At 42.7% G+C, this 72,089-nt stretch overlaps 1 pseudogene; it reads left to right on the top strand.

The window, feature by feature from the left end:
- The first annotated feature begins 16,483 nt into the window (after positions 1-16,483).
- LOC148036696 (uncharacterized) lies at positions 16,484-59,813 on the top strand (annotated as a pseudogene).
- Positions 59,814-72,089: the final 12,276 nt, after the last annotated feature.

Here is a 72,089-nt window from a genome sequence, read left to right as displayed (position 1 = left end):
TGACATGTTGACTAAGGTTGCACATCTTATTCCAGTAAAGACAAACTATAAAGCTTCAGACATTGCAAGGTTGTTTATCAAGGAGATATTCAAGCTACATGGGCTACCCAAAAGAATCATTAGTGATCGTGATTCTCTCTTCACATCACACTTCTGGAAATCTATCTTTGAAGCCATTGGGACTCAACTCTGTTTTAGCACAGCTTACCATCCCCAAACCGATAGTCAAACAGAGCGAGTCAATCAAGTTATCGAGGACATGCTTAGGGCACACTGCTATCGTGAGCCATTGGGACTCAACTCTATTTTAGCATAGCTTACCATCCCCAAACCGATGGTCAAACAGAGCGAGTCAATCAAGTTATCGAGGACATGCTTAGGGCACATTGCTATTGTGAGCCAAAAAGGTGGATTCAATACTTGCTTTTGGTTGAATTTGCCTACAATGCTTCTTACCAACAAAGCATTCAGATGACCCCTTTCCAAGCATTGTATGGTCATGACTGTCGAAGTCCCCTAAACTTCTCAGATCCAACCTTGAGGGTTGAAGCTTCAAGGCAGATGTTGGAAGAGATGGATGACCAAATAAAGTCAATAAGACAGGACATCCAAGCCGCCAAGGATAGACAGAAGGCATACGCGGATTTGAAACGTCAAGATAGAATCTTCGAGGAAGGAGACATGGTCTTCATTCGCGTACGTCCAAAGAAGAGTTCCCTATCCTTAGGAGATTGCAAGAAGCTAAGTCCAAGGTATTGTGGACCGTACAAGATCCTCAAGTGCCTAGGACCTAATGCTTATAGACTGCAACTCCCGGAGAACCTAAAGGTTCATAATGTATTCCATATTAGCCTATTGAAGAAGTATGTATCTAATCCTAACCATGTACTTGATGACCAACAAGTTGTAATGCCTAGTCAAGGAGTCCTTGAACTAAGGCCTGATAGGATCTTATATGTTAGGGAGAGACAACTGAGATCCAGAACCTTGAGAGAACGCCTCGTCTAGTGGAAAGATTCTCCCAAGGAGGATGCCACTTGGATAGATGAAAGCGCTCTCGACCATCAATATCCCCAATTTATCTCGAGATGAGGACATCTCGATTCCTCCAAGGGGGAGAGAATGTAATAACTCCGATTCCTAAATAAACGCATTCTTCGCATGAACCTCCTCTTAATAGGAGGTCATGAGGATAATTAATTGAATAATGGTAATTTTTTTAAAATTAATTATCCCTCTCTCCTCCAGCCGACTGTCATGCTGGAGGAGAAGGGAATAGCGAGGGCCATCAAGCTCCTTGCTGGAGCTTGCAAGCGGGTGGAGGCCATGCCAATGGCCGCATGGAGGGAGGTACCTCTCCCTCATGCCTATAAAACCAGGGCCTCTGGTAGTCAGGGAGCGGATTGAGGAGGCCATTAGACTATCGACGCTGCCATAGAGGAGGAGAAGGCTGTGAGAGAGGAAGTGCTAAAAGCCACGCTTGCTGTCGTGAAGGAGGGCTGTGTGGCTGCTGTGAGGAGGGAGAGGTCGTGAGGATTCAGCACGGCCGCTGCCGTTGAAGGGGAGGAGAGAGTCGCTGTTGCCAGAGCAGCGCCGCCATCACAGGGGAGCATGCCATCTGCTGCCTTTTCCATCCTCCACGTGGCGGCTCCACGGCAACTCCCAGAAGCTTTAGAAGCTTCTTAATAAGCTTCTAAAGCCTCCTAGGAAGCCCCCCTTCACGTGGTCTCCTTAAAGCCTTCCTTTAGAAGGTCTTTTTCACCCCTTGCTTTCCCCCTTTTTCCCGTGGGGTCCTAGCCGATCTTGTAAAAGGCCATTAAGCCCCCTTCCCGTGGCTTTATTAAACCTTACTCTAGAAAAGTTCCTATAACCACTTTTCCCCTCCCCGGGATTTAAAACCCTCCCCGTGGGTTCTCCCCACCCCCGGAATTCAAAGGCCCCTTAATCCTTTCTTGTGGCCTCCTTCAAAGCCCCTTTTCTGTGTTATCCCATCCAAGATTTTATAAGCCCATTAAGTTCCCCGCCCCCCCCCCCCCCCTCGCGTTCTTACACAAGGGTTCATCTTAACCTCGGGGTCCCTTAGAACCCCCTTGCTATTGGCCTTCACAAACATCCTTTTTCCCCTTAGGTTCCCCACAAGTTCCCCTTTAGCTAAATTTAAGAAGGAAAAACCTATAAGGCCTTCTAAAGCCGACTTTAAAAGATGGTGAAATCAGTCACAAAGGGAGTTTCGCGTGTAAAGGAGACTACCAACATCATAAATCTGCATCCAAGACGGAAAGGCCACATTCACAATGGCTCCTAAGAAAGCACAAGGCGCAACCGCAGGAGGATCATCTCTCCTAACATCCATGTGGACATTTCACCACAAGTCCAGGTTTTTCTTCCTAATTTTTATTTATGTCGTTATAATTCAATCGTGCGTGGATCATTTTTGGAGATAGGATGTATCTTTCGATTTAAATACTTTGACTAATTTAAAAGAAATAGCTCACGATGGAAGAATTCGATCATTAGTATCTTTCAATAAAATGAACAAAATAAAGTGAGCATAAGATTTCTATGCATTTCTAGCAAGTGGCTTTATGCATTAATTAGATTAATTAATGCCCATCTTTACAAAACGGAATTATGATAGTACACTTCGATTAAGCATGGAAGGAATAAACCGCATATTGCATTATTGAACATCTTTTTCGAAATGATTCTTAAAGAAAGTTGCTAGCAACCGTAGGAAATTGCTAGGGCTGCATGAAGAAGATTTAACTCTAGACAAGTGGCCTAAAAAACTCAAATCAACGAAAGGTTGTGTAAGATCAACTTACGACAAATTCAATCAATAAAGAAAGTAGAAAAAGGCTGCATGCTTAAACATAAAGTCCTAAAAGCTTAGTAGCATGAATCTTGTTTGCATGTTATAGGATGATCAATTAGAATTATGCTATAACTTAACCTATGCTTTGATCTTAACCCGAAAAGTTAGGGTTTGTAAATCAACTTATACGTAGACAATGAATCATGTGGTTACGGAAATGATAGCATAATTATCTTCAAGACCAAACAAGTTAAATTGGTTTAAACCTAAACACCTAAAACCGCGAGGTACTTGTTTAGGAAGGGTTAATTCAATGCAACGTATCCCAAAGAGCTAACTAGGATTTAACACGTTGCATTACCTAGTCGCTCGTATTACCAAAGCTGAAACTCCTATACCCTAAAGACTTGCCCACATTCACGGAATGTAGGGACATTAGAACATACTTGCAAGAAGTGATCTAGGGTTTTCCTAAGAATCTCACGCTAAAAAGATGAAACTCGGAACCCTAGGACCGACAATGTCGGCCTAATGCAATCAGGAACGGATTGTTATATCTAATCATGATACTGTGATTAGAAGACATCATTGATGGGTAGAATAGTCCCATAGTTGATGCGACACTTGTGCAACAAGTTGCAGAGTCGCATGATCTTGTGATTTGATAACAAGGGAATGGCCAATTCCTCGAAATGAGATTGGCAGATTCTTACGCAAGTTTATCTTGCAAGAGGATGAATAATTGTCTTGATATAGTACATTTCTTGGGTAAAGTGACCAAGATACGGGGATTAGATATTTGCTTGGAAGCAAAAGACCAATCAATAAATTGAAATAATATATGAACTTAAGGTATTGACTAAGTCAGGTTAATAGGGTATGGCCCTAACCCAGGATATAGGGTTAACAAATAAACCCTTGGGGATCTTGCCAAGTCGCAATTGATCCCGGATCGAGTGCTGGATGCATTCAGAAAGAAGGATTCACTCCTTAGTAGTTGGCCAAATAATGACCGATGGAAATGATTGTGCTTGTGACAGTTTTAAGAGCACTATTTTGCTTTGTTTGCTTAAATAATTAAAGGATGAAAAGATATCTAATGCTTCAGGTTGAAGGCCTGAAGGGAGAGGCATTTTTAGTTACCCCCAACTGCCTGCCTGACCCTAACCAAGGGGGTTGTTAACCACGCCGGGAAGGTGAACTGAATCCGCCGTGAGAGGTCGCTCCGTTGAGCGCTACTTGGAGCAGGAGGATGCTTGGGTGCCAAGGGGGCTCTGGTCGTAAATCCCTCGCCTCCCGAGCGTTGCACAAGAGGCCAATGTGACTCGGGATTCGATCTCGAGGCCCGCATACTAGTCTACAGGCGGAATGTTGGATTAGTAATCCCTGTGGATTGCTGGATAGCCTTCGGGTGGATTATGGATAAGCCTACGGGCTGGACTTTATGTATTTCAAAGATAAATATGATAACCTGTTGAAAAGGAACTTATTTGACATTGTTTTTCTATGTCAAGTTCTATGATTACGTGAACGAACCAGGGCCTAACGGGCTAATTAAGGAAGCTGATTGATACATGTCCAACTAAATGTTTTAGGTAATTAAATAACTAAACAACCTGAGGAAAGTGCAGAGGATGTGGCCATGGGTCCGTCCTACGGATGGGTGGTCCCAATTGGCCGGGAACTTTTCTCAATCATGATGGACAGCAAGAAGATCGTTCAAAGAACACGAACAACAAAAGCGTTGACCTAGAGTCTAAGTTATAAATGATCCCGATTTACACTGTTTTAGGGGAAGGGAATGGGACTATGCCTTATGGCAGAGAGGTTGAGCTTTGCATCCCTCTCGTTTCCCATTCTCCTTGAACCAAGTGCACCGTGAATCCACTTCGGACCTGGCGTTTCTGCGTAAAGTAGTTCGCTCGGGTTTGACGCTAGTTGCCGTTAGGAAATGACCAATAGGAAAAACCCTAATTCAGGTCGAGGTCCTAAGTGGGAACGGTCGGAATTCTTCCTCCACGTGATATGGACAACAATAAGGATAGATATTAAGTAATCTTCTAATTTTGAATTGTATCTACACATAAAACATGTAATCCATATTTGACATGGTCATAGATATGGACAACAACAAGGATCTCGCCTTACAAGGGGCTAGATCATTGTTTTTTTTATAAAAATCTCTATGCATCCCAATATATTCATAAGAAAGAATTCCCTACTTGTGTTGGTATAACCATTGGAACATGCGCCAACATATGCACTAGTAAGTTGTTTTCCATTACACATTTTGATGTTTATTTCAATGAAAATATCAATGTAATGAGACCAAAGCTTTTATCGATGAGTATTCGGATGATGGGGCCTAATATTTCAAAATAATGTCACAAATTTTTGCATGTTAAATTTTGTTAGTATACCCTTTATATTTGTGGTGATATATTGTAGAAAGTCCCCTAACGTATTTTTTGTTGCTTTTTCAACTATCTAAGACCATTTTGGGCCTTGTTTTAGCTCTATGAGAGTTTCAAGATAGACTACATTCTAAATTGTGTTAGTTGTCCTTAGGTCCACATCTTATAGACTTCAATTTTATAAGCTTTGAGGTGTTTATTAGAACTAAATACAAGTTGTATTTGTATATTGTAGGTTAAAGTGTGTACATACTTTTTAGCAATTGGTGAAAAAGGTGACCTAATTTGTGACTATAAACTTCCCACCACTACAATATATGAAGAATATGGTGATAAAATTTAAGATTAAAATACAAGTAAAATTGTATTAAAATGTCGAGTCCCACCATTGGAATAGGTATCGGTAAAAGCTTCAATCTCTTATTGGAATAAGTGATAGAAAAAGCATTGGAATAGTCAACGAAACATAGTGTTGTACCGATCCACATTGTGCTGATCAAACTAATGCACATTGTGATGTATGCAAAAAAAATTATACCAATGTGTGTGTGTGTGGGGGGGGGGGGGGGGGGATAGTCAATGAGACATAGTGCTGATCATACATATGCACATGTGATGTATGCAAAAACTTATACCAATACATGTAGAGGGGGTGGGGGCCAAAGGATGGTTCTAATCCCTTATAAGGCAAGATCCTTGTGAAAAGGCAAAATACCAATACATGTGAGGCAGAGGGGAAGGGCGGAGGGGGGGGGTGCAAAGTATGGTTCTAATCCCTCATAAGGCAAGATCCCCGTTGTCCATGGTTGATTCTATTTGTATAGACAATGCCCAATGAGCACTCATATAGGTCTAAACATTAGTCCATGTAGTCTCCCATTTCGATGGCTTTTATCCAAATGAGACATCTTATGATATAAAGAATATCACAACATTTATAATTAGAAACACATAAGATCATGAAAAGCATATAAGCTCAAATATTTTAATATTGCAATTAAGAACATCCAAATTACATTAGAACTAAGAGTATTCTTCTATACCTTAGATGTGAATATAAAATATGGCCAATGCTATAGCTCTTCTAAAACAATTTTATCTTAGGTAGTAGTGAACTCTTCATACAGTTCTTAAGATTGAGTCCAATTCCCATTTTTTATCCCCTTCCTTGAGTCCAATCCCCTTCCTTGAATATCAATGTAGGATTGAGTCCAATTCAAGGAAGGGGATAAGATACAAGAACATATTCTTATTAAGATTGATTCCAATTCTTATCTCCCAATTTCCATTTTTTGAATACTAAAAAGGTGGCACCCGGATAACACGCCCATAAGTTTCTCAAAACCATGTGATGTGACCTATCACTAGAAAGCGCTTGAAAATTGGAATCTATTGAGCTATAGAGTGCTCGACTTGGAGTTATAGTGTTCAAGTTATGACAAATCCAAATATTTGACCATGTGTCCCAAACTTATGGGAAATTCCCATATTCCCCAATACGGTGTTAATTGGCCAATGATCAATATGTTCTTGTATCTTGATATTCAAGGAAGGGGATAAGAATTTATCAATGTAGTTTATTGTTGAATGTGAGACTTGCCACACTGGTGGCTCAAACCACCCAAAAGTACACATTGATAAAATTAAGCATACTTGATCCACCATCACTATATGCAAGAATTTGAATATTAGCTAGATCATCTTTCTAATATGTTCATAGACAAATTGTACGAGCCCACATACACTACATGTGAACCAAAGACATGGAATCAATGCAGAAGGATTGGTTTCAAGCTTGCCTTTATTTAAAATTGTAGAATTTCATAAAATAGTGAATCATGTCAATTTGAAAAGCATGTACATCTTCTTCACATGATAGAAATGTAGGTAGCAACATACTTGATGTTGTTCATATAAATATTTGGGGGCTTGCATAAGATATATCTCTCTATGGTCCTAAGTACTTTATTACATTTATTGAAGATCATTCTAGAAATTTATGGATGTATTGTATGGGAAAAAATGGTAACTAAGCACTTGTGTGTGTGTGTGTGTGTGTGTTTATATATGGGAGGGAGAGAGTGAGGAACTAAGAGGGAGAATCCTCTACTCATCTCGTCTCTTCTCTTCTTCCTTTTCTTCTCTACTACAATACCCATATGTGGAGGTTGATGTGGACATAGCTTCCATTGCCACACATAGAATAAGGGACTGCGAAGGAGAAAACATATTCTCTTTTCTTACTTCTCTACTCATCTCGGTGGCATCAAATCTACAAAGAGATTAGATCAATTAGTGGGGCGTGAGATCTAGAGAAGGCATTAGGAGACCATCAAACTTCTGTTCACAAAAAGTAGACTACATTAAGAAAGATAAACTTGGTGAGTCCACTTGAAACTTTTGGCATTCGTTACTTTTTCACATTCATGTGGAGAGGCATGGTCAATTTAGAGCTAGAGTACAAGCTCACTATGTGAGAGGTAGCTTCTACCTTAAAAAAGAGAGAAAACTCTTGAAATAATAAGAGTTTATCAAAGTCCCACCATTGTGAGTCCCAAGCAAAGAAGGCTACAAAAAGGCCTAATAAAGAATCTGATAAGCCAATGATTTTTTTCCATCCAAGTCAAAGTCAAAGGGTGAAAAAGGCTTAATAAAGAATATCATAAGTCAATGATTTTTTTCTATCCTTCATAATTCAATCAATCAACATGTTTACTAATCAATGTTAATAAATTAGATTTGATGGTTCTCTTTATTGTAAAATCCAAAGTCAATGGGTTAGTCAAAGTGGTGAAAAATAAGGATAAAGGAGTCAATGGAGACCTATGAGAAAAAACAAAGTGAAATTGGAGTAAGAGAAAGCTTTTGAAATTCAAAGAGGTGCTGCAAATCATGGCATCAAATTTTTGAAAGTAATAAAGGAACTTTTAGGCATCCAAAATTAGTGTTTAAGGTTTAGGACATAAACATAGATGTTAGAATATCAAGCACCCATTACTCTTCAATTAGTCTATCTTTATATGTGTAATGGATATAGTTGTACACGTGTGTGATATTCAATAAGTCGGTGTAGTCAGTGACTTAACCATAGTTAGTCTTGGTTAGTCATACCTATGTGTGTAAGTCTCTTTCAGTTAGTATGATGGAAGAATAATGGAAGAAGAACAACAATGAGCTGAGGCTCATCTTATGCTCCACTCTATCTCTCTCCCTCTCTTCCAACATAGTATCAGAGCCTAAACGCCTGAAGCCTAAAGACTTGGTAGTGGCCATTTGACATCAAGACATCAGATCTGAAGAAAATGTCATCAAAGGAGACTGTGCCTGCATCCTATTTTTTTGCAGAAGCTATATCTTGCCACAGAAATGGTTTTTGGAGAAAGGGCATGTGGATCTTGATCGTTTCGACGTGGTCTACAACTTTGCATAAGAAAGTGTTTTCAAATTCCTCACAGATTTTGAGATATTCAGCACATACCTGTGTAGACTGGCTATTTATTGCAATAAACAACAGGTGATAGCATCATTGCTTTACTGAGAGCTTGACTGAGAGTTCATCTAGGAGCTTGAAGAACTGATTACAGATCTGAAATAACAGTGGTCTGTTGTGTATACAGACAACCTATAGCATGTATGCACCTCTGACATGAGCTTAGAACTTTCAAACTTGTTCAAAAGTACCATTGAAGCATAGGTATGTGCTTGGAAGTCATATGGACTTAATGTCATGCATTGGAGCTGGGATTTTATGCTAAAAAATATTCAGATATGGAATTTTTGAATGACTGGAAACTGTTACTGAATGTAGGCAAGAAGCATTGTCTCTTACTAAAGCATTACATGTCATTTTGGAGCTCCTATCATTTTTATGACCTGACATATGTATGTTGAATGTTTGGAAGACTAAAGAGAGCATTGAATGCAACTGACGATTGAAATCTAGAGATGAAACAAATGCCTTGACATCTACTTGGCTGGTCATTTACAGTAAATGCAGTATATGACATTGCCTCTCTACACTCCTAAAGAAAATAGCATCATTTATCACTCAGGATCTCAAAGGAGTTGATTTCCTGAATGTCAGGTTGCAGGTTTTAGATTGCATATATTTTCTTCATTGTAGTAAGAATACATGAGATAGAGATACATTGTTTGTAGAGTCTATGTATTGACTAAAATACCTATGGGTTATCCCACATGCTTGTGGATGTTTCTGAGATTGTAAAGGGCTAAAATAACCTATTTCTTTGGTGCAAAAAATTATCCTAAACTGCAAGAAAATTGTTCATGAATTGCATGAAACTGTCGTGAATTGCAGAAAATTGTCCTGAACTACAGGAAAACTATTCCTGAACTGAAGGAAACTATCTGAATTGCAAGAAACTATCCTAAATTGTAGGAAATTGGTCTTGAATTGCAGGAAACTGAGCAAAAATGGTCCTCAATCCAAGATCAAATTGATGTCTAACCAAGAAGCATATATCCCCATATGCATAGGCATCCACTGAGCACAAATGAGCATCATCTGACCACCTCTACTAATTCCAGACAAGAGAAGCAGGGGGCTGCCCTATATGACAGCATGTGTGCTATAAGTACTGTCAATAATTTGAAGTGGGGAGTGCTTAAGTTGGTGGTAAGTCCAAGAGCCAATGCTTAGGACACAATAGAGACATGCAAGTCCATTGCTAATGGAAGAAGAGGGCTGTTCAAGGAGTATAAAGGGGGCTGGAGAACTCGTGATGACTGCGCTATAAAAAACAGGTGTAGATTCAGCACAAACCTACCTGGGGGTATTTAGCACATGGCTGATCATCAAGGAGCCAAGGGGGGCACCAATAGGGGCCAAAGATGGCCTACACAAGCCTCAACCAGCCATGGTAGGCATCAAGTGAGATAAGAGGAGAGGAGCTGCTAATGGAGCCTGAGATCAAGCTGAAACACACCTGCAAGCCATCATGTGATGAGGCCTAATGTAGATCCTTGTCTTGGGGCTATTATAGGTGTTTGTCAAGGTTGGGGGGTGTTGCCAAGAAGCCAAATAAGGCTCCAGATCAAGCTAGGTAAGCAACCAAGCTCTCCAATGGCTGCCACAAGCTCGAACCCTATTGTGAACCTATGAGCTGAAAACTGAGTGAGAGAAGAACTCCCATACCTCGTGTCGATGCCGGGAAGCGCTCGCAAAAGAACCCTCTCTGATACCAGTTGAAAGGGATGCAAGAGACGTGTTAGAGAAGAGCACACACAATGTAGGTGTTGTCAACAATGTTATGACAGCCTTATTGCACTTTCATATATATATGAATAAAGAATATGGGTGGTCATTGTACACGGGCAGGCACAAGGGCCTTTTACCCCAACATCCTCATCATCCACACTATCATCCGAATCAGAATCATCAGTATCAGACTAAAGAATCTCGGTTACTCTTCTTCTTGGATCTGCTCATGCCAAGCCTTTTTTCCACTCTTTGTGTCACTTCAACCAATGCATCAATGGTATTATTGTTCCCCACCTCTGCATTAGCAATAACACCTGCAATACCCTTATCCAGCCCCTTAACAAAGTATGAATATTGTAAATCCAATGAAGGCCTATCCTATTGATTCAACCTATTCACTAGGTTTTTAAATTTTTGGGCATAATCTTGCACTAACATGTTCCTCTACTTAATTTGCTTCAACTTTTTAAGCACATCTTGAGCGGTCTTATATTTTCTAAACCTGCTTAGAAAAGCAATTTTAAGACTATCATATGTTGTAAAATGTCTAGTATCATAAGTATTGTACCAATCCATGGCTTTACACTTAAAGGTTGGTGCAAACTACTATAATTTAACTTGGTCCCCAAACATATTGTTGAAGCCACTTGCCACCCACCTTGTCTCAAATTGTGCAACATGACAATCTAGATCCTCCTTCTTTTGCTCCGAAAACTTTGATGCCCTAACTTTAGGGTTGAGTGGTGGGTTGGGATTCATGGCTTTAGGCTTTCTCTTCTTTAATGAAAGTAAGGGATTAAAAGTAAGAGACTTCTTTGCTGTAATAACCCTACTCCTCAATAGGACAATACTCCCCAACACCAAATGCTGCAATCTCTCTATTGCTCTATCAGGAGGAGTTGCAAAATACTCCAATTTAGGTATTCCATTATCATCTCCAATGGGACTTGGAGGAGATTCATTCATTGTAGTAGGAGAATGATATGATGTAATGGTACCAGCAGAGGTACCAATATCGTGGACCTTGTCTCTAAACAAGGAAAGCACCTCTTCATCCAGGATGGGATTTCCTCCTGCTTCACTATCTTCATTTTGCCCTGACCCCCGTTGTTGTCCTGCCAATACTTCTCTAAATTCCTTGGATTTGCTTCAAGTTAAAATAACATTTGATGGATACAGGTAATTCTCTGACATAATTCAAAGATACCAATGTAAATCTTTAATCTGCATCATACTGCTTCAAGCAATCTACCAATGCCCCAAGAAGCAACTAGATTGTCAAATACATATCATCAGAGATAAGTATCATGCATGTGCTTTAACATTAGAAAACAACATAACAAGACTTTAATAAGCTTGTCTCTGGGTTTTCGTTGCTACTCCCAACCAAATTCTGATTCATACAAAGAACTGCTTCATGCAGGCAACTACTGGTTCATGCAAACATTTCGAATTTCTGGCCTCAAATTGAGTCATTTTCAATTATACCTTCCACCCCATGATCAGAAAAATGAATGACACAATCTATATGCAGAAAACCCTTTGAAATGTATATAGAAAATTAGATTTTCTTGCCAAGAACAAGGTTGTCTTTGAAAAAACTTCAACTAGAGGTTTCGATCGACAATGGTAGGATCGCCAAAGTGTTGCTGCCCTTTCTATGCAAAATGCATAAAAGAACAGAGAATACTTCATGAAGCAAATACTCCATATCATGCCCAAAAATCATAGAAACTCAGAAATAATCATATGACAACATAGATCTACTCTACTTAGCACTACAAATCAGAGAATAAGAACCATAATGCATAAAGCATGTTGTAAATAGAACAGATACACTAGAAATGATGGGGCCAACTACCAAATCCTTCGTATTTCAAAGTAAATCCATCATACATCAAAAGTAGACATCAAAGATCATCAAATAGACAAGAATGATACACGAAAATGCCTCATCAAGTCACGTTTTTACAACTACCCAAAAACTGCACTTCATGAGGCAAAGAACTTCATGAGACATATAAAGGCTGCTTCACACAGGAAATAGCACAACTAAGGTCTAATCATGCTAAGGACATAATATATGATCAATATATTGTGAGACCATGACCATGGCTAACAAAAGGCCATAAGCAAAAAATGAAGTTTTGGGGGCTAGGACCTTTCCGAGTTCGCACCATCAACCAAATCGGTAATGTAGAACTCAAAACCCTAGAGGGTGAGGGCATAGGCTTCTTCAATAGCAATTACATAAAAAGTACTACCTTGCCACACACCCATTACACAAGCCTCCATTGCTAGAATCCCCTGTCAAGGTACAAGTGGCCACTATCACGGAAATTGAAGATGAAGATGAAGAAGTCATAGCTCTGACTTACCTGCGCATGATTGTCACTATCAAGCAAACACATACATTTGATGCATTGATAAATGAGGGCTATAATTTTAATATCTTGACTCATGATCATTGGGTTCAAATTGGTAGACCACAGTTGCAGCCCACTATCGCCAAAAATCAGCCCATAGGGGGACCGATCATATGCACTTCTGGGAAAAGCAAGGTTGATATCTTTATCAAGTTTGAAAGCCTACCCATGATCTTTTATGTGTTGCCAAATATGAAGGATGCGGGTACGGAATCATTGTTAGGACGTACATTTAAGAAGCAGGCACTGTGCAATGTCGGCTACCAGTCAACGCATTCACTTAGCCATCGGCAACGTACGTATAGTCGCAGTTTTTAGCAAGGGCTACATGACTCCATCAAAGTTTGCCAAGCCACCAGTAGAGAAACCCACCATAAAGCCTAAGGAGGGGGTCGTGACTTGTCACAATCTGCCAAACCTCAATGCTAGCAAATCACAGAAATCAGAGCTAAGGCCCAAGAACCACATCTCAAATGGATGCCTAAACATCAAGGGCCACCACCTAGAAGTGCACAATCACAACCTCACAAGGCTAGGAACTCATATTCAAAATGTAGGAGGCACAGAAGAACCTATAGGTATCGACGAACAGTCAAGCCCCGATGGGTCCCCAAGACCTTATTGCAAGCGCAAGGCTACTACGAGGGTAATACCTAGATTTGGGTACCTAAAGCCAAGGTGGCCAAGGGCACTAGTCAAACGCCACCCTCAAACTTGATCGCACCAAGCCATGTGACAGAAAAAGCACCAATGCCACAAAACAACTCAAGCTACGAAACCCATAGAGCCTCAAACCCATAGGCCAATAGAGCCTAAAAAAATCCATCGACCAAACCACAGCCTGGTACTAAACAAACTGCCTCAACCTAGTCCTACTAGTGCCCTTAAGACCTCACAAGCATCTAGTAGCACAACACCCACAACTCCAACCAAGCCCATCACACAAGAGGCCCAACCACACCCTCAAAATCAACCAAAGCCACAACAATCAGCTGTCAAACTATCTAGTTCAATCAAACCCCAACCATCTGCGGCCTTGGACCCTCTTACAAGTGAAGATCAATTCTCACTTTGGCCGACAGATTTAGTGGAGAATACGGAGGATGACTTGGTTGCCTGCCTTCGATGGTTGGATGCCACATTTACCACACTTGCTAAAAGTTATGATCAACTAGAACTAGGTCTTTTGGACAAGCCTATAGCAACGGAGGTATGTATGCTACCTTGCTCATGGGAAGAATCCAAATTTGTATTCTTTAAAGCTCCCCAAGCAGCTAAGGAATTAATTGCCACTGAGATTTCCCGAGACCAAGCATGCAAACAATGCCTCTTTACGTCCTACACAAGAACACAATCCTTGCTCTCAACCAATAAATTGAGGAGTTGAAGCAGCTTGCTGACAATGACTCCTGTTTCTTGAGGAAATGGTATACTCTCCAAATTAAATGGGAGCAAGAGGGCTACCAAATCATGACCAACACTAAGCAACGACGTGCAATCAAAACCTCAAAGTATGACCCCAGTTACGTAGCTACAACCTCCTATAGAGTAGTGGCCACCGTTCATAACCGACCCCTAGAAGAGCACATCATGACCCATCCGTATTTAGATCAAATTTTGACTGAGGAAGAGCTACACATTGCTAGCAGAATAGACTCTAGTGACTTCCTAATGGATGTTCTCACCTACATCACTCAAGTAGGCATCCACCCTTTCGACATGGACCACTATGCTAATTTGGAGTACAATCTAAACTTCTATGCTTGGCTCATGCGAAAGTAAAATACTGCTTGCATGAGCTGAATACCCTTGATCTCTCAACCCTTAATCTTAGGAAGGATTCTTTCCAATTCCAAGGGGGAGGGGGTAAGATGAATCAAACATGTAAGGTGAATGAAATATGTAAGGAAAAAAAAAAGCCTCAATCAACGTCCAAAAGAAAAGAATGATTAAAAATCAACTTGTGATTGGGGAAAAATGTCATGAAATTTTGGAAATGGATAGAATTGATTGAAGGAAAAGTCTCTTTCTATTCTTAAGCATTTCAATCGTCCATAAGCACATAATCTTTTTCTTTCTGCAAGAAATTGTTTTAAGATAACTAATCGTGAGCATGGCTTAATGACAAGCACCCACTATGGCACGACATGAAAAGACCAGCAAATTGCCATTCTCGGAGGAAGAGCAAGCAAAGTACGACCTCTTAGTTGAAACGAGAGCCTTTAATCAATTCAAGTTCAGACATGTCTTGAACTTGGATGATATAGCCATGGAGGAGCAAGCCATAAAACAGATTGTGGAGCAACGTAATCTACAAAAGTACGTGGAGGCAATTGGCCAGATAGTAGACTATAACTAGTGCGTAGATTTCCTTTGGACCTTCAACGAGAACCATGGCATTGTGACTGTGCAAAAAGGAGAGAAAACCCACCAAGTACAGATTGAGTTGACACCCGAGTTGGTGGAAAAGGAATTGGGCCTTGCCAACAAGGTGGAAAGACGGTCAAAGAGAGATGTGTGTGCCATGCTAGGAATGGACAAAGTGATGGTCCACACTAACAATGGTATCAGCTTGGTGATATTCCTGATCTAGAAATCCAGTTGCAAGCCAAAATGGTGCATGCACTATTCTCTAACCTAAGGTACAACTCAATAATGAGCCAGATCAATGTGCCTATGCTGGAGAGCATCGTCACTCGATCTCTAGATGAAGTAAATCTAAACAAATTTGTGCAGAAGACCATTGAGTCTTCAGCAAAGGCATTGGCAATAGGAGGAAGACCCGCAAGAGGAGAGTCCCCCTGCTTTTAAGGCAACAAGAAGGGCATCATTCTCAAAGGCCTCGACCATCAAGTTTGGTGGGGTCTTAACTTCTATAATCAATGATGCCATGGGGAAAGGACGGGGAGAAGGAGAAGGAGTTGATGAAACACCTGACAAGTCACCTCCCTACCAAGAATGAGAACAATCCAGTGAGAGAACAGTAAGTGACGAAGAGGAGGAAAAGGAAACACAATCTAGCCGTGGAGGGGCTAAGAAAGCAAAGAAAAAGACTACATAAGAGAAACAAGAAGAATAAAGGAGGAAAAAGGAGAAAGTGATCTAAAAAAGACTTGAAGAGAGTCTAAAAAAAAGAGGAAGAAAGGAAGAAAAAGGAAAAAGAAGAGTCTGAGGAAATCAGCTGAAAAAGAGGAAGAATTGAAGAGGAAGGAATAAGAGGACATTGCGCTAGCAACACGCATGTCAATAAAATAGCAATGCAGATAGGATGAGCTGGGTGCTATGAGCCCACCATGATGAAGGCCCAAGCTCAAGTGCCCAAGTTCTAGAGATCATGCCCCCTTCGGTGAAAGAAAGCTAGGGCAAGGGCCTAATTGAACCCATCCCTACTCTCCTAGTGCCCACTACCCCAACAGCCACAACCACCCAAGACTCCACGCCTAAAGTTGATGCTAGTAATATGTTGGCATGGGTGCAATTCTTGGTTAATAAAGAAATGGCCCAAGGGACAGGTGAAGGTACCCTTGTAGTAGGAACCAAGCGACTGACAGCAATAGTAGATGCTGAGTTGAGACAAGACCCTAAGAGGTAGAGGGTGGAAACCTCCATGACCTCCATTCCAACAATGATGATGCCACCTGCAAACTATGATGAGTACGTCAAAGAGCTTCTCTCGCAGTTAGAGAAAGTAAAGGAGGATAAGAAGGTGGCAATGATGGCTGAGTTAGAAGCCAAAAAGAAGTTCATGGTGGCATTCCAATTAGAGAAGTCCAGCCAAGTAGCTATGTGCCAGAAAGAAATACATGAGCTGAAGGTAAAGCTCAAAGCTAAGGCAAAGAAGGAAAGTGGGAGGCAAGGCTAGTTGAGGAGAAATAGGGCCTAGTGAGGATGTAGCAACACACCAAGGAGCTAGTAGGATTGTATGAAGAGCTATAAGAAGAAATGAAGAATGTCCAAGACACCACAAAAATCCTAGAAGCAGCATGAGAGGAAAGGGCACATAGGCATCAAGAGGAGATAGAAAATTTGAAAAAGGAGGCAACCTTGGGGTAGGAGGAGCAAAAGAGATTGGAGAGAGAGATTGAAGAGCAAGAGCAACGGTTCATAATCCTTGTGCAAAGGCAAGGGGAGAGCCCTAAAGAAATGAAAAAGAGAGTAGAAGATTGGGCTAACCATATTGAAAGAAGAGTCAGGGACTTGACGTGCTGTCTGGCTTGAGTAGAAGTAGACAAGGTGCTAGCAAAGGGAGGGCAGAGGCCGCTCAAGTGAGCCTAGAGACCCAACAACACGCCTTCCTTAACACAATCCTAGATATCACTCAAACAGAAGAAGGGGAGGCCGTTGAACCATTGAAGAGGAAGCTAGGTATTGCCCACAGGGCCCTGAGAGTAGGATTGCATAAGCCGGTGCAGGAAGTAGGTGTCAGCCTTAACCTCGAAGAACATAGGAGTTGTCTACTAAAAGCAGGCTTGACCCCACAAGAAGTGGATGCCCTAGGGTTCACCGAGGAAGCACAACAACAGGACATGCAACAGGGCGAGGTAGAAACAAGTTTTGAGATGGGACCTCAAGAGGAAGAACTCATCCCACTATCCCCTTTTCCTTAACCAGAAGAGCAACAACAAGTGGACACCTCTACAAAAAGGAAAGCTACATTTAGAAGGAAGAGAGAGTAGATGGTAGAGCAAGCATGCAGGAGGTTAAATGCTTAACTAGCAGTAGTGCTTGTAGAACCAGGTGAAGAAGACCTCCTAGTAAACTTCCATGCTGAACTCATAATCTGGGAGCTGCAAGAGAATGCCGATGAGCCCTTCAACTTTAATTTTTGATTCCCCGCCAATTTGAACAGAGTACTGTCAGAGTCAAGGTGGTGGAAGAGGTAATTAACATTGGAAGAAGGCTAGGAGATAGATGGACATCTAAGAGAGCATAGAACCCTACCCTCCTATGGGGGATAAAGGATGTAGATTATTGGCAGGACAAAGTTTTTGAAGTGCCCAAGTCAGTGAAGTGCTATGAATGCCAACCAAAGTGGAGAGGGAGCATTTTTTTGCAACATTCTACCCTTCAAAAGGAATAACTCGACTTTCATGCCATATCCAAGAAGGGTAGGAGTGGATTTTAATCCGAGCATCCACGACAGATATGACTTTCCATGGATCTACAATGCAAATGCTACTAAACTTGAAGAAGCCCTCATCTTCTGCTACAGGTTCTACGCGACTCTATAGCCAGCTTCATTAATGAGGTCTCTTTGTGCCCTAATCCTGCCTTCATCACCACATGTAACTATCTTAGATTGCTTAAGATACTACTAAGGTAGGATCTGACACCACAAGAGCACCACCTCCCAACACTCTTCTTTGATCCCAATGGCATAAACAACTACGCTATGGTTAGATTAATGATACGAGCTACTCTACTTCCCTCTTTTTGCTTAGCCCTCCTAGAAGATATAAATGATAGCCACTTCACCCACTGCAATCATCCATTTCTTTCCACCACCACTCTCCACATGCGAATGAACCTCAAGGGGTACATGTAAATATGGAAATTCCTTGAAAAATCCCTTAAGTCCCCAACTTCACCCTCTTATGACTCTGATGAGACGAAGAGTAGCTTCTCGTCATAGTTATGTAATTCAAAAAAAAAGAAAAAGCAAAGCAAAGGAAAAAGAAAAGAAATAAGAGAAAAAGAGAAAAAGAGAAGGAAATCACCAGAAAAGCAATCAAATCACCTCACTACACATAGGTCATAGTCACTGCACCTAGGGGTCCTCAAGTTAGGTGCATCTGGTAGCTTCGGTCAGCCGGCTCCATCCCTAAACCCCTAGCCTATTTTGATTCTCCACATCATGCTTAGGGCACATCAAGGGCATGACATACCTAGGGAGGTCACACTCGCCTATGGACCTACCTCCCTAAGCCGCACCCACCATACCTCCCTTGCGCACGAACTGGGTTGTCAAGTGTGGGACAATACCTAGGCTCAGACCCAGCTCCCAGTTCCACTAGCACGAGCATAATGCATCACACGGTAATGTAGACACTTCCCCTAGGTAGCACACTTTTCTTTTTAGGTACATACAAGGGCTGCAAACCACCCACTTCAGAGGCCCCATTATCCACTCCAACCACTCTTTTCTTTTTAGGTACATACAAGGGCTGCAAACCACCCACTTCAGAGGCCCCATCATCCACTCCAACCACTCTTGGCCTCCACCACCTCAACATTTTGATCAACTTCTCTCCAACAACTAATCCCCAAGAGGCCCCATTATCATCTACGCTCCTACCACCCTTCAAATCACCACAAACCATCGTCAACACAAACCTATAAGTGCCATGGGATCGGCACTCCTCTAGGAGGGGGGTAATGTTAACCCTAGTTCGAGATGAAGAACTCTAAATGCAGACACAATAGAAGAAGTAGGAAGGGAAATGGTCAAAAGTGGAAGGGCGGCCTCAAAAGCTAAGTCAAAGGCAAAGTCACATTTTTTAAATGCAAAGCGCCCCTAAAACTCTTGTAAAAGAGCGCCAAGCTCCCTCCGGTGCAAATTGTCAAAGGTAGAAGGGCATAGGTAAAGAGAAAGGGTAACTAAAAGGGAATGGAAAAAAAGGACCTTGCCACAATGACCAGTCATGTAAAAAAGGGGATGGGTGGAAGGGCTTTGCATATAAACTCAAAAAGTGAATGAGAAGCTCATTCTTGGGTGTGTGGCTAAAGTGGACTCTTCTTCTTCTCTTCTTCTCTCCTTCTTGCTTGTTGTGTATGCTTGAGAGAGGGAGTGTAAGAGTGTGAGGGACTTAGTGTGTGAGGGTGAGGGATCTTGGAGAGGAAGCTCTCCATCATCTCCTCTCTTCTTCCTCTTCTCTTCTCTTCTCTTGTCTCGCGCGTGGCTATGGAGGATGGAGTTTGGAGGTGGAGGCTTGAGGATGCTTGAACTCACATCACGAATCATGGAGCTACCGGCTTGCTTGAGGGAGGAGGCTACTCATTCAGTCATCAAGGTAAGCTCACTACACCTCGACAGGATCAAAGGCACGTTGTCTAGGTGAGAGATAGCCATTTGTGCTCGCTTGAAACACTTGAAACAATAAGTGGTTCGTGGGTCTTGACAATTGAGGTGAGCACACTCTACACTAGATAAGAGGTCAAATGTGTGAGAAAGGTTCCCTATTATGGTTTTACAATAACCATTAGGGTCTAGTTGTTTAGGTGATACTTGTGACCATAGGGAAGAAATCCTTGACAGGAATGGTGCATCCGTGACCTCTATAGATCTTACAATTTGCATAGAAGTGAGCCTAGCTCTCGATTTTTTACACACAAAAAAAACTATATCATTGTAAGATATTATAAAATCTAGCAAAAAAATTTAGGCATCCTGCTTGAATATTGTTGTGTCAAAAGTGGATATAGTGATGGAAGCATAATAGACTACTGCAATAGACTACATAGCACATGAAAGAAGAGAAAAGAGAGACACTACAAAATAAGAACATACACCAAGACATGAGATATTATAGAAACACTAATACAAAAATGAGATGCTTGAGAAATGGAATCCATACACCAATACATGAGCCAATATACAAACACCAGCAAGTCATCGGCTATATGGGCATTGGAATTGGCTCCTTATCTCCACCAAAACTTGTTATCAAAGTATTTAGAGTGATACAATACAGAGGTGAGAACAAGCCCAAGATCATGATTAGGTTGACCAGAATTGGGGCCACAAAAAATATAGCTCAACCAACAAATAACGTACCAGCAACCATGAAACATGCACCTAAAATCTAGCAACCACATCACATCTAAAAATAAAAGTGCATAACCTACTAGGACATGCACAAACTCACTCATGAATCGACACATCTACTAACACCCTCTCTTAGATCATCGATGACTTGGTACAATATAATTTCCAATGAGAATGAATCATCAAAGTACACACAAGGATGTCACTCAGATAGGACCATGGACTCTCAAGTAGTGAGTGTGCAAATATCCGAGAGGGGGTGTTAGATATGCTCAATGCCCCACTCTCATAAGGTGCCACCAATGATCCATGGTACTCAAAGTTATAAGGCTCCCATTATGAGGAGAAGCCATATGTGAGCCTAGATATTGGTTGAGTCCTGACTTGTATGTCAGATAAGGTCCATGTGATTGGATGGCAAAAAGGTGACCGTTGTGGGTCTAATCTTTGGGCTAGATGGAGTAGTTAAGCTAGTAGCAACTCGAGGCACATTGCATCGAGTTGCGGGGTAAGTGAGTTATCAGGGGCACCTATTTTGGGGTCTGAGGGCCGCAGAAGAGGCCCCTAGTTGGGGGGTCCCAGGGGGGCCAGTGGCCCCCCTAGCACGGGGGTTCGAGGGCAGTGCCCCCAGCCCTACGGTAAAGGGAATATTCCCTGGCTAACTAGTGGAGGCTCATATAGTAGGTCAGTCAAGCTAACCTAACTGCCTTCACGGGCTATAAAGGCTAAACCCCTTCATAACCATCTATAATCTATCTTTCACCCAGCCAGAGTTGTTCCAGCTAGCCTTAAGCTCTTCACCTATCTTCTGTCTAGATCACCATCTAAGCTTCACAGTGGAAGCACGTGGGTGGATGGAGTCATATTTGTATCAGTTTTTTGGAGATAAAGAATTTCTTAAATTCTCCTCTTATCTGTTGTGTACTCTCTATCTCTTTCTCAAATTTTGTTCAATGTGTTGTGTAATCTTTACATGGTATGAGAGCCCAAGGGGCTCTAGGGATCAAAGAGTGCGCAAGAGGCAAAGGCTACAACATCAAAGAGAAACGATGTTATCTTTTGGAAGCAGTTCTAGCACATCAAGAAGTGGTGTAGGAGGTGGTGTTCCTGTACCAGCTATTCAAACATTGAGGATTCGTCCACCAACCTTCAGCGAAGGCAAGTTAGATGGTACAAACTACACCTTGTGGAAGTTCAAAATTACAACTATTCTTGATTCTTATGAGCTTTTGGAGATTGTGTTAGGGACTGATGTAGAACCACAGCCTCCCTCGACCCATCAAACTCTAGTGTGATGATTCCTTTGAATGTAGATCTTCTATAATCTTGGAAACAAAAGAATGTAGATGCATTGTATGCCTTAGTTACAAGCTATTCTGATAGTGTTCTGACTTTGATTCAACATACAACCAAAGCATCAGAGGTTTGGAATGTACTAAGGAGTCAGTATGAAATGCAAAACCAAACAAGGATTCAAAACTTGGAGAATCAACTAGCAGCGGAGAAGTTTGGTGAAGGAGAGATGGCACTCAGATTAAGAATCCGTGTGACCAGATGGCTGGCCCTGGGATACAAAAGACTAGTGAGGAGCTAGCTTGGAGGTGTCTTCGGATTTGTCCACAAAAGTTTGATGGAATAGTAACTGCCCTCAATACTCAGGTGAGACCTCAAGCTTTGAATTTTGAGGAGTTTTGTGCATTATTGATGGAAGGAAGCAACAATGGAGATGTTGCATTCTCTGCCAATGCAAAAGGCAAAGGTGGTTCCTCCACAAAAAACAATGGTGACAAAAAGAAGAAGGGCAGCAAGAAGAAGTTTCAAGGAGAGCGCTTCTATTGCAAGAAGAAAGGACATGCAATCACAGATTGTCGTGTCAAGAAGGCAGATGAAAAGAATGGTGCCCTTTAAAGTAAAGGGAAAGAGACAGCCAATATGACTGAAACAAAGTTGGAGTTATTCATGGCAACCATTGAGGAAAGGGAAAGAGACAACCAATACGATTGAAGCAAAGTTGGAAGTAAAGTTGGAGTTATTCATGGCAACCATTGAGGAAGTGTGCTCCTCAGCGTAAGAAGAATCTACCATTGACTCATGGTTGTTAGATAGTGGGGCCTCCCATCACATGACCAACAAGAAAGGTCTATACAATGTCAAGATTGTGGGAGAGAAGGAAGGAGTCTCACTTGTAGCTTTCTTGCTTGCACAATGGGGGAATACACACAAAGATGGAGGCTGAAAACAGTTTTCCTCTTCTTAGTTGTGTAAGCGAAAAGAACTCTCATACAAAGAAATAGAGGAACCCTATATATGGGTCTCAAACCAAACTCAACTAACTAAGGTGGCATACTAACTGAGCCACAAACTAGAGTAGATAAGGATAGCTGTCATCTAGCTATTATTCATGGGCGGTGTACCAACCGCATCTGCAAACTGACACGTCGGTGACATAAATGCACAATGGTCACCCTGGCATATCACGAGTGGAGCTCGATATCTCAACACACCCCCTCGAGCTCAATCCCAATTCTTGCACACCAAGCAGGTCTCTGAACTTGTGCAGCTTCTCTACACCCAATGCCTTCATGAATATGTCAGCTACCTGATCCTGTGTGCTGACATAAACTAGATCAATAAGACCTAGTAAAACCCTCTCCTGCACATAGTGATAATGCACCTCAATGTGCTTTGTTCTAGCATGATAGACTGGGTTATTTGCCAAGTGTATACTACTCATGTTGTCACAATAAATGACAACTGGCCCCCATCTGTAGGCTGATGCATATCATAAAGTAGCTTATGCAACCAAGCTACCTCACATGCAGCCATTGCTGCGCCCCTGTACTCAGCCTCTGTGCTGGACAAGGCAACTGTAGGCTGTTTCTTGCTGCTCCAAGTGACTGCAGCACTCCCAAAAGAGAACACATATCCACTGGTAGATCGTCTATCAGAAATACTACCAACCCAATCAGCATCAGTGTATCCATGCAACTGTATCTGAACCCCAGTCTCATAAAATAGTCCATACTACAATGTGGACTTCACATACCTGAGTATGCATCTAGCCGCATCCAAATGCGGTTTCCTTGGAGCCTGCATAAACTGACTTACCAATCCAACAGCATAGCTCAAATCTGGCCTGGTAATAGTCATATAAATCAAGCTTCCTACTATGCGTCTGTACATAGTAGGGTCTTCCAGAAGCGCACCTGCATCTGCGCTCAGCTTCACATTCTGCTCCAAAGGAACTGAAATAGGCTTACAGCCTGTCATCCCATATTTGGACAGCATGTCAAATCCATATTGCCTCTGCAAGAGCTGTATCCCACTTGGTGATCTAATCACCTCAATGCCCAAGAAATAACGTAGCTCTGCCAAATCCTTTATCTCAAACTTCTGCTTCAATAGCATTTTCACATGAAGGATATCTTCATCACTGTCACCTGTCATAATCAAATCATCAACATAAATGACAAGTAGCATAATACCTTTCTCTGTTTTTCTCACATAAAGTGAGAAATCTGCCTTGGAAATCTGAAAGCCAATAGTGACAAGATACTGTCCTATCTTGTCAGACCATGCTCTAGGTGCTTGCTTCAAGCCATACAATGCTTTCTTCAACGTGCAAACAAACTCAGGATGAACAGCATGCACATAACCTGGTGGCTGCTCCATATAGACATCTTCTTGCAAATCACCATGCAAGAAGGCATTCTTTACATCCATCTGATGTAAAGACCATCCCTTTGATGCAGCCATAGCAATGGCTGCTCTTACGGTTGCCATCCTTGCAACTGGACTGAATGTTTCTTCATAGTCAATGCCATATGTTTGTGCATACCCCTTGACTACTAATCTTGCCTTGTATCTGTTCACAGAACCATCTGCATTGTGCTTCACCTTATAAACCCACTTACAGCCAATTGCATTCTTACCTTTAGGCAAAGGTACCAACTCCCATGTAGCATTTGCTTCCAATGCATCCATTTCTTCATCCATGGCTTTCTCCCATTTTTCTTTTCCCATGGCTTGCTCAAAAGAAGTGGGTTCTGGTTCCTGTATCACTTTGACCATATATGCATAGTGAATGGCTGTAAATCCATCATATTTCAGCCTATCCACAGGATACCTAGCTCTGGTAGACCTGCGCAAAGTAGATTCACTCCCAGGTGCTCTCAAAACATCCCTGGTCTTCCTTACTCCAGGTGTAACAATAGAAGGAATACCCAACTCATCATCAATGCTCTGTTCTGAGCCATTGGATTCACCATCCACATAAGAGTGACCTGCATTCACATCAAACATGGGCTGATCTACCTTCTCTTTTCCTTTTCGTGATACCTGCATACCACTATCTGCATTGCTTTGAGAAGAATCTCCTGATCTCAATCTACCTGTCCATGGCGAAGAATGTGAATCACTGCTAGAGGACGCTCCAGGTCCGCTAATATCTTGTGACTGCTGCTGTGAATTCTGTGAAGCATTACCATTTTGTGCATCTACATTATCAATCACATTTACTGGTTTATACCAGCTACTCATCTCATCAAAAACAACATCTCTGCTCATTGTAAACTTACGAGTAGAAGGGTTATAGCATCTATACCCTTTCTGCTCTGCAAATAGTAACCAATAAAGATGCACTTCTTAGCTTTTGGATCCAACTTGGATCTCAACTCATCTGGCACATGAACATAGGCAATGCAACCAAAAATTTTCAAATGAGAAATATCTGGTTTCCTACCAGTATACCTCTCCTTTGGAGTCATGCCATGTATTACTGCAGTGGGAGTCATGTTCATTATGTAGACTGCTATAGCAACTGCCTCAGCCCAATAAAAATCTGGCAGGTCTTTTTCATTGAGCATGGCACGAGATACCTCTCCAATATACCTATTTTTCCTTTCTGCAATTCCATTTTGTTGTGGGGTATGACTGCATGAATATTGCTGCTTTATGCCATGCTCCTGCAGGAACCTTGCAAACTCATTTGAGAGGTACTCTCCCCCTCCATCTGACCTTAGGCATTTTATTTGCAAACCTGTTTCTTTTTCAACCATAGCTTTAAAAGTTTTGAAATGCCCAAAAACTTCACTTTTCTTTTTCATAAAATACACCCAAACTTTTCTGCTATAGTCATCAATAAAAGTGACAAAATAATGATAGCCTCCAAGAGATGCAGCTTTAGTAGTCCACACATCAGAGTGGATTAATTCCAATGGCTTCTTACTCTCTTGAACATGTCTAGGAAATGGTTTCCTTGCCTGTTTTCCAAACTGACAGGCTTCACATACCTTATGCATTTCTGCAACCTTGAATTTTGGCAATCCTGCAACAATATTTTGGGCCTGCATTGATTTAAGTCGCTGTACATTAACATGACCAATGCATTTATGCTAGATATCAATATCTCCAACTACATCGGTCCCATGTGCAAACATTGCTGTACTCAATTCAGACATGTCTGCATCCAATGTAAACATTCTACCCTTTTTCTTTCCTTTTGCTATCAAGCGACCTTTATTTTTCATATCCTCAACAAAGCATCCATGAGGATTAAATCTGACCTGCAAGCCCTGCTCAACCATTTGACCAATAGAAACCAGATTCTTAGTGATATTTGGGACATGAAATACATCGGACAGGTATTTCTTTTTCCCATCCTGCATAGACAAATGAATTTTTTCAATCTGCACAATAGGATGTACAGTATCATCACCAGTCTCCACAAATCCTGGTTTTTCCATTTTCCTTGCATCCTCCATCCATTCTGCATGACCTGTCATGTGGTTTGATGCACCTGAGTCAACATACCATACATCGTTGCTTTCTTCTGCACTTGTCACAGAATTGTTCATGTGCTGCACCATAAACAGATGCTCATTTCTGTCATCACCCTGTCTACTAGAAGATGCATAATTCCCTTGTTGCAGTTTTCCATTCATTATGTCATTCTGCTTTTTATAGCAGTCTTTAGCCATATGACCCATTTTACCACAGTAGTAGCATTCAACATTACTGTTTGCATTTTGGCCTCTTTGCCATCCACGACGACCTCTTTAGCTCCCCATGCCTCTAGAGTTACCACGTCCTCCTCTATAGGACTGGTTTTCTTGAGTTTGCTGCATATTCTGATTTCTACCACGGCCTCCAGATCGGCCTCCTCTACCTCTGCCTCTACCTCTTCCAGCATTTGAGTAGAAGACAGCTTCTTTTGAAGTTCCTCCTGAAGAAGATGCACCACCATTTCTCTGCTCCTCAGAAATTAGAAGAGCAATCAACTCCTCAAAATCAGGAAATCTTTCACGGACGGAAATGGATGTTCGGAACTGTGCATAATCCTTTCCTAGACCATTCAAGGTCACAGAAACTAAATCATCATCTTCCACTGGAGACCCAATGGAAGCAAGTGCATCTGCAATCTTCTTCACCTTCATGTGGTAGCCATTGATGCTCATATTTTCTCTTTGCACATTGTGCAACTCTTGCTTGAGCTGCATTTTCCTGGCTTGTGTATTTGTGCTATATATTTTTGACAGAGTATCCCATGCCTCCTTTGGCGTACTTGCATCCTGAATATGCACAATCATAGAATCCGAAATGCTGATAGACAGCCAGTACATAACTTTCCTGGCTCTCTCATGCCATGCTTTGAATGCCTGCATTTGCTGTTGATTGGGAACATCAGGAAGAACTGGTTCTTCTTCATTTCCTGCAACAAATTCCCAATATCCTTTTTCCATAAGGAAATTCGTCATTCTAAACTTCCATGCTTGGAAGTTGTTCTTGTCAAGCTTTTCAGTTACAATCTGTGAAAGAGAATCAGACGCCATTACAGAATACTGCAAAAAATTCTGTCACTGCAGAGAACACAGCTTCAGCCTCACAAGGGAAAATCTGCAAAACTGACGAAGGTGGTATTTAACCACACAGTCACTTCATAGTGACGATTTTGCATCAACAGGCAACAAAGATGATTCTGTAACTCCCAATGTCTCTGCGCATAGGCATACGATGCAATTTCTACAGTAACTTTTCACCAACCTGTAGAACAGTGGCTGCACAGCATAAAACTGGGCCTTTTCTTGAGTGCGTGCAGAAAACTTTCACCTCCAAAACAGGCCCCGAAATGGCCTCGAAAAAAAAAAAACAAGGTCGCCAAGGGTTAAAGCCCTCTCCCGCAGCATATACTGCCCTCTTGCTTCACCGCGAAGGGCGTCTCAACCTGAGACAATGCACTCTTGCAATTTCTGGCTGTGCTACCTACAGAGATCTGCTCCCAAAACAGAAAATGAAAGCAACACTGCTCCTCTTACTAGAACACCACGAGCTTGGCTTGCTTTCTTGAGCTCCTTACTACGAATAAGGCTCTGATACCATGTCAAGATTGTGGGAGAGAAGGAAGGAGTCTCACTTGTAGCTTTCTTGCTTGCACAATGGGGAAATATACACAAAGATGGAGGCTGAAAACAGTTTTCCTCTTCTTAGTTGTGTAAGCCAAAAGAACTCTCATACAAAGAAATAGAGGAACCCTATATATGGGTCTCAAACCAAACTCAACTAACTAAGGTGGCATACTAACTGAGCCACGAACTAGAGTAGATAAGGATAGCTGTCATCTAGCTATTATTCATGGGCGGTGTACCAACCGCATCTGCAAACTGACACGTCGGTGACATAAATGCACAACGGTCACCCTGGCATATCACGAGTGGAGCTCGATATCTCAACATACAATTCTATGCAGCCTCTACAAGAATCCATCACTGTGACGGTTGTAAGTGATGCAAAATGCCCTGCTCTGGGCACATGTACTATTTCTTTTGTTGCTGCAAAAATTCTTAACAGTGCTGGCAAAGTTGTTGGCAAACGAGAAAGAAGGAACAACCTGTATGAGCTAAGTGCTCTTATAGCCATCGTTGGAGTGGGCACAAGTAAGCTTTGGCATGACATATTTGGACACGTTGGATTTGTAGTGTTGAAGGAGATGCACAAGCAAGGTATGGTTGCTCACCTACCTGCAGGACTGAATTGAAGGAACCATGTGAAGCTTGCATGATGGGAAAGCAACAGAGAAAGGCATTTCTACAGGAAAGGAAGATTAGAGCATAGGCTCCTCTAGAGTTGGTGCATGTTGACTTGTGCGGTAAGATATCTACACGGGCCTTGGGGGATCTTCTTATTTTATGTTGATTGTCGACGACTACAGTTGGAAGATGTGGGTGTACTTCCTTTGTGATAAGGCTCAAGCTTTTGACAAGTTTAAAGAATGGCTAAAGCTTGTTGAGAATGAGATAGGGAAAAGTGTGAAGAAATTTAGAACAGATGGTGGTGGTGAGTCCAACTCAAAGGAGTTTGAAGACTTTTGCAAGAGCAAAGGGATTAAGTGTCAATTGACGACGCCTCACACACCTTAGCAAAACAGTGTTGTGGAACATAGGAATCATACCATTCTGGAGATGGCAAGATGCATGCTAAAGGGCAAGACCATTTTTGGGCTGAAGCTGTTAATACTATAATCTACATTCTAAATTGGAGCTATACAAAGGTTCTCAAGGGAAAAACACCTCACGAGGCTTACACTAGCAAGAAACCATCTGTCTCACATTTTAGAAATTTTAGATGTGAATGCTATGCACGTGTTCCAGATGAGAAGAGAAACAAGTTAAAACCAAAAAGCAAAAAATGTATATTCTTGGGTTATAGTGATGAGAAGTGCAAATTATATGATTAAGAGGCAAAGAAAATCATCGTGAGCCGTGATGTGGTGTTCACGGAGAAGCCACATATAGTGGAGGAGGAGAAGGCAAGTTCTTCCACTTTATCATCAAGTGAAGAAGTAGTCCACTATGAACCTGTCCTGAGAGCTGTCCCTATCCTTAAGGAGGAGGAAGCATCATCTTCAAATGATGAGGAAAAATTTCACCAACCTGACATCACCCCACCAAAAAATCCATTGCAACATTGGGTGAAGCAGCTCTATGACCACAATAATCCTATGCCTACATCTATTGAGGAGAAGGTAGACGGGGACCAAGGAGGTCTCAGAGAATAGAGGAGCAAAGGAGGGCTTTTGCTCACATAGTCAATATAGCCTTGATGGTGGCTGAAATTATGAGAGAAGTAAAGGAGCCAACTAACTTAGAAGAAGCACTTGCCGATCCAGCATGGAAGGCACTATGCAAGCGGAGTATGATAGTATAATGAAGAATGACACTTTTGGGAGCTAGTGGATCGACTAGTAAAGCGAAAGGTGATTGGCACCAAGTGGATCTAGAAGGTAAAGTACAAGGCTAGTGGTACCTAGAAAAGTACAAATCTAGACTCACTGCCCATGGATTTTCACATGTTGAAGGGTTTGATTTTCAAGAGTCATTTTCCCCAATTGCTAGAATGACCACTATTCACATAGTACTTGCAGTGGCCGCCCACCACAAGTAGTGGCCAGTTTACCAAATGGATGTTAAGTCAACATTCTTAGATGGTGACCTCAAGGAGGAGGTGTACATGGCTCAGCCACCAGGGTTTGAGTCCCCCCATTCTGAGAACAAAGTATGTAAGCTGAAGAAGGCATTGTATGGGCTGAAACAAGCCCCCAAAGCATGGTACCAATGGATAAATAAGTCCTTTTTAAGCTTAAAATTAAAAAGATGTGCCTCAAATGCTAACTTGTATGTTTACAGGGATGGTGAAAAGTTTGTAGTGATAGTCCTATATGTGGACGGCCTTCTTATTACATGTGACCTCGCTACCGAGCAACTCAGCAGCAGAGCGAGAAACCTGTGCAAAGGCGAATTCAAAAGTCTCCCAAGAGCAAGGCATATTGCGCACTTCTGTTGCAAAGGGTTCCGCTAATAGACCCAAGTCCAAGCGGTCATAGCTAAGGGCTAGCGACACAAAGGTGGCATCGAGCCGTTGGATGCAGTCCACCACATCATCTCCGGTGTCCTTGGCAAGGTCAGCGACTAGCGCTAGAAATGACTTCCGTTCATAGGAGGGTGTAAGGCCGACGGGTGGTTGAGATTCGCTAGAACTAGAGGCTTTGACAGTACATAGTTGCAGTTGGGAGTCTCTTTGAGCCTGCAACCGGGCTGTTTGTAAGATGGGTGGGTTAGGGTAGTCGCAGCAGCTGGGCTGCTGCAGTCAGCTTTGCTGCAAAGACTCGGGTTGACTTAGTCAAATGATGCCACCTGTGACGGTGGCTGTTGCTTGGGCCGATAGGTTTGTGCGACTCTCTTGGGCCGAAGCGTAGATGAGTTGGATGGCTAGGGTTCTGGAGAGCATTGCAGCCTATGGTCTTGAGGTGTTGGGGGGAATGGGCTGATCAAGCTTAAGGGTGGCGTATGACTAGTGCCTTTGGCCACGGGGACTTTAGGGATCCACAAGGAGGCATTTCCCTCATAGTAGCCTAGCGCACGCAAGAGGTTTTTAGGGACCCATATTTGCTTAATCACGTGGTGCTTCCGGTGATTGCGTCGTGGCCTTCTAGGTTTAGAGTTGTGGGTCTTATGCAGACAGGCGCATCTAGTCCTAGGTGTGCATTAAGACATTGAAGTCTGCTCCCTCATCGATCAAGGCGTTGAAAGCGCATGTTTGCTTGGCAGTGACCGTGATATGGAGGTAAGTGGGTTCTACAGCATCCTCATCACCATTGTTGATTTCAGTGATTGTGACTGCTCGTATTTTGACCGACGGTTCTAGCATTGGGGGCTCATGCAAAGGATGAGTGGGAGGGAAGTACTTCTTGACACGACTGCCATTGAAGAAGCCTATTCCTTCACCGTCTAGGGTCTCGAGCTCGACATTACTGGTTCGGCTGATTGCCCGAACCTTGAAGGGTCCGAGACCTCTGAATTTCATCTTTTGCTTATGTCCTTTAACTGAGTAGAGGAGCACTAGGTCACCCTGCTCAAACTCGCGCTACTTGACATGCTTGCCAAACCAGCTCTTTCGTTGGGCTTTCTCGCAAATAAGTGCGTGGGTGGCTAGAAGACGAGTCTCTGATAGGCATTCCAACTCGACTAGGTGTTGCGTCCATGCTTCCTTCCCTTCCCATCGTTCTTGAAGTGCTATTCTCAGGCTAGGGACAAAGAATTCTAATGGTAGAATTGCCTCAGTTCCATAGGTTAGCCTAAAGGGGGTCTGGCGCGACGGCCGTTTTATAAGCTGTGCGGTAGGCCCATAAGGCTACCATCAACTTGTTGTCCCAGTCGCTTCGTGAGGCTCAGACTACTTTAGTCAGGACGTTGATAAGAATTTTGTTAGTTGATTCTACTGGCCATTAGCCTGAGGGTAGTATGGTGAGGATTTGCAATGGATGATAAGAAAGGTGGATAGGAGATGTGCTATCACTTCTTTGATGAAGTGTGTGCCTTGGTCGCTAACCAGTTCGATGGGGCAACCGAAGCGCGAGATCATTTGCTCCCATAAGAACTTACAATCGTCCTAGCGTCGTTTTTTCGTGTGGCTCTTGCCTCTGCCCATTTCGTGAGGTAATCCATGGCCACCATGATGTACTTGGCTTATGAGTACTGCACCGCAGGGCTGATGGGTCCTATGAAGTCAATTCCCCATTTCTCGAAGGGTTGGCGAGCAATAATTGGGGTTAACTCCATTTGATCCTTACGAATCGGGACTTGTGTCCGTCGGGACTCGTCACAATGTTTGACGAATCGCTTGGCATCACGAAAAAGTGTGGGCCACCATAGTTGGGACTGCAGCACCTTCCGTGCTATCATGTCTCCGCTAAAGTGTCCTCCTGTAATGCCGCTGTGCGCCTCTGAGAGCGCATCGTGCATCTCATGCTTACACACGCACCTACACAGCAATCCGTCTTGCCCCAGCCTATAGAGTTGGCCTGCAATCAGCTGTAGGGTTAGATTTTCAGGATCAAGCGCCTAAGTCGTGCCTTTTCTATTGGTCACTCAGGTAGTCCGTGCTCGAGCACTTGGACTATGTCGTCTACCCAGTATGGCGTCAGATCAGCCTTAAATAGATCTCTCACATTGGACATGTGGAATAAGTGGTATACGGGACATGTGATCAGCCATGTAATGCTGTTTTTCCTTTCGTACCACCACGAAGAAATCGAACTCTAGGAGCAGGAAGAGCCATCGAGCTATGCGTCCTGTAGCATAAGGTTTGTTCACTAAATAGAGCAGGGCTTGATGGTCCACGAAGAAGATGAAAGGTGTGGCTAATAGATAATGCCAGAATTTCTTCACGGCGAACACCATGGCTAATCCCTCCCTTTCTGTTGTCGAACAATTCATCTCCATCTTGGTGAGTTGTCTGCTAGCAAAGCTCATTGGATAATCTAAGTTATGCTCACCAGGTTGGCACAACACTACCCCCACGGCAAACTTAGAAGCATCGATGTGTACGTGGAAGGTAATGGTCCAATCTGGGGCTCATAGAATTGGTGTTGTTGTCAGAGCCTTTTTCAATTCTTCGTATGCCCGTTGGCATGCCTCGGTCCACTCGAAGACAATCTGCAGCTTGTACAATGGCATGGCGATCAGCGCGTAGTTCAGCACAAACCGCCGATAGTATCCTGTGTGACCTAAGAAGCATTGAACTCCCTTGTAATTAGTTGGGGGTGGAAGGTCGATAATTTAACCCTAACCTTCGAGAAGTCAATGGCAATGCTGTTCTTCGACACCACGTGTCCTAAGATGCATTCGTGCTTCACCCAAAACTGACACTTCAAGGGGTTCAAGGAGAGACGATATAAGCGGCACCGTTCAAAGACTGCGCAGAGTTTGTCTAAGTGTTCGATCCAGGTCGAATGGACACACAGATCGTCGACAAAGACCTCTAACTCCTTGCAAAGCATGTCCTTAAAGATGGTGCACTGAGACCTTGAAAGGTGGCAGGGGCATTGGTCAAACCGAAGGGCATGACTATGTATGCAAAGATGCCCCACTCCATGGCAAAGGCGGTCTTATGCTTGTCTATAGGATGCACTTGCACCTGGTTGTACCCTAAGAAACCATCCAAGAAACTGTAGGCTTCCTTGTCTGCCACCCTCTCAAGCATGTGCTCGGTGTAGGGCAAGGGATAGTTGTCTCTCTTCGTAGCAGCGTTCACCTTCTTGTAATTGACGCACACTCGAATTTTGCCGTTCTTCTTCATCACAATGACTATGGGTGAGACCCAGTCTGTGTGCTCAATTTTGTAAATGAATCCAGCTCTCATCAGCTTGTCAATTTCCTCTTTGATAGCATGAGCGTGTTTTGGATTCATGGGATACAGTCGCTGCTTGACTGGCATTGCATCCGACATCATGGGTATGTTGTGAGTCACAACACCCGGATCTACCCCCTATAGCTCTTCTAAGGACCAGGCAAATACGTCTATGTACTCCCGCAAGAGAGCGACAAGACTCAACTCTTCTTTACTAGTCAAGTCATCAGCAATGGACACTGGTCGGGTGTCTTCCCTTCCAGGGCTAGGTCTACCCCCTTGACCTTGGTTGGTCCTTCGATTGGTTCGCTCGTCTGCCCTTGACGCTTGGCACCTAACAGAACCACTACCCTATCCCATTTTTTGAATTCAATGAAGCGTTTAGGGAGGTCTTGCGGCTTCCGCTGTTCTTCTAATCCTATATCCCTGGGATGCTTTGCCTTATCCTGCCTCAACCGTCTTCGCCTCAGGTGGACCGGTAAGTCCCTCTTGGTGCGTCTGGAGCATCCGATTATGAAAATCGGACACTGAATCGGGTGTCCAATTCCGTCGGCCTGACGCACTTTCGAGCACAAATTTGTCCAAAATCTCAAGACATCGATGATTATAGACTACAAAATTCACCAGTAATGATGTTGGAGTGGTGGGGGAGAGATCTATATACCTGGGGATCGCCCAGGTATATAGATCTATATACCCGAATGCAACATCAGTCTGTGCCCTGATCGATCGAACAGTCATCCAAGCTCTCTCTCTCTCTCTCTCTCTCTCTCTCTCTCTCTCTCTCTCTCTCTCTCTCTCTCTCTCTCTCTCTCTCTCTCAGCTGGTTGCAAATGAGGATTCCCTTGCCCTTCCAGAACTTATAACCCTACTGCTCATTCCCCGGATGCTACAGATCACTCTCCTAGTGATTCCTACACATTTAAATGCACATTTCCTCCATTTTTCCCCTATTTTCCCCGATTTTCTCCCTGTTTTACAGCAACAAACCCTATGCCTCTCAGGTGTGATTTCCTACTGTTAACCTACTCTAAACGCAATACAAATCGAAAGCAAAATACTGAACTAATTTCTCCATGTTTTCCAAACATCAAACAACCAGAATATCCCAAAATACTTACCTGTTTTGAAGATCAAAAACACCCAACTTCCTACCTATCTCAAGCTCCATTTCGGGAATGAATACCCTATTTCGATGCTCGATATGAGGCGCGCAAGTGCTCAAGCTTGAATCCGTTGGTCCCGGCAACGGAACCAAAATGTGGGAGCTTTCGCTCAACTGCCAAGACCCACGGACCACTTATTGTTCAAGCGTTCCAAGCGAGCTCTAATGGCTATCTCTCACCTAGCTGACGTGCCGTCGATCCTACGAGTGTAGTGAGCTTACCCTGATGCTTGATCGAGTTTTTGATTTGAAGAAGTAGAAAGAGTGTCTCTCATGACTTGCTCTTGCTTGATTCTATTAATCAGTAGTTGAAGTTTGAGTTTATCAGTGGAGGTTTGAGTAGTAATAAAGGCTCTCCAAGATAGAGGCAAGGAAGAGAGTAGAAACATGGCTTGTAATACTGCTGAGATGACTAAACTAAATATTATGGTTTCATCTAGGAAAGATTGCCATTGTTCTAAGAACTTAATCGTAGACTAATCTTCATGCATAGTGGCAGTAGATGGTTTTCTAAACATGGTCATTTGATAGAAAATATCTGTGTGTTCATATGTATTGTTGAAGAATTCCCATACCCTCCTCTCCCTTGCACTCCGGTAGCTCCACGATTCTTGATGCTAGCTCAAGCATCCTCAAGCCTCCTCCATCTCCAAGCTCCATCCTCCATAGCCGCGCACGCAAGAGAAGAGAAGAGAAGAGAAGAGAAGAAGAGAAGAGGAGATGGTGAAGAACTTCACCCTCTTGATCCCTCACTCTCACACACACTCACTCCCTCACACTCTCACACTCCCTCTCTCAAGAGCACACACAAGCAAGAAGGAGAGAAGAAGACTCTTTTTGCCACACACTAAAGAATGAGCTTCTCATTCACTTTTCAACTTTATATACAAAGCCTTAAATCCTTTTTGGGCGGTCATCCCCTTTTCCTTCTTTTACATGGCCGGCCATAGCCTAGGCCCTTTTTCCCATTTCCCACCATTCTAATCTATCCTATTCCCAACCAATACGTACACTTTGCACAGGAGCGAGCCTGGCACTCTTTTACAAAGATCCAGGGGCGCTCCCACATTTTAATGGTGCGCCCTTTTTCTCTTTTGTTGTCTCGGGCCGACACCGAGGCTTTCTGAGGGTCGTGCAAACATTTGAATTTTTCAGGGACTGGTTACCGATCAAGGCGCCTTTTTCTGCTTTTATCCTGCGCCTTTTTTGCTATTTCCCCTTTTTTTTTCCATTTTCCGCTCCTCTGTGCTGCGGGACACACGTAACACACACTGAGAGGGAGACCCATAGTCAGATTAGGACCCTAATTCACTAAGCAACGAGCATATGAGAATGCACAATATTCGGATCTATACCATTTATTCATGAGCAAAGATGTAGCCATAGTGTGGCACATGCTACATGAACCATACTGCATTGCACCCATTAGTGACCTAGAGACACATCACTCCTATGCAGAGGGACTATATGATGTACCACACCAACCATCAATTTCTCACCCACCGGAGCCTTGTCCCACCACATCCACATTCTTCACACATTATATGATGATGAGAGTAATAGTGCATCTACAGCATGGATGATCGATAGACCACACACATACACAAGGTGAGCACTTCAAACATGTAATGTACATTTTGCCTCCTCTCCTTGCTTTTATGTTCAACAGGGTTCTAGGGGAAGGCTTCCCAAATGAGTGAACCATGCATATCATCGTGCCTATCCATAAATCAAGAGATTCCCTAGATCTTGGTAATTGCAAGACCATCCTAGCAGACCACACATTGGTTAAGATATATGGAGTAGTAATGGAGGAAGAGCTCAGTGCATATGTAGAGAGAGAGGGAGATCAAGTTAGCAAGATAGGCTGGATTCAAATGGGGATTCTCTACACTTAACCATATCTTCACCTTGAGGGACATGGTTGAGCAGGCTAAAGTGAGGAAGAAGAGACTCTACTCTACTACTTTGTGGATTTCCATAAAGCCTTTGATATAGTTCTACAAGATAGACTACTACAGAGGTTACAAAGACTAGGGATCCCATCGGACATGATCTAGGGTATCTATTCACTATATGAGAGGATGGTCGTGCTGAGAGAAGAGAGGAGAAATAATTGAAGAGAGAGAAAGAGAGCAAGAAGAAGAGAAGGGAAGACTAGAAGACTAGAAGAGAAGAGAGAAAGACAAAAAACAAGGGAGAAAGAAGGAGGAAGCCATGGAAGCTGAAGATGAAGATGAAGAGTATGTTCTTGATAATAACTGGTTGCCCCAAACTGGGACTCTTATACCTTATATACCCCAGTCAATGTGACTAGGTGTCTAACCCCTAGTTTCTATGTATACCGCTTGTTACAATCCATCACCACCTTGAAGGTCTAAAAAAAGGAGAACTGGAGGGAAGTGGTGGTGGTTGGGCTTAGGGAGTGGGATGCAGAGTACTATTCTGAGCCACATTACAATGAAAATGGATGGGTAAAGACTAGGGACAGTGTGCTGTCCATGACTGGCCTGTTGAGGTAAAATTGTCATAACTTTTGATAGGCTACTATAAACGGGGCATGCCACATGTCAAAATGAAGCTTATGACAAGTACTTTCAGCCTAGGTAGGATGCACATTCCTAAGATTTGGGCAAGTACAAAACTGTTCCAAAACAATGTGCAGTCTAGATGAGGCAGGGTGGTGGTCAAATGGGGGATGATAAACATAAAGTAGAGGAAGACTGGGATGGAGCAAGTAGTGATGGCCAAGAGCTACCTGCTATCTTCTCCTTCATTATTCTCCTTTTTTTCATTCTCAAAGTTAACTACAAGTGGTATCCTCCAGTGATAGATACCCCCAACTTAAGGACACTTTACATATGCTTCTACTTTAGATACATACATCCATAGGATATGACTTAGAATATGTCATATTTATCAACGCTCCCCCTCAAGCTCAGAATGAGCTTGCACACATAAGACTCCAAGTGCACTCCTGAAGTACTCAAACTTATCTTTACCTAATGCTTTGGTAAAGATATCAGCAACTTGGTCATTTGTTTTCACATGGACTAGGTCAATCTCTCCATCAATGACTTTTTCTCTAATGAAGTGATAGTGCACTTCTATGTGTTTTGACCTTGCATGGTAGACTAGGTTCTTTGCCAACATAATGCTGCTAACATTGTCACAATACATAATGACTCCACCATCAATCTCTATCCCCGTGTCATATAAGATCAATCTCAGTCATGTCTACTCACATGCTACCAATGCAATACCTCTATACTCTGCTTCAGTGCTTGATAGAGCAACTATAGGTTGCTTCTTACTGCTCCAACTTACCATGGCTAAACCAAATGAGAATGCATAGCCACTAGTAGATCTTCTATCCATAGAGCTATCTGCCCAGTCTACATCTGAGTACCCAAACAATGTAGGCTTGATTCCTTTTTCATAAAACAAGGCAAATCCAACTGTCTCCTTCACATACCTAAGAACTCTTCTCTCTACATCCAAATGTGATTTGCATGCTTTCTGCATAAACTGACTTATCAATCCAACAGCATAACTCAAGTCTGGTCTTATAATGGTCAAGTAGATAAGACTACCAACCATCTTTCTGAACATAGTGCCATTCTCAACATAAGATCCATCATCCATCAACTTAACATTTTGATCCAATGGTGTATCAACCGGTTTGCATCCTATCATGCCATATTTTTCCATCATCTCCAGTGCATATTGCCTTTGTGTTAGCCATATACCATGAGGGGTATCAATAACCTCAATACCCAAAAAGTATCTCAACAAACCAAGGTCCTTTATATCAAACTCTTTATGTAACCCATGCTTAACTTCGGTAATCTCCTTCTCAAGTGTTCTTGAAATAATTAGATCATCAACATAGATGACAACAACAACCATACCATCTTCTGTATGCCTCACATAAAGTGAGCAATCATCTTTGCTTTGCTGAAATCCCATATTGCATAAGAATTTGCCGATTCTATCACACCATGCTCTTGGTGCTTACTTCAGTCCATATAAAGTCTTCTTCAACCTGCATACATAATGTGGGTATTTTGGATCTACATAGCCCTCTGGTTGATCCATGTACACTTCCTCTTCTAAGTTGCCATTCAAAAATACATTTTTCGTGTCCATTTGATAAAGCTTCCAACCATAGATAGAAGCCAAGGCAATCATCACTGATCTCACTGTCATCATTTTAGCTACTTGACTGAATGTTTCTTCATAGTCCGAACCATAAGTTCTTGCTTAAGAAAAGGCATGTAGCTGAGAAAGCCCACCTTCCCCCACTCTTTTTTGATATCAACTTAGGCATCGATAGTCGTGCCATGACTAGGCTCATGATGAGGGTGACCTTACTCCCCTCCTTCTGCATAGAAATCCTAGAGGACATGAGCGATACCCACTTCACGAGGTGTAACCATCCCTTTTTGTCATCAACACCTCTGAAGGTAAGAGCTAGCATCAAAGAATATTAGCAAAGCTGTACATTTTTTCCTAAGTGCCTGAGGCCACCTTGTGGACCATCCGAGGATGATAGGAATACATCATAAGAACTTTTTTTGTATTCCAATCGTAGCCATGATCAATAAATCATAAAAAAAAAAGAGAGAAAACGAAAAAGAGAGAGAGAGAGAAAGAAAGAGAAAAAAGAAAAAGAAAAGAGGCCAGTACCAGGAATGAAAAGAAAGAGGGCACTAGAGGACAAAAAGGTGCAAGAAAGAGAAAAGTAAAGGTTTGAGCTCCCCATGAAACATCTTGAGTGCCACATTCACTGCACCTAGGGTTTCCACCTAGCCCCTTCCCCACCTCACGTTTAGGGCACATCAAGGGCAGGACTACCAGACCTGTCACCCTAACCTCTGCACCGCACCCATGACAATGCACGAACTAGGTCCTCAAATGTGGGACAACACCGCGGGCTTGCCCAAGGTTCGACCCAACTCCCAGTTCCACCGCCACATGCACTGCACGCACCATGGAGAGGCAGACACACCCCTTAGGAAGTGCACAACTTTGCCTTGCATGTTAAGATCGGGCCGTATCAAGGAGAAAGCACATCAACCAATGAATCCGCCCCAACACCATTTTCAATTTTAAGGGCAGATCTTTGTCAAGACATCCTTCCGAAGGGACCCAATTCAACACCATTTTCAATTTCAAAGATGAATCCCTCCAACACCATCCTCGATAAGGGCATGTATACAAACTCAAAAGGCCACCCGGCCACCAAAACTACCACCTTCCAAGCTACCACCCATTAGTGCCATGGGACTGGCACTTGGCTAGGAGGGGATAATGTTTACTACAACACCAACAACAGGAAAAAAGCAAGAAAATAGAAAAACTGAGAAGTAGGAAAAGGCGCATGGCAGGCATGGAGAAGGCGCCCAAAATAATAATAAGTCCGGAAAAAATCCAAAAGCATGGGAACAACCACCAAAAGTCCAAGGCGTAGCCGCCGAAGTTTGGAGGAGTTAAGAGCAAGAAAGCGCACCTTTAAATGCAAAAGCGCCCTCAAATCTTTGTAAAAGAGTGCCAGGCTCCCTTCTGTGCAAATTGTAAACTTAGAAGGGTGGTAGGACTAGCTAGGAAGTGAAAGAATGGAGAAAAAGGGCCTAGGCCATGGCCAGCCATGTAAAAATTGAGGATGACCGCCCGTGGGAAGCAGGGCATGTATATAAACTTGAAAAAGGAATGAGAAGCTCATTCTTGTGTGTGGCAAAAAGCTTCTTCTTCTTCTTCTCTTCTTCTTGCCTTCTTACTTGTGCTTGAGAGAGGAAGTGAGTGAGTGTGAGGGAGTGAGGGAGTGAGTGTGTGAGAGTGAGGGACCGAGGAGAAGAAGCCCCCCATCTCCTATCTTCATCTTCTTCTCTTCTTTACTCTTCTCTTGTCTCGCGCAGCTATGGAGGATGGAGCTTGTTGGAGAGGGATTGAGGTTGCTTGAGCTTGCCTCAAGGATCGTGGAGCTATCGGCATGCACGGGAGAGGAGGGTACTCAATCGAGCATCAAGGTAAGCTCACTACAGCCCATAGGTAGAGAGGACGCGTCGATTATGTGAGAGGTAGCCATGGCCGCTCGGGTTGAAACACTTGACCAATGAGCGGTCCGTAGGTCTCGGGGGTAGAGCTTGTAGTTGAAACGCTTGACCAATGAGTGGCCCGTAGGTCTCGGGGGTAGAGCTTGTAGTTCCCTTCAATCGCTATCACTAGCAACCACCAAGACCCTACTACAGACCACTTATCAAGTTAAGTGTTTCAAGTGAGTGGATATGGCTACCTCTCACATAGATGTGCATGCTCTCACACAAGGGTATAGTGAGCTTACCGTTGAATCTAATCACTGTAGTCCACTTCCATGAATCCTTCAATGGCTCCAGGATTCAAGGTGCTCGCTCAAACAAGCTTCATCTCCAAGCTCCAACTTCCATAGCCACACATGCAAGAAAAGGGAAGAGAAGAAGGAGAAGAAGAAGAGAGGAGAATAAGAGATTCTCCACGGTCCCTCGCTCTCACACACTCGCACTCTCCCTCTCTCACACTCCCTCTCTCATACACAAGAAGGAAGCAAAAGTAAGAACAAGAAGAGAGCTAAATTGCACACACACCAAGAATGAGCTTATCCATTCACTCTTTGACTTTTATACATGTCCTTCTCCCTTTGGATACCCAACCTTTTTTCCATGACTAGCCATTCGGTCTTGGTCCTTTTTCCTAATTTCTTTCCTATTGTTTTCATATTCTCATAGCTCTTTTACTTGTCTTTTCATTTATAACTTTGCACAAGAGGGAGCCTAGCGCTCTTTTACAAAGGGCAAAAATGCGCTTTATTTTTTGCATGTCTTGATTTTTTAAAACATTTTTCCATGCTTCTTGGTCTTCTTTTTCCAACAAGCTATCTTTTCATGCTCCTTCATAAGTCTCTTTGCGCCTTGTGTTGTTTGTTTTGTGCCTTAGCACCTTGTATCATTCCAAGGGTTAATATTACCCCCCTCCTAGCTAGGTGCTAGTCCATGGCGCCGGATGGTGAGGGTTGGAGAGTTGATGATGGTCTGGTAAATGGAACTTGAGGATTTTTTGGGGAATTGGTCATGTAGGATAAGCTTGCAACATATGATTAGAGATTATTGCTACTGAGGACATGGTCACTAATCGAAGAGGGCCTCCAAAGTTGTTGGGTAGCTACATGGCTACAAAATGTAAGTGTAAAGGAAAAGTAGGTGAACTACCTAGGGGTGTGTGTGCCTTATCGTCGTGTAGTGCATTGTGCCAAAGGTGGTAAAATTGGAAGTTGGGCCGAATGAACCTTAGGCAACCATAGTCAAGCTTGAGGTGTTGTCCCACACATAAGGACCCAATTCGTGGAAGGAAAAAGTGTTGTCCATGACTTAGTCTACCATGATGTCCTGCCCTTGATGTACCCTAAGTGTGTGAAGTGGGGAGGGGCTAGGGATTTAATGGTCCCTAGATGCAGTGTTCATGGCACTCATACATCACAAATGAGATTTTTTTTTGTGAATAAATAAATTAATTGATTAAAAGGAATGATACTGAGTTGCATCCTATTCTCTTGTAGGGGTAAAGCTAGGTGGAGGTTTTAGTGGCCTACTTAGGAAGGACCTGCTCAACATATGGCTTTTTAAGTTAACCTTCATGTTCAGAGGTGTAGTGGACAAAAGTGGGTGATTACACTTCATGAATTGAATATCTCTCATGTCCTCTAGGAGATTCATACAGAGAACTAGCAATAAGGTAGCTCTCAGCATAAACCTAGTCATAGTGCAACTATCTATACCCACATTCATATCAAAAAAGAGGGGCGATAGTCGCTCTTCCTCTGCTACTATTGGCTTTTGCTTAAGAAGTATCCTAAGGAGGCAGAGATAGTTACAAGTGGTGGACATGAAGAAAATTCTTGGAGGAAGTGCACGATAGATGGTCAAAGATCTTTTTCCATGAAGATCATGCACTCCTTAGGGGTCGCGGCATTAACATTGGAGATTCAAAGGAAACTGTACCTCCCATGCACCTCTAGATCAAAATCTACCTCGTGTCTTCTCAGGTAGGGCATGTAGATAGGATTATCCCTTTCATATGGTAAGGTATTGCAGAAGGCCATCCATGTATCCATACTACCATCCCATATAGTCCTTCTCCATTGGATGGGATTCATAGCCCTTTACTGTTCGAGGCTCCTCCATCACCTTGTCCTCCCAATATCAAGCGGGTTTCCTCCTCTGCCATAGCATTGGATGTCTTGCTCTTTCCCCCAGCCACCTTTTGCCTAACCGCATCAAGAGCTTGATCACCTCCTCCACCACCCTTGGGGATAGCACTCGATCAAGTGATCAGGGGTAGGAGAAGGTGAACGTGAAGGGATTATAGCGGCTTTCATACTGCTCCCATAGGGACAATTCTCATGCCCAATTGACAGGTAAGCAATCTTCGCGTTGAGGGATAGGGGCTTCAGGCATTAGCTGAGACTTGGCACTAAGTTTCTTCTGTGATAGTTCTACTCACTCTCTTCTCCTACACCTCACTTCCACAATCCTTTCTAGTGTAGCAAGATCTTCATCATGCACTTCTGTTTGGGATTTCAATTGTGGAGGTGGGCTTGGCACATTAGGTTGCTCTTTCTCATCATCTTGCTACTCAAAATCAAGATTTTCCTCTAGGTTTGGCTCTACAAGTTCTTGAACAGAGTGTTATGCTTGTGGCTCTTGTTCTTCATAGCCCAACAAATTGATCTCTTGCCTAGATAACCCTACCTTGACCAGATGTTCCCTTTGCTCTGCTATGCTTAGGCTGGTGCTAGCTCTGCGTGTCTTTTCATGTAGGTCATATATCTCGATGCTCTTCTTGTGAGTTCTAATTTTCTTCTAATCTCTTCCATTGTCTCTTCTCCTTCAGCCTCAGTGACATATAGCACTGTGTTCAAGAAGGCCTCTTGCTGTGCTAGCATCCTTGTCTCTAGCGCCTGCACTTTTCCTTTAGCAATTATGTGCTCACTTTCTGACAATGCTAGGAATTCTACTAGGTCTTTGATCCAAGCCTCATTCCTTTCTGCCCATCCTTTCACTCTTTCTTTCATCTATTCCAGGTTCTGGTTCTATTCTTGTGAGAGGGTCATTACCATCTGCTCTTGCTCCTTCCATATGGTCAACATCCTCTCTTTGTTTTAGCACTGGCATTCCACATGTTTCCTTAGGATGGCCTACTCATGGAGTGATGCGTGAAGTTGATTATGTAACTCAACCATCTTCTTCATGGTCTCCTCATATTTTTGCATCTTTGTAGCATGAAAACCTTGTCTCAACTCCTCTCTCTACCCCTTCAGCTCCTTGTTTTCTAACTCTAGATATTTATTTTCCTTGGAGTTCAACGTACAGAGTTGCTCTAAGCCATACAACTTTCCTTTTCTTCTTTGCATAGGTCTTTTAGATATTTTCCACCATGTTTTACCTTAAGGGCCTCTTTCAAAGCTATCATCTCCCTGGTATATATAATCATTTGCCTCATTTTTTCCTATCAAAAGGCTACAAAGGCCTCCTTTTCTTGCTTCTATCTCAGCTTGAGTGCAGCTTTCCTTTCCTCATTCATCCTCTCACAGCACTGGATCTAGAGCTCTTTTATTAGCTCATCATATTCCTCTGTGTTGCGTGTTGATGATACCGAAGTAGTCTTGGCACCTTCTGGACCTTGGCGGGATTCAACGTCTACTCCTACCCTTCTCTTGGCTCCAACCATTGGGGCTACTTCTGATGTTGTTGGTGCCAGCTCATGCACTTTTCCCAATATATATTGCACCCACGCCATCATGTTCCTTTCATTAACCACCACTTATGTGGCTTCTTGTGCTAGGGTGATTTTGGGGGCCATAACTGGTGGAATTGCATGCATGGGGGCCTTTCCCTTGCCTTCCACCACTGGTCTTTGTCCGTCCTTCTCTACAATAGCACTTGTGCTAGGCACGTCCTCACATGTAGAGCTCATCATGGCTAGCTCTTGAGATTGAGAGGGTTACTCCACTGATCTTTTGATAGCAATGGCCACCTACTCCTCCTCCTCTCATCTCAATCTTTGTTCCTCCTCCTCTTGTCTCTTTTTGCATTCCTCTTTGAGTTTCCTAGATTCTTCTTCAACCCTTTACAATTCTTTGCTTCCTTCAATGGTGGATCTAGTTCTCCTCATGGGAATCTTCAGCATGATTCTTCGCCTGTCCCCTTGGCTAGATGGTGCTAAGCCTTGCTGCCCTACTCACTCACTGTTCTTTTGCTTGAGGTTCTTGGTTGTTGAGGTTGATGGTTGACTTCCCTTTTCTTGGCTGCTTTCTCCTCTTCTTCTCGTTGAACCCTATTAGCATCTTCTTCTTCGAGGTTTCCTATGGAAAGAGAGACTAGAGGGCTCACTGGAATGGGTGAGTGGAGCTCATTGATCGATTATTGTTATGGTGTTTGTGAAGAAAACTACTAGGGTTTGCACTGAGGACACACAGAGTGTACAACCATGACGGAAACACAGAGATAGACACAGAAATAGAGGGCAAAACTCAAACCCTAAATGCAAAACTCAAAACTCAAACTCAAGGGCAGAGAAATGTCGGAGTGTGATGTCCATCGGAGATGGATCCCAAGTCTGTGACCACCACTCGGAGTGTGAAGAGAGAGAAAACTGCAAAACGATGGTACCAGAGGCTACTGGAGAAACAAACGCAAGGTGTAGAAGGTGCAGAGGGCAGAGGGCAGCCCTAGAAGGCTACAAGCACAGCAGACATGTCAAGATTGTGGGAGAGAAGGAAGGAGTCTCGCTTGAAGCTTTCTTGCTTTCACAATGGGGGAAGACACACAAGGGTGGAGGCTGAAAACAGTTTTCCTCTTCTTAGTTGTGTAAGCCAAAAAGAACTCTAGTACAAAGAAATAGAAGAACCCTATATATGGGTCTCAAACCAAACTCAACTAACTAAGGTGGCATACTAACTGAGCCACGAACTAGAGTAGATAAGGATAGCTATCATGTAGCTATTATTCATGGGCGGTGTACCAACCGCGTCTGCAACTGACAAGTCGGTGACATAAATATACAACGGTCACCCTGGTGTATCACGAGTGGAGCTCGATATCTCAACACTCCCCCTCGAGCTCAATCCCAATTCCTGCACACCAAGCAGGTCTCTGAACTTGCGCAGCTTCTCTGCGCCCAATGCCTTCGTGAATATGTCAGCTACCTGATCCTCTGTGCTGACATAAACTAGATCAATAAGACCTAGTAAAACCCTCTCTCGCACATAGTGATAATGCACCTCAATGTGCTTTGTTCTAGCATGATAGACTGGGTTATTTGCCAAGTGTATACTACTCATGTTGTCACAATAAATGACAACTGGCCCATCTGTAGACTGATGCATATCATAAAGTAGCTTATGCAACCAAGCTACCTCACATGCAGCCATTGCTGCACCCCTGTACTCAGCCTCTGTGCTCGACAAGGCAACTGTAGGCTGTTTCTTGCTGCTCCAAGTGACTGCAGCACTCCCAAAAGAGAATACATATCCATTGGTAGATCGTCTATCAGAAATACTACCAGCCCAATCAGCATCAGTGTATCCATGCAACTGTATCTGAACCCCAGTCTCATAAAATAGTCCATACTGCAATGTGGACTTCACATACCTAAGTATGCGTCTAGCCGCATCCAAATGTGGTTTCCTTGGAGCCTGCATAAATTGACTTACCAATCCAACAGCATAGCTCAAATCTGGCCTGGTAATAGTCATATAAATCAAACTTCCTACTATGCGTCTGTACATAGTAGGGTCTTCTAGAAGCTCACCTGCATCTGTGCTCAGCTTCACATTTTGCTCCAAAGGAACTGAAATAGGCTTACAGCCTGTCATCCCATATTTGGACAGCATGTCCAATCCATACTGCCTCTGCAAGAGCTGTATCCCACTTGGTGATCTAATCGCCTCAATGCCCAAGAAATAACGCAGCTCTCCCAAATCCTTCATCTCAAACTTCTGCTTCAATAGCATTTTCACATGAAGGATATCTTCATCACTGTCACCTGTCATAATCAAATCATCAACATAAATGACAAGCAGCATAATACCTTTCTCTGTTTTTCTCACATAAAGTGAGAAATCTGCCTTGGAAATCTGAAAGCCAATAGTGACAAGATACTGTCCTATCTTGTCAGACCATGCTCTAGGTGCTTGCTTCAAGCCATACAAGGCTTTCTTCAACCTGCAAACAAACTCAGGATGAACAGCATGCACATAACCTGGTGGCTGCTCCATATAGACCTCTTCTTGCAAATCACCATGCAAGAAGGCATTCTTTACATCCATTTGATGTAAAGACCATCCCTTTGATGCAGCCATAGCAATGACTGCTCTTACGGTTGCCATCCTTGCAACCGGACTAAATGTTTCTTCATAGTCAATGCCATATGTTTGTGCATACCCCTTGACTACTAATCTTGCCTTGTATCTGTTCACAGAACCATCAGCATTGTGCTTCACCTTATAAACCCACTTACAGCCAATTGCATTCTTACCTTCAGGCAAAGGTACTAACTCCCATGTAGCATTTGCTTCCAAGGCATCCATTTCTTCATCCATGGCTTTCTCCCATTTTTCTTTTCCCATGGCTTGCTCAAAAGATGTGGGTTCTGGTTCCTGTATCACTTTGACCATATATGCATAGTGAATGGCTGTAAATCCATCATATTTCAGCCTATCCACAGGATACCTAGCTCTTGTAGACCTGCGCAAAGTAGGTTCACTCCCAGGTGCTCTCAAAACATCCCTGGTCTTCCTTACTCCAGGTGTAACAATAGAAGGAATACCCAACTCATCATCAATGCTCTGTTCTGAGCCACTGGATTCACCATCCACATAAGAGTGACCTGCATTCACATCAAACATGGGCTGATCAACCTTCTCTTTTCCTTTTCGTGATACCTGCATACCACTATCTGCATTGCTTTGAGAAGATTCTCCTGATCTCAATCTGCCTGTCCATGGCGAAGAATGTGAACCACTGCTAGAGGACGCTCCAGGTCCACTAATATTTTGTGACTGCTGCTGTGAATTCTGTGTAGCATTACCATTTTGTGCATCTTCATCATCAATCACATTTACTGGTTTATACCAGCTACTCATCTCATCAAAAACAACATCTCTGCTCACTGTAAACTTACGAGTAGAAGGGTTATAGCATCTATACCCTTTTTGCTGCAGAGAGTAACCAATAAAGATGCACTTCTCAGCTTTTGGATCCAACTTGGATCTCAGCTCATCTGGCACATGTACATAGGCAATGCAACCAAAAATTTTCAAATGAGAAATATCTGGTTTCCTACCAGTATACCTCTCCTCTGGAGTCATTCCATGTATTGCTGCAGTGGGAGTCCTGTTCATTATGTAGACTGCTGTAGCAACTGCTTCAGCCCAATAAAAATCTGGCAAGTCTTTTTCATTGAGCATGGCACGAGATACCTCTCCAATATGCCTGTTTTTCCTTTCTGCAATTCCATTTTGTTGTGGGGTATAACTGCATGAATATTGCTGCTTTATGCCATGCTCCTGCAAGAACTTTGCAAACTCATTTGAGAGGTACTCTCCCCCTCCATCTGACCTTAGGCATTTTATCTGCAAGCCTGTTTCTTTTTCAACCATAGCTTTAAGAGTTTTGAAATGCCCAAAAACTTCACTTTTCTTTTTCATAAAATACACCCAAACTTTTCTGCTATAGTCATCAATAAAACTGACAAAATAATGACAGCCTCCAAGAGATGCAGCTTTAGTTGTCCACACATCAGAGTGAATTAATTCCAATGGCTTCTCACTCTCTTGAACATGTCTAGGAAATGGTTTCCTTGCCTGTTTTCCAAACTGACAGGCTTCACATACCTTATGCATTTCTGCAACCTTGAATTTGGGCAATCCTGCAACAATATTTTGGGCCTGCATTGATTTAAGTCGTTGTACATTAACATGACCAATGCGTTTATGCCAGATATCAATATCTGCAACTACACCGGTCCCATGTGCAAACATTGCTGCACTCAATTCAGACATGTCTGCATCCAATGTAAACATTCTGCCCTTCTTCTTTCCTTTTGCTATCAAGCGACCTTTATTTTTCATATCCTCAACAAAGCATCCATGAGGATTAAATCTGACCTGCAAGCCCTGTTCAACCATTTGACCAACTGAAACCAGATTCTTGGTGATATTCGGGACATGAAATACATCGGACAGGTATTTCTTTTTCCCACCCTGCATAGACAAGGGAATTTTTCCAATCTGCACAATAGGATGTGCAGTATCATCACCAGTCTCCACAAATCCTGGTTTTTCCATTTTCCTTGCATCCTCCATCCATTCTGCATGACCTGTCATGTGGTTTGATGCACCTGAGTCAACATACCATACATCATTGCTTTCTTCTGCACTTGTCATAGAATTGTTCATGTGCTGCACCATGAACAAATGCTCATTTCTGTCATCACCCTGTCTACTAGAAGATGCATAATTCCCTTGTTGCAGTTTTCCATTCATGATGTCATTCTGCTTTTTATAGCAGTCTTTAGCCATATGACCCATTTTACCACAGTAGTAGCATTCAACATTACTGTTTGCATTTTGGCCTCTTTGCCATCCACCACGACCTCTTTGGCTCCCCCTGCCTCTAGAGTTACCACGTCCTCCTCCATAGGACTGGTTTTCTTGAGTTTGCTGCATACTCTGATTTCTGCCACGGCCTCCAAATCGGCCTCCTCTACCTCTGCCTCTACCTCTTCCAGCATTTGAGTAGAAGACAGCTTCTTTTGAAGTTCCTCCTGAAGAAGATGCACCACCATTTCTCTGTTCCTCAGAAATTAGAAGAGCAATCAACTCCTCAAAATCAGGAAATCTTTCACGAACTGAAATGGATGTCCGAAACTGTGCATAATCCTTTCCTAGACCATTCAAGGTCACGGAAACTAAATCATCATCTTCCACTGGCGACCCAATGGAAGCAAGTGCATCTGCAATCTTCTTCACCTTCATGTGGTAGTCGTTGATGCTCATACTTTCTCTTTGCACATTATGCAACTCTTGCTTGAGCTGCATTTTCCTGGCTTGCGTATTTGTGCTATACATTTTTGACAAAGTATCCCATGCCTCCTTTGGCGTACTTGCATCCTGAATATGCACAATCATAGAGTCTGAAATACTGATAGACAGCCAATACATAACTTTCCTGGCTCTCTCATGCCATGTTTTAAATGCCTGCATTTGTTGTTGATTGGGAACATCAGGAAGAACTGGTTCTTCTTCATTTCCTGCAACAAATTCCCAATATCCTTTTCCCATAAGGAAATTCGTCATTCTAAACTTCCATGCCTGGAAGTTGTTCTTGTCAAGCTTTTCAGTGACAATCTGTGAAAGAGAATCAGACGCCATTACAAAATACTGCAAGAAATTCTGTCACTGCAAAAAACAGAGCTTCACCCTCACAAGGGCAAATCTGCAAAACTGGCGAAAGTGGTATTTGACCACACAGTCACTTCCTAGTGACGATTTTGCATAAACAGGAACCAAGGATGATTCTGAAACTCCCAATGTCTCTGCGCACAAGCATATGATACAATTTCTACAGTAACTTTTCACCGACCTGTAGAACAGTGGTCGCACAGCATAAAACTGAGCCTTTTCTTGAGTGCGTGCAGAAAACTTCCGTCTGCAAAACAGGCCCCGAAATGGCCTCAAATCAAAAAAACAAGGTCGCCAAGGGCTAAAGCCCTCTCCCGCAGCATATACTGCCCTCTTGCTTCACCGCGAAGGGCGTCTCAACCTGAGACAATGCACTCCTGCAATTTCCGGCTGTGCTACCTGCAGAGATCTGCTCCCAAAACAGGAAATGAAAGCAACACTGCTCCTCTTACCAGACCACCGCGAGCTTGGCTTGCTTTCTTGAGCTCCTTACCACGAACAAGGCTCTGATACCATGTCAAGATTGTGGGAGAGAAGGAAGGAGTCTCGCTTGAAGCTTTCTTGCTTTCACAATGGGGGAAGACACACAAGGGTGGAGGCTGAAAACAGTTTTCCTCTTCTTAGTTGTGTAAGCCAAAAAGAACTCTAGTACAAAGAAATAGAAGAACCCTATATATGGGTCTCAAACCAAACTCAACTAACTAAGGTGGCATACTAACTGAGCCACGAACTAGAGTAGATAAGGATAGCTATCATGTAGCTATTATTCATGGGCGGTGTACCAACCGCGTCTGCAACTGACAAGTCGGTGACATAAATATACAACGGTCACCCTGGTGTATCACGAGTGGAGCTCGATATCTCAACAAGACAAAGTGTCACCTGATGGAGGAGGAGGGCTGCCTACTGTCTCCAATAGCCAGAAGGTGCAAAAGTAGAGAACGTATGAGGGTGAGGTGCTGGCGATGAGGAATAGGGCCAAACGTAGCAAGAGGGATGGTGCCAGACAGTGGGCAACAATTGGAAGAAGGCACCAGGGCACTGCAAGGCTAGATGGAGTGGTGGTAGCAATCGCAAAGGCTGCCATGTGTGTTAAAATGTGCGGGATCTAGAGCATGGCAGATGCGGAAGCTATGGAGGTTGAAAGAACAAAAAGGAACTCATGAAGACATTGAACTTGACAAGGACAAATTGTTACACAAGTGAATCAGGTTCCAAGATTGAGACTTGGACTCATAAACACAATCTTGTGTATTGATAGTGACATGACACTTTATTGGAAAGAAAAGAGTATTATCATTGCTTTAGAAAAAGAGTGCAAGTACAATGCTTTATAGAAATTGAGTGGTGGTACTTTCTCCTACTGTGCATATGGGATTCTGGTCCTGAGCCCTCATTGCTTCTCACAAAGAGACTAAAGTAGGCATGATTGCAAATATCTCAGCACCCCTCCTCAATCACAACCAGAAGTACAAAGCATATAGAGGCTTTAGTAAAAGTAACACCTGCAAAGTGTGGGCACACCATAAACATGGCAATTTGCCAAAGGCTATCGCAGAAAAGGCTAAGTGTGGATACCACAAACATGATGGACATCCAGAGGCTATAGCAGGGACCTCACAAAGTGTACAAAGGCTGTAGTACAAGGATAACTGAGGAGTTTACAAGTTTATGTTTGAGGCATTAGGGCTAGGAAATACAAAACTAAACAATTCTATCTGAATAGAAGGACTGATGAGGTTTGTCCTTCTCCTAGTGGTCTTCTTCTTCTTCTTCTTCTTCTTCCTTTGCTCCATTTTCTTCTTCTTTTTTTATTACAACTAGATAGGCCTTTTTGGAGTCCACTCCTTTTGCAAAAGTCACAGAAGAGCTGATCCTTCTTGCCTTTGTACCTATTGCCAACATATAATGCATGCTCATCTCTAGAGGTACTTGGTTCTTCCTTAGTTTTCAGCTTCTTTTCCTCCTCTAACAGTGATGCCTGGATGTCAACAAGTTCAAGATTTGGCATGTTGATTAAAGTTATTGATACATTATTATATTCAAGAGGCAAACTCTTAAGTAGAACACCGATGCAAACATCTTCTTCCATTTTAATGTTGATTCCTGCAAGTTGGGTTAGAAGTCCTTCCATGTAATTTAGATGTGTGGCAAGTGATGTGCTAAACTTCATTTCAAGCCTGAAAAACTCAATCAGCAGACCATACTTTGATGATTTAGACTATGCACTGAACAAGGTATCAAGTCTCTTCCATGTATCATGTGAGGTCTCGCAATTATCCACATGGTGGATATAGCTGTCATCTAGCTCCAGTTTGATAATGGCCTGAGCCTTATCATCGTTCTTTGTTCTTTTGCCAAGTGACAACAAGATCCGCATCACGATGCTTCTTTTCTTTTCCAATGGTAATGGCCCAGAGGCCCTTCTTCATCAGGATGAGTTTGATGCGGGTCTGCCAGGTGTGAAACCCGACGCCTTTGAAGCAAGCAATTGAAGAGTCTTTTCCCATGTTGGACTTATGGGAACAGTAGCAAATCAACTTCAGAATTATTAGATTTGAGCAGCAGAAGAGTTGGTTGAGAGATACAAGTGCTAAAAAACACTAAATGAATGAACACTATGTTTGAGTCTTTCCAAATCTGCAAAATCCTTTACTCTTTTTAAATCCAAATCTAATCTTCCCCTTCTTGATTTGATGCTGATACCTTCAAATCTGAGTGGCAGGACTTTCGGTGTGTTGGGATCAGTGATGAGTAGATGAAGTAAAAAAGAAGACTAGTGTCAAATGACACTTGATAGATATTGATCTGCTTTCTCTCACGAGCTTTGTGAATAACTTTTGAGTTTCCTCGGGCACTTCCAGAACTGTAATGAACTTCAAAGAGTATTGCTCAATGATTAAAATCACTGTTGATAACTTCAGTGAGAGAAACATTGAAAAATGTCAAATTTTTGAAGCTTTGGATATGGCTTTTGCATTAGGGTTTCTGGGGGGAGCCTGATTTTTTGCTGATTGTGGGAGCTATAGTGGATCATTTTCAAAAGTTTTTTATGGAAATGTAGCTCTCTTCAAGATCTATCAAAGCCCTATGCTAATCGATCAAATCGCTGGCGAATTCAGGCGCACGGGGTGGACGACAGCAATAGGCGCAATTTTTGACGGATTTTCACGATTTCGTCAATGCTGGAGCACAGAGTGACCAATGTCATGGTTGTTGGTGCTGGGATGAAGCGCCTTGACCAGAGGAATGATCCTCTAGAAGAGAGCAAGAGGAGATATTCTTTGTATTGGGAGATCCAGAGGAATGATCCTCTAGAAGAGAGCAAGAGGAGATATGCTTTGTATTGGGAGATCCAGGAACTCTAATCAAGGTATGTCCTGCAGGTCACGGATTTAGGCTATGGTATTGACTAAGAGTTTGAGCAATGTTGGAGCTATTGGCTACTGATGTTAGGCACTGAGGTGCCATAGAGGAGCTTTATAAGTTCATAGAAGGAATCACAGCAAGATATGACCTATAGAGAGAGAGATCAGAGATCCAGGATTTCAAAGTAGAGAGGGTGCAGACTGGCTATGGCTGCAACAAGGTGCACTAAACATGAATTTAAAGAACTACAGAGATTGAGAGGAACCAAGAGAGGCTAGAGAAGTAGTGCCATGCTCGACTAGGCTCTGATACCATGTTGAAATGCGCGGGATCTAGAGCATGGTAGATGCGAAAGCTATGGAGGTTGAAAGAGAAAAATGAAACTCATGAAGACATTGAACTTGACAAGGACAAATTGTTACACAAGTGAATTAGGTTCCAAGATTGAGACTTGGACTCATAAACACAATCTTGTGTATTGACAGTGACATGACACTTTATTGGAAAGAAAAGAGTACTATCATTGCTTTAGAAAAAGAGTGCAAGTACAATGCTTTATAGGAATTGAGTGTTGGTACTTTCTCCTACTGTGCAGATGGGATTCTGGTCCCCCTGAGCCCTCACTGCTTCTCACAAAGGGACTAAAGTAGGTGTGATTGCAAATATCTCAACAACATGGAGGTAGACTAATGACTGAAATCCGCACTAGAGAGTGTGAAACCTACATAGACGGAATGAGGCTGAATGGGGGCAGCCTATCTATTTATAGATGTGGAAGGGCACCCCAAAAATTAGGGTTTCCACTAAACTCTCTCGAATCTCTCCCCGTTTTAGGGTTTTTACTCTGAAAGTGCATTTTTTAGTGTGTTTTGGGGCTGTTTAAGAGGCTAATCATCAAGTAATGCATATTTTAGCTCAACAGTGTTTCCTCCTCTTCATCTTCTCTATCCATTTCTCCCATAGCCTCTTGGACTAGTGTTGTTAGCACTCCTCCGAATCCTCCATAGCCACCCCATCTTGTGTAAATTCAACTCGGGTAAGACTATATCAGGTGGCATGCCAAAACAATCTCAGCTCGTGGTTGGAAAGAGCTTGCAAAGCCCACCCTCCATCATCACATGCAATCAAACTCGTTGGTTCCTTCTTCTCTCTCAACACCCAAATGACTAGGTTATTCTATAACAACAAGGCAATGTGCCTTCAATATCCAAGCTTAATGTTCCATAATACTTGACCTACTGGTCGTCTTCACCAATAAGATGAACTTTCGGCTTCATTGCCATCACAACACCCTTCTTTATTTCTCTCTCCCTCTCCCACTACATCTACTACCTCTTTCTCTCTACCTCTACTTTACCATTTGTCTTTCTCCATCTTCCACACCGGCTTGACCCTCTCACACTTGGTCATCATCATCTTCTCTTTCTGGTAGGTGCACACTTTGACTCTGGTTTCTCCCTTCATCTCGGGTGCTACTGTCTCCATCAATCTGATCTGGTGCCCTCACTGGGATGCTGTGAGCTGCATGCAGGGACTGATCAGTCCTCATAATTGTATTCAGCATTATTCTTCTTCTGTCAATGCAGTGTTTCTTTCTTCTTTCCTTGCAGTCTCTCTTTATGTTCCTTTCTCTCTGTGTTCTCAGTTTCTTTCCATTGCGCACTCTCACATGGTATTAAAGCATGGTATGTGAGAGAGACACAAAGCTCATGGACGTTGCAAAGAAGGCCATCCACATCTGTGTTTGCTGCAAATACAACCATATGACGTGATTTTGTCGTCTTGGCATGGATTGCAAATAGATAGGCTACCACCATTTGATTATAGCCTTGACTGTCTTACACTCAATCTCAGTTGTGCGAAGCTAAATTGGGTGATCAGGATGGACATATTGAGGTTGGATATTGAGAGGACATGTACTAGTCTCCCACTCCCATTGGGTAGATGACACAGTATCAGAAGCATTTTTCTACACCTCACTGAGAGGACGGAAATGAAAGCTTGCCCTCATCCCATCCTCACTTTTTTTTCCCTATTTTTTTTCCATATGTTCTAGAACATTTCTGCTTATCCCCTCCTCTTTACATAAAAACCTTATAACTTTCGTGCATTATAACTTTGGTTCATTTTATTAAAGTTATAACTTTGGTGCATTATATCAAGTTAAGGAATGTCCTTTAATACGCATAAGGTGTGCACAGAGAGAGAGAGAGAGAGAGAGAGAGAGAGAGAGAGAGAGAGAGAGAGAGAGAGAGAGAGAGAGAGAGAGAGAGAGAGAGAGAGAGAGAGTGTGTGTGTGTGTGTGTGTGTGTGTTATGGACCATCAGGACCATAACAGGAGATGCAGGAAATTAGCACTGCAGGGAACTTCCTGACACAATCTACAGCCATTTCGTACATTTAATCTTCAAGAACAATATAGAAACACGAACTACATATTATATTCATCATTGCTGAACCACTGTCCTGAAAACGATCATACAGTTTATTATCATCATATTCACTCCTGATCAAATAACTTGCAGTAGACAACGCAAATATTGCGTCTTCAGTGTTCGGCAACACGTAGAAGATCATTGATACAGTCTCAGACTGGATAGAAATGGCGGCCCTACACTTGCCGAGAAGTGCATATGAGCGGCCCCCATATGGGCTTAATTTGGCATTGGCCGGCTGTAGTGGTGGTTTGCCTAGTTGGGTCCAATGATCGTTGGTTAAGAAATTGAAGTCTGCTCCCTCGTCGATCAAGGCATTCAAAGCGCATGCTCACTTGGCCATGATCGTGATGTGTAGGTATGCAAGTTCTACGGCTTCCTCATCCTCATGATCCATTTCAGTGATCATGGCTACTCGTACTTTGATAGGGGGTTCTAACATTGGTGGCTCATGCAGAGGATGTATGGGACGGTAGTACTTCTTGACACGACTGCCATTGAAGAAGCCTATGCCCTCGCCGTCTAGAGTCTCGGACACAGATACACATTATTAGAACCAAACATAAGCGACCAGAATCTGGCGCTGTCCTGAAAAAGACATCAGTTCTCATCACGCAGGAATACAAAAGACACGAACTCCTGACTGTCAGGAAGGCGCCTGAATGTCAGGTAAAAACCTGAATGCTTCATATGACATCTTAGGTCACTTTCCATATGCTGATTCTACATGTATGCTAGTACTAAGGTATAAAAGTACTAATATAGTGCAATTCGAGCCTCAACGGAGAGAGAGAGGATCCTATCCTCTCAGCTTAGATCGGCTGAGGGGGAAAGTGTAGGGTAGTCCAAGTTATAGTCAAAGTGCGTGGGTCATAGATGATGTAAGCTCATCCAAGTGGTCATTTGTGAGTACCAACATTGAGGTATGACCTTAATAAGAAACATATACTAGAAACTCTATATGTGCCTTGTGCATTTGGGCTCGACCCTCTCATGGAGAAGGCACACCTTGATAACAATTAAGGAGGAGGTGACTTGCGTGGTGTGAATGTCTTACTCGAACTAGAAAACCTGCATTTGGGCTCGGCCCTCTTAGGGAGGAGGCACGCCTTGGAAACACAATCACAGTTCACTCTATCTCTCAATGTTGGTCATACGCTTCCGCACCGTCGCACTCTGACAAGTATGGCAGCCTCCTTTGACATGGCCCTAGCAGTCAAGGTTTATATGCTCTAGAGAGTGCGGTGGCCCTATCCAAAGTGACTCTACAATAGTGTGGAGTGTGTGGTATCTGACAAAGTGGCTTGGGCTACTAGTGCCCATAGGGTCCGGTCTGCCAAAAAAGTTTGTCAACTCTCTATCTAGGACCCGCTAGCAAGGTGATCTCTTGTCCCCCATAGTAGTGTTGTGCGACAGCTCCGAAGCTCCAGGATAAAGAGACCTAAGGATCTCTGGACTTCATACTCCATGACACGACAAAGAGGCCAAAACCTTCCTTGAAGAGGCAGTGGTACCTCCCTTGTATGTCATAGTATACTATACATCTGCATAAGTAGTGCTACTCTATCTTAGGCTCTCATCCACATAACTCACAAATCATGTTATCTGCTAGAATGTCTGTACATTTGCCTATCTCTATCCTCAATCTGTGGGAGGAGGTATGAATCTATCCAATAGCAGTCCGCATACCATGGGATAGTGTAAGTTCATGTATGTTGGCCTAGCATCAAATCCATCCTCAGATAGGGGCAAGAAATGACTTTGATAGAGCTCCATCTTCGACTCCGTGGAGAGTGGCAGTTGAATCCATGTCCTCTCTGTCTTAGTCCTCAAAAGTTCAACCCTAATGATTCTATTCAGCTCAGGCTGGCTGAAGGGCAAAGTGGGGCAGTCCAAGCTATAGTCAAAGGGTGGGAGTCTATCAATATCCAATCCACACAAGCTCATCCAAGTGGTCATTTGTGAGCACCAATAGTCCATGTGGTGCTCTGCTCTGCTACTAGCCTTTGGAGGAGATCAATGCTAATCTAGGGTATCTTTAGCATGGTAACTCCCATAACGTGTGTAAGAAAGTCACCACCCTGAAAAGTGCCTCCGCAACCATAGGTGCTGCTCCCATCTTTGCTCTAACAATGGAGTGTGGTGTGGAGTGCTTACTCTTGATCATATGTGATATAAACATGATCAATAGAGAGAACCCCAAGTATTATGAGGTAGGTTGGGAGTGGAAGCAAATGGGTGCAAAAGCAAGAGGGGGTGAGACGGCCAAGATGAGGTTGTAGGAGTAGATAGGTGTTGGGTAGGTTTTTCCCTCTCACTGCTTGTTCAACACCGCGACGCAGCTTATTACTACGTAACAACTCTCTAGTCTCTTGTTGTGAGATGGAGTCGAGCTCAAACAAACTCTAATTTCCAGTCCAACTAGAGCATCATGACCTACCATGCCATGATTGAAAATTTCGTCGACCTGATGAAACAAAGTTTCAAGTTCTCCTTGGGTTCCTGCTTCGTGCTTGTTGCGAGATGTTTCTTGCCTCGAATTGCAAGGATACTCTCCTTGCTGGAGTGTCACACACCCAGCATGCACAAACCTTAGGCATCGAGCATGGTACACCTGAATAAGTATAATTGAAAACCTGTCCTGCATACCTGCCTAGGCAGACAATGCATCATCATAGCTGGTGGCTAATCCATCACACTTGATGCGTAACCTATCATGGTTTATACTGATGGCACTTTATTTGTGGTTTTCCAGTTGTCGACATGGATGAGCTCGCTAGTCTTCTTCAACAAATGAAAATAGAGCTCAGAAATGAGCTTAGCAATCAGCTCACCAATGAGCTCAGCAACCAGCTTACCAATGAGCATTCAGGTTTGAAACAAGATCTGGTCAATGATTTACTGAAGCTGTGGGCAACAACAAAGTGCACACGAACACCCACAGAGCTTGGAGCTCATGTGAAAGAGGAGGCAATACAAAGCAGTGATTTGGTTCCAGAAAATTGTTTCTGAGGCTTTGGCTGATGCTGTATGGCCATCCGACATGTGGGAGAGTTGGTGCATTCCAAAACTAGAATCCTGCCGTGGAAGATGGGCAAACCCCTCAGAAGCTTAGTGGATTCCACAGTCCACATCAAGGGAAAACCTGCCCTCCCTTGCTACACTACAGCACTTATAAGTCTCCATTCTTTGAGTGAACCTGTCAAGCAGGATAAACATGAGAGAAAATATAATGCCAAGCCCCATGTTGGGCATGCTGTCAGCAGGGCCATTACAGTTTTGCAGGATTCAGGTCCATGGAGGAAAAAAATATTAGTTGCAGTGACAAGTCTGCGACTCATTCAGTGGTTTGCTGTTGAGAGGGTATCAGAAGTGGAATTGAAATACAAACTTTTCAGTTATTTGAAAAGCCCAGAACTAGATAAAGTTAAACAGTCTGTAGTTGCTATTTTGATGGCCAGCCCATGTTCACTAAGCAGCACAATAAAGGGGGCGCTTTATAAGCATGGCAATATTGAAGTGTAAGGATGGCAGCATTTCTGATGGCAATATTGAACTGAAGCTTTCTTTTAAAGCTTCACTCTTGACTTTGAGGATATGCTTGACTTCGTTCCTTTTCTTGGTCTTTTGCTTGTTTCCATGTACCCATGTTTCCATCTATCCATATGTCCAATAGTAATCAATGCATCAACCTTGAATGCCACCTCTGTTTCCTTGTTATATGGAAGGAAGCCCCCTTGAATCAAGAAGTCAACACTAAGAGCAAGCAGACCAAACATCAAGTAACTCAGTAGTATCAAGTGAAGAAGTAGCAAGTATGTAATCATTTGAGGTGTACTACAATGCATTTATCTCTTCTATCTCAACACTAGACTTAGGAACAATGGTGAAATCATTAGAAGGCTTGGCATTATCTTGTGTTTTCCCTTTGCCTTTTCTGCAACTATCATTGTGCATCTATGGCACTATGGCTTTATGTGACCTTATTGCTCACAATAATGACAAGTGAGAGAAAACTTAGGATTACAGGACTTACTGTGTGATTGCTCATATGAATTAGACTCACCCCTATTGGGTTGTGAGCCTCTATCAAGATTGTTATTCCCTTTCCCATCATGTCTATCTCTAACTATAAGTGCATGAGAAGTATAAGCTGTATCAATATTCTTCATATTCACTTCTTTTGTAGGCAAAGCTCCCTCTACATCGAAGCATTTAAACCCAACTTTAGGGGGATTGGCATTCATAATAGTATGGAATGTATCCCAAGGCTTTAGTAGTATAACACGCAAGAATAGAGATTTTAGGTTACCCTCAAACTTAATGCCCTGCAAGATAAGCTAACTCATAATGGAGTGGAACTCATTTAAATGAGTGGAAATAGGAGTATCCTTCTTTATACAAAGGTTCACAAGCTTCTTTAACTAATACAATTGAGATGCAAGACTTTGCTTATCATGAATATCACATATCTTTTGCCATAAATCGTATGCACCACGTTTTGTCTCAATAACATTGTAATAAACATGCTTGGATAATGTTAAGATAATAGTGGACTTGCATAGCTAATCCAAATCGGCCCATGTATCTACCTCAAACTCCTTGCATTTCATCATTCGGATTTGCTTCTTTTGCACCAACACTTTTCAATTTTGGGTTCTCCAGTAATTAAACTTGGTGCCATCCAACTTATCTATGTTAAAGATGGTACTATCCCTAGTAATAGCAAATGCCATGATAATTGCAAAGAAAAGAGTAAATGGGTTGCTGTAATAGCACTAAAATAGCCCCAAAAATCAACAGAAAAAGGTAGGATATAATGCAAGATATAGTTGTCCACAAAACAAATGCCATAGAGTGCCTGTATCAAGTGTCTACTCTCAAAGGACTGCTCAAATTTGAAATCACACCATGGTTGATCATAAAACAATAGTAAATAAGTGTGACTATGGGCAAAAGACCAAAATGCAAAGCTCCCATTCCTAGGAATATCCAAGTAGTAACCTAAATATGCAATGCAACTAGCATTGCAAGATGGGCATAAACTATCAGAGTACCAAATATTGTCAAAGACCCAAAGATGGTAGAGACATAGCTACAATCCTAAAGAAAAGAGTAGCATGTACGTAAGCCAACTATGCATACAAGATCTCCAAAAGCAATAGAGATCCACCAATCTACAACTAACTCATTGCATATGCACAATAAGGCTCAAGTACATAACTAAGCATGCAAAGTTGACAAATCCGTTTGATAGGAAAAAGTACTGGGTAGTTAGCCCACAATCATCAGTGTTTGCATGAACAATGTAGACTGTAACTAGCTTGAGCATATATATATATATATATATATATAGGCAAGTCAGAGTCTCCCACTGACTCAAGAGTCCAAGCTCTACAAAGAAAGAATCAAAGTGCTACCATAGAAGCAAATTGAAATGTTTAAGATCCAAGCAAAGCTCAATACATATGTCTCATAGCATTGTGTACTCACTAATAGGAAACAATGCATCTAGTAGCATGTACTTGCAATAAGCCTTCAAACCTGTAATAAAAAAAGCTTCAAAGCAAGTAGCCATTGCAAATATGCAACCCTTGGAGCTCAAAACCAAATCCTAGAGCTCAACATAATCATATCCAGGCATAATAACCAATGCCAAGCATCAATATATTAATGTAGCATCCCAAAAGCATCTGTAAGCAGTCAATACATAAGCCTTCATAGTGAATGCTTGCTATCCACACAATAATACAACAAAGAACCCTTCAATAACTAAGCTAGACAAGCTTTGATCCATTCAAAAGCCTTTCATCTCGAGCATTAATACATCATCCGAGCACAAGAAATGAGCCCCATAAGCTTAAATAAAGCATAAACCAAGCAAACAATTGTTGTCCAAATAGTGAATATCATGTCTTTGGTCTTGAAATTTAGGTCAAAGGCTGACCTCAAATACTCCAAATAATGCTCAAGATCAAAGCCACATGTGTTGAGGATGATGCCAAGTAATTGAAGAATGATGTTGGAATCAACAATTACTTGCAAGCCAACAAATGCTCTAGAAACCTTAGGCTAGAATAGCACTTTCAATAGTGTCCATGACTAGGCTTGGTTATTTTATCTAACCACAATTAGACCTAGGGTGGTTGCACTACAGTGAAGACTACTCAATTACGGTCAAGGGGACTGCACTCTAGTGAGAAAAAAAGCATGCTTGGAATTGAGGAGGACATCTACATTACACAGTGCTAAGAATTTGTTTGTGCATTACATAATATTGATCGGAAAAGTGAAAAGCTTGATTGAGCATGAGTTGCAACTAGCGTGCTTGAGCTATAACGCAAACAACTTGATTAGGAATAATGGAAAACCTTTTTGTACACACACAATTATAATAAGAATTTGGGGAGAGAGAACTAAAAACACCATGTGTCTCACAAGAGAAAACATAACAAAGAGCCCAATTAAAAATAACCTATCTCCACATCAAACAAAACTAGCAAGGAAAAATAGGCATCACAACTACAAAATAACAACAAGGGAATAGTGAACCATGCCAAAACCCACAGTTACAAGAGAGACTAAGGTACTATCAAGAACACGCAAGGAGAATGAGCTGAATGAGAGGGCTTTTACTAGCTAGAATGGGAAGAAAACAAACCTAGAGATAGGTCTAAGAGCTTAGGAAAAATAAAAAAGGCCAAGGAATATTCTAATACAAGGAAGCCCACACATAACAACTAAAAACATAGACCATAGAACTCAAAGCGCCATGCTAGCCAACTAGGGCAACTAGGCCGCACACGAACACCTACATGCTACATTTAGATTGTACTCACTTTGAATGAAATGTTACATCAACGAAAGATCAACGAAAGCTCACTCCTTCTAGAACTAAGCCACAATGTCAACAACGTCCTATCTCAAGTCTCATAAATCACTTCAGCATTACTTATTCGATTTGGATCAGGTTATTCCACCTTAAGAGCCGCCTTAAGTCTCTTGATCTTGGTTATATTCTTCTCACCAAGGCTGGAAGGTTCTTCTATATTGCATTGTATTTCAAAAGATAGAAAAGAGAAAAAAAGAGAAAAATATGTAAATACAACATCGCACTTAGGGATCCTTAAGTTAGAAATGACATGTAGCCTTGCTTGAACCCCTATGTTGAAATGGCAAGCTCAACACATGTGGACATTGATGGTGGACCACTTGGTTAGATGGATGCTCACATCTACACCTAGCACATTGGTGGTCATTTACGATCCTCACATGGCCCACTAACTTATCACTTATTATTTTTGGTTTGTTACATCTACCTATAGATAGCATAGTTATAGTGCCAATCTATTAGTATAGTTAATTATGCACTATTTGACTTAGTAAACCACTCTCCTTTATATTATATTTTACCTATAATTTGTATATATTCTATTGTGAGAAAAAGAAGAAAAAAATTCAACAAAAATATATTTTGGCCTCCATCTCTTTTCTTGTGTTCTTGAATGAGCTTTCTCTTGTGTGTATACCTCTCACACGGACTGCTTATTATTCAAGTGTTTCAAGCGAGCACCAATGGCTACCTCTCACATAGCCGATGCGCTATCCCTCTCTAGGAGTATAGTGAGTTTACCTTGAGGCCCAATTGAGTTGCTTTCTCTCTCAAGCACACCGATAGCTCCACGATTCTTGATGCAAGCTCAAGCATCCTCAAGTCTTCACCTCCAAGCTCCATCCTCCACCATAGCCACACGCGGAACAAGAGAAGAGAAGAGAAGAGAAGAGAGAGGATGGTGGAGAGCTTCACCTCCTTGATCCCTCACCCTCACACACACACACTCTCTCACACTCTCACACTCCCTCCCTAAAGCACACACAAGCAAGCAAATAGAAGAAAAAGAGGGAAGAAGAAGAGTCCACTTTGCCACGTACCAAAGAACGAGCTCTTGATCATCTTTAGAACTTTATATACAAAGCCCTAAATCCCATTTGGGCAGTCATCCCCTTTTTACATGGCTGGCCATAGCCTAGGCCCTTTTTTCCATTGTTCTCCTATCTTCCTAGCTTTCTTCCTACCGCCCATCTATATTTACAATTTGCACAGGTCGATGCCCGGCACTCTTAAAATGAATCACGATGCACCTTACACTCTTTTACAAAAGTATTAACTTGTGCTTTTTCTTGAGCACCTCTCCTTGATTTAGGACTTTTTCACACATCTTGTGTTTCCCAATTTTTCTTGGCATGCCTTTGTTCTCCCTTTTGCTTTTGCCTTGGCTTTGTCTTCTGCTTTAGATTTTTTTGATTTTCCACCTTGTTCGTTTGAGGGTTAACATTACCCCCCTCCTAGCGGAGTGCTAGTCCCATGGCACTTATTAGGGTATGAAGGGTGCTCTATTGTTGAAGTAGCCAAATAGCTCTTTGAGTTTGTGTACGAATCGAGTTGGAAGGTGTGTTGGAGGGATTTATGGAACTGTGAGGCCCTTGAGTTGAAGATGATTCCTTATCTTGGAGTGATTTATGGACCTATTGGAGGGATTTTTGGATCTGAAAGGGCCTTGCGTTGGAGATGATCCCTTGTCTTCGAGGGATTTATGGACCTGAAGGGCCCTTGAATTTGGACTGAGCCCTGGTTGTGGAGAGAGGCTAGTGGGCGAATCTAGTGTTGAAATTGAATATTGTGTTAGATGGATCCGTCGCCTGGCCCTCTGTGATGACCTGCTGATGCACTATTCGAAATGAGCTTCTTCATTCACTTTTCGATTGGGGTTGTTTTGTCCGTCCCTTGGTTTGTTGGGTCATCATGGAAGGATGTTTCAGAAGATGGGGAGCACATTGCATGGATGATGGGGTCGCTGAAGCTGGTGGGGGCCTTCGGTTGTGCATTACGTATGGGTGTCTGCCATTGTTGTGTGGTGCATTGTGGGCAAGCTAGTGGGATGGAGCTTAGGGTGACAGGTCTATCCAAAGGCGAGTGTTACCTCCCTGGGTGTGTCATGCCCTTGATGTGCCGTAAGCATGACATGGGGGGTCAAAATGAGACTAAGGGATTAGGAACAGAGCTGGCCGATCGAGGCTATCAGACGCACCTAACTTGACCCCTAAGTGCGGTGGCTGTGCTAGATGTGCAACTTGTAGTGGCGGCATATTTTTTTAAATAATAATAATAATAAAGCTACATAGTCGTGATAGAAGTTTAACCTTCGTCTCATCGAAGTGAGGTGGAGAATGGGGCTTAATAGATTTACTAAGGAATTGGCAGCTTTGGAGGTACCCCTTGAGGCTTAGGCGGACTTGAAGGGTGGTGGTGGAGAGAAATGGATGATTGCAGTGGGTGAAGCGGCTATCATTCATGTCCTCTGGTAGAGTTAAGCAAAATGAAGGAAAAAGAATGGCTCGCATCATTAGCTGCCATTGTACAACTATCTATAGCATTAGGATCAAAATGGAGCACTAGGAGGCCGCGCTCCTATGGGATGGAGTGTTGCCTAAGGAGTATCCTAAGCAATCTAAGGTAATTACAAGTGGTAATGAAGGTGGGGTTCGGGCATGCAGAGAATTGGTTAGTGAATTGGATTAGAGTATCATACAAGTTTTCTAACGTGAAGATGAGGGCATCTTCATATGCAGTACAGTGAGGATTATAGATTACAGGGAAGTCATAACGGTTGTGGACACTGAAGCCAAAATCCACTCCCACCCTTCAAGGGTAAGGCATAAAGGTTGGGTCATTTTGCTCGAAGGGTTGAGTGTTACAAAAGGCCATCCAAGTGTCCAAGTTGGTGTCATAGACCCTTCTTCTCCATGTAGCTTGGCATTCATAGCCGGGCACAGACCCTAGTACTTCAAAAACTTTATTTTGCCAAAACTTGGTATCTTATGTGGCCCATAATGTGGGGTTCTGCTCTCTCTCCTCCAACCATCTGATAGGAGGAAGTATCGGGTGTACAAACCAAAGCCAAGTCTACCCACAATCGTCAATATTTTAATGAACAATATAGACCATAACTAGCTATATATATAGGCAAGTAAGAGTCTCCCATTGACTTAAGAGTCCAAGCTCTACAAAGAAAGAATCAAAGTGCTCCCATAGAAGGAAATCAAAATATTCAAGATCCAAGCAAAGCTCAATACATATGCTTATAGCATTCTGTGCCCAATGATAGGAAACAATGCAACTAGTAGCATGTACTTGCAATAAGCCTTCAAGCCCGTAATAAAAAAAGCTTCAAAACAAGTAGCCATTACAAATATGCAACCCTTGGAGCTCAAAACCAAATCCTAGAGCTCAACGTAAGCATATCCGAGCATAATAACCAATGCCAAGCATCAATATATCAATGTAGCATCCCAAAAGCATTTGTAAGTAGTCAATACATAAGTCTTCATAGTGAATGCTTGTTGTCCACAGGATATTACAACAAAGAACCCTTCGAGAACTAAGCTAGACAAGCTTTGATCCATCCAAAATCCTTTCATCTCGAGCATTAATACATCATTCGAGCACAAGAAACGAGACCCATAAGCATAAGTAGAGCATAAACCAAGCAAATACTTGTTGTCCAAACAGTGAATATCATGTCTTTGGTCTTGAAATGTAGGTCAAAGGCTGACCTCAAATGCTCCAAATAATGCTCAAGATCAAAGCCACATGTGTCGGGGATGATGCCAAGTAATTGAAGAACAATGTTGGAGCTCAACAACAGTTGGAGGAGATGCAAGAGCTGATTGCTCCTAGGGTCCTATAGGCTATGGTTGAGCTTCATGATCACTTGTTGTAGCTCAAAGCGATCCCTAGAGAGTCTTGATTAATGATGGAAAGGATGGAAGATATCAACAAGGCAAAGAAACTGATGCATGCCTCATTGAGTGGCTACTGTGGAAGCTATGAATGAAGCTCTCCCCCTAGGTTGAAATGAATATCGGTGAAGCTCCTTGAATGCTAGCTTTGATACTAGTTGAAAGGTGAAGCAAGAGGAGGTGAGAGCACAAGTGGAAGTAATAAGTTGCAAGAGCTATGGAGGTTCAAGCAGGAGAGAGAGTAAGACGATATGTGGGAACTCCAATAGTCACAATGTGTGACCTACCTACCCTTCTTCTATTGTCATAGAAAGAATAAAGAATAAAGTGACAGTGATGGGCGGCCACCACCTGTAATATATAGGTATATGAGTAGGGAGTATAAGTAAATGTAGGTAGTTAGCCAAAGAAAACCTTTAACCCCCAACATTGCTACTCCTACTTTCAATCTCAAGCTAATGAGAGGATACTCCGAGCTCACCTATGGCTATTCGCATCTCATGTGGCATGTATATATCTAGGTATCAGGGTCTCACAATGAAGCCATCCTCTATAGTCTTCATAAAGTGATCCTTGTAGTACGACATCTTCTATGGAAGAGACTATTGGGGTGAAATCCATGTGTGATTTGCATACAACTAGTAAAGGTCTTATCACATGACTAAGTTTCTATTAGTGTGGAAGAGGTGTATGGAGGGGAAATTAGGATTGTATTGAAAGGGTAGGGAGGTAGTCCATGTTGATCCCATATCCTATGAGCCACTCTCATGGACCTATGCATACCATGAAGCCCCATGTCCTACCTGAGCTAGCTATTGAGAGGCTTCACAGGCTTTCCTAGGTAGTCTATGTGGATGCATGTCATGTAATCTATGTGCGAAGCTAATGGTATGAAAAAGGGCCTCCTTCATCATGGGGGGTAAATAGGCTCGGCTCTAATGACCTCATGTGGTATTGATGGTTTGTTGTGGATCATTTATGAGGGCATGATGGCTTGTGGTCTCTCAATCTATGTCACATGGCTCCTGGAAGTATGCATGGTGGCACTATCTCTCCATCATGGCCAATGTTGCATATCCTCACATGAGTCTATCTCTAGCTGCTTGCGCCATGGTGAATCTCCTAGCCGATTCAATGAATGTGACCCCTAAGTAGACATATGAGTCCACGACCTCCACATGTAATGCTTCTAGGGTGAAAAATGATCTCCTTCTCCTTGGGGTTGATGTGTGGAAGATCAGGATCTTGGTCTTCCCAAGATTAACCATCAATCCATGCTGTGTGCAAAAGCCACGAAGGCATGGAGATGTCATAGACTCTCTTGTGACTTAGAGACCAGAATAATATCATTGGCATAAAGCATAATAAAGACTGATATACTTGCTATCATCCCCTCCTTCTCATGTGACGTGGTCTTCTATCTCATCGATATGTAGAGTCCAAAGAGTGTAGGGGAAAGGGGACATCCATGCTTCACTCCAATGGTGTTACAGACCATGTTTGAAAGTCCTCCTAGGTATCTCATCTAACTACCATCCTCTCATACAGTGCATGGATACCCTATATCATGTTAGATGGGATCCCTAGTCTTTGTAACCTCTATAGTAGTCTATCTTATGGAATTGTATCAAAGGCTTTGTGGAAATCCACAAAGCAACAGAGCAGAGTCTCTTCTTCCTCACATTAGCTTGCTCACCCATGTCCCTCAATGATGAATATATGGTTAAGTGTAGATAATCCCCATTTGAATCTAGCCTATATTGCTACCTTGATCTCCCTCTCTCTACAAATGCACTAAGCTCTGTCTCCATCACTACTTCATATATCTTAACCAATGTATGGCTTGCCATGATGGTCTTGTAATTATCAAGATCAAGGGAATATCTTGATTTATGGATAGTCATGATGATATGCATGGTTCACTCATTTGGGAAGCCTTCCACTAGAGCCCTACTGAACATAAAAGCAAGGAGACGAACCAAAATGTACACTGTATAATTGAAGTGCTCACCCTGTATATGTGTGTGGTCTATCTATCATCCATGTTGTAGATGCACTATTATTCTCATCACCATATCATGTGTGAAGAAGGTGGATGTGGTGGGATGAGGCTCCGGTGGGTGAGGAATTGGTGGTTGGTGTGGTACATCATATAGACCCTCTACATATGAGTGATGTGTCTCTAGGTCTTTGATGGGTGCAGTGCAACATGGTTCTTGTAGCATGTGCCACACTATGGCCACATCTTTGCTCATGAATAAATGGTATGGATCCCAATACCGTGCATCCTCATACGCCCGTCACTTATAGTTCATTAGGGTCCGCATCTAAATATGGGTCTCCCTCTTAGTGATAGAACCTATCCCTCTAGATCTGGAGGTGTTTGTATAGCTCCATGCACTCATCATCAAACCTGTAGTTCTAGGGCATGGTCCTAGACCTGAGAGAGAGAGAGAGAGAGAGAGAGAGAGAGAGAGAGAGAGAGAGAGAGAGAGAGAGAGAGAGAGAGAGAGATTTGGGGGGGGAGATGCAACTTGACTCGCTTACTTTGCTAAGTCCATGAGTTGCACTTTGCTTTATTAAGAGAGAGAGGGAGAGTCCTATTACCCATAACATTGTCTGACATGTGTCTGTCGCATGCTTATATATATAAAAGCTTACATAAAGGAAAAAATGCTTTAGAGTTGACACTAAGGCTTGATGAGAGAGAAAGAAAGAAAGAAAGAAAGTTATATTAACGTCTTCTAAAGACCAAAACTGGCCTATGAGACAAACTGTGATTCAGTGATGAGGTCCAGCTATCCAAAATAAAAGTGCTAAATGAAAAGCTAAAAACTGGAAACTAAAAATACGGTGCTGTGAGTGTGATAAGTGTCGTGTATGTGTATGTGCGTATGTAGCTCTGGTACTCCAAATAATGGCTACAAAAGGGGAACAAATGTCGGCTGTGATAAAGTGGTGCGATGTGTATATGCAACAGATGCAGGGAGATATACTATCCTGGGATGTAGTAGCAGTCGTCGAAGTCGCTAATAGCAGGTGATCCCTCCTGGATGCAGGATGTGGTACATCGGCGGTGGAGAAAGATCAAACTGGAGATCTGAGATCCAATGTGTCGAGTGTCGTCGGATCTCAATCTGCTGTCGATGTAGATCAAGAATCCTCCGAATCTCCTATTGATGTGGCTGTGGGGTCCGAAACCCACGGATCCTTGTGCGGCGTCGGGTACGCTGGTCCTCAGCCTGCTGTAGTGTGAGCCCGAAGGTCTGGCTGGAGGTTGGTACAGTAGCTCTCACTCTGTCTGTCTGAAAGAACTGTGTAATAGTCGTCTGGGTGGGCCCCTCTCTGATTGGGACCCGCTGTGTGCTCTACTCTCTGATGTGCCATGCCTCTCCCAGAAAACGGCCAAATGATCTCTGATCCATATCAGTCATACATCCTTGAAGTGAGCTGCTCAATGTGTATCTAGATCTCAACTCTGAGTATGCCGGGCATCTGAGAACAAAATGCTCCTCACTCTCCACCTCTGATCTGCAAAGGGGGCATATCCTCTCCTCCCGTGGGATGCCATTGGCTCTGCCACTCTCAAAGAAATTGCTATAGGCTCAAGAGACCCTTTAGGTTTGGAACCTCTTGAGCCTCTAGCAAAAATAATATATAATAGATGATTCAAGTTGAAAATTTAAACTCAACATCTAAGCACATTGTTGTAGTTGATGCTATCATTGGAGAGTCCATACGTATCTTTCATTATGATTGTAGAGGTAGATCACGGTACTATGATGATAGATAAAGCATTGCATGTGAAACATGATATTGTGCATGTGTAGTAAAAGATGAAAATAATAAGCATTACATGCTTACTGCACATTCTATTTGTGTAAATTGATTTATTAGATTGTCTCTCCCCTTTCTCTCTCTAGACACATGCGTGAATAAATAAAATTTCATTCATATAAAAAAAGATGGGCAACTATCTATACCCACATTCATATAAAAAAAGATGGGCAGAGGTTGCTTTTCCTCTGCTGCCGACTTTTGCTTAAGAAGTATCATAAGGAGGCAGAGATAGTTACAAGTGGTGGACATGAAGAAAATTCTTGGAGGAAGTGCACGATAGATGGTCAAAGATATTTTTCCATGAAGATCATGCACCCCTCAGGGGTCGCAGCATTAACATTGGAGATTCAAAGGAAACCGTACCTCCCATGCACCTCCAGATCAAAATCTACCATGTGTCTTCTTAGGTAGGGCATGTAGATAGGATTATCCCTTTCATATTGTATGGTATTGCAGAAGTCCATCCATGCATCCATACTGCCATCCCATATATTCCTTCTTCATTTTGGCTAGGATTCATAGCCCTTTACTATTCGAGGCTCCTCCATCACCTTATCCTCCCAATATCAAGCGAGTTCCCTCCTCTGCCATAGCATTAGATGCCTTGCTCTTTCCCCTAGCCACCTTTTGCCCAAAACCGCATCGAGAGCTTGATCACCTCCTCCACCACCCTTGGGGATAGCACTCAATCAAGTGATCACGGGTAGGGGCGAACTAGAAGGGATTGCAACGGCTTTCATACTGCTCCCATAGGGACAATTCTTGTGCCCAATTGACGGGTAAGACATCTTCGCGTTTAGGGATAGGGGCTTCAGGCATTAGCTGAGGCTTGGCACTAAGTTTCCTCTGTGATAGTTCTACCCACTCTTTTCTCCTGCACCTCACTTCCACAGTCCTTTCTAGTGCAACAAGATCTTCATCATGCACCTCTACTTGTGATTTCAGTTGTGGAGGTGGGCTTGGCACATTAGGCTACTCTTTCTCATCATCTTGCTACTCAAAATCGGGCCCTTTTTCCAGGTTTGGCTCTACAAGTTCTTGAATGGAGTGTTGTGCTTGTGACTCTTGTTCTTCATAACCTAGCAATTTGAGCTCTTGCCTAGATAACCCTACCTTGACCAGATGTTCCCTTTGCTCTGCTATGCTTAGGCTGGTACTAGC

Source organism: Lygodium microphyllum, chromosome 5, assembly GCF_053477565.2.
Source record: "Lygodium microphyllum isolate KBCC chromosome 5, Lygodium_microphyllum_v1.1.10, whole genome shotgun sequence".
In the NCBI taxonomy this organism is placed as follows: Eukaryota; Viridiplantae; Streptophyta; class Polypodiopsida; order Schizaeales; family Lygodiaceae; genus Lygodium; species Lygodium microphyllum.
This window is presented reverse-complemented; position numbering and strand designations above follow the sequence as displayed.